The sequence below is a fragment of the Papaver somniferum genome, chromosome 4, assembly GCF_003573695.1.
Source record: "Papaver somniferum cultivar HN1 chromosome 4, ASM357369v1, whole genome shotgun sequence".
NCBI classification, from domain to species: Eukaryota; Viridiplantae; Streptophyta; class Magnoliopsida; order Ranunculales; family Papaveraceae; genus Papaver; species Papaver somniferum.
This window is the reverse complement of record NC_039361.1, coordinates 5126336-5198424: the sequence shown is the minus strand read 5'-3', so window position 1 is coordinate 5198424 and position 72089 is coordinate 5126336. Positions and strand designations below refer to the sequence as shown.

Here is a 72089-nt window from a genome sequence, read left to right as displayed (position 1 = left end):
AATTGTACATCTCAGTACAAATAAAAAAAAACCATTGTCCCTTATAATATAAATATTTGATCAGCACCTTTTGACTGCATAAATGACATAAAATTGCACGAGGAACCATGAATCCATTGATGTTAAACAAAAAAATTAAAGAGAAAATCTAACAACAATGATCTAATTAAGAGTATGAACAGTTAAGAAATGCTATTCACCGACCCAAGTTAAGGACATAACAATGAAACAATCGTTTTCTTCGTCATTTATTTTCACTCCATGTAAATCCTATCATTTTGGCCTGAAAAAGTCAAAGTCTAATTGGACAATTCCCTGCCCAGAGGTCAAAAAAATTGTGTAAAAAACATAGAAATTAAATGGTATGGTATTAAAAAACACCTAACATAAGAATTAAAACGAATAGATACCAATCATATTTGATCAGTATCTTTTGACTGCAAATGAAAAACAAAACTGGGATAAAAAAAATATTGATGATAAGAATCAAAGAGAAACTAAACTGATCAAATACGATATTTGATCAGTATCTTTTGACTGCATAAATGACATAAAACTGAGGCGTGAGTGCCATGAATTCATTGACGTTAAACAAAAAAATTAAAAAGAAAAGAGAAAATTCATTGATGTTAAACAAAAAAATTAAAGAGAAAATCTAACAACAATGATCTAATTAAGAGTATGAACAGTTAAGAAATGCTATTCACCGACCCAAGTTAAGGACATAACAATGAAACAATCGTTTTCTTCGTCATTTATTTTCACTCCATGTAAATCCTATCATTTTGGCCTGAAAAAGTCAAAGTCTAATTGGACAATTCCCTGCCCAGAGGTCAAAAAAATTGTGTAAAAAACATAGAAATTAAATGGTATGGTATTAAAAAACACCTAACATAAGAATTAAAACGAATAGATACCAATCATATTTGATCAGTATCTTTTGACTGCAAATGAAAAACAAAACTGGGATAAAAAAATATTGATGATAAGAATCAAAGAGAAACTAAACTGATCAAATACGATATTTGATCAGTATCTTTTGACTGCATAAATGACATAAAACTGAGGCGTGAGTGCCATGAATTCATTGACGTTAAACAAAAAAATTAAAAAGAAAAGAGAAAATTCATTGATGTTAAACAAAAAAATTAAAGAGAAAATCTAACAACAATGATCTAATTAAGAGTATGAACAGTTAAGAAATATTATTCACCGACCCAAGTTAAGGACATAACAATGAAACAGTCGTTTTCTTCGTCATTTATTTTTACCCCATGTAAATTCTATGATTTTGGCCTGAAGAAGTCAAAGTCTAATTGGACAATTCCCTGCCCAGAGAAGAAAAAATTGTGTAAAAAAAATAGAAATTAAATGGTATGGTATTAAAAAACACCTAACATAAGAATTAAAACGAATGGATAGCAATCATATTTGATCAGTATCTTTTGACTGCAAATGAGAAATCAAAACTGGGATAAAAAATATTGATGAAAAGAATCAAAGAGAAACTAAACTGATCAAATACGATATTTGATCAGTATCTTTTGACTGCATAAATGACATAAAACTGAGGCGTAAGTGCCATGAATTCATTGACTTAAACAAAAAAAAATAAAAAGAAGTAAAATTGCGCTTTTAAATATTTTTTTTATTCTTAATGAAAACCCTCATCACTAGCAACAAAAAACTTGATTCATTGATTGATCGATTCACTTAAGAAGAGATTATCTAAAAAGCTTAGAAAATAAGTTTATGTAGCTTTTGAAAAATGAGAGAGCATTTGGAATGGGATGATTTGTTCCAATCATCATCAAAAGTATAAAATCAAAATAGAACAATACAAAAAAAAAAAAAAAAAAAAAAAAAAAAAAAATTGAAGTCTACGGAAAAGAAGATATAAGCACCCTTCCTAAACGAAAAGTTTGAAATGGATCATGGTTGTGGTCAATTAGGATCGTAAACTTGAGATTCATTTTTCTTTTTATGATTTTTAAATTGTCTTTTGTAACTGCTAAAGGTGTATATTAAAGAAGGGACCCTTCTTTAATAGGGTTTCTACCTGGCGTTGCCCAATCTAGACCGTTCGTTATGAGTTCAAAATGTAAATCTCTTGAAAATAGATATTTGTTCCATCTGAGCTGTTCTTTATATGTCCAAAATGTGGATGACCGTCCATATGAAAAAACACCACTGTCCCTTATAATATAGATAATACATATATACTTCCAAAACTTTACGGATAAAATAGTTGGATGAGATAATTTTCTAATAAAAAAAAGGTTTGACAAAAAAAAACGTATAATTATGTTTGAATGTAGATAATCATAGGCGTGTAAAATTAATTATTATAAATCCAAAATTTATGGAGTCAACTTCTTTTTAAATATCTGCCTATAAAATTAATACATGAATTTAGGTTTTTAATATCAAATTTATATCATCAAATAATTAGATATCTAAAGGTATTAAACTTGCCAATCCTTTTAAAAGATCAAACTGATCAAAGCCTGTTCAAAAATAGTCTAACGCATTTAATCACGGGCACGGGACAAAGCCCCGCCACACCAAATTTACCCATGCATAGCGCGGGTTACATACTAGTAATTTCTTTAATTCCTCTTGTCGTGTTTTACTATATTTTTCACTCTTATTTTCTACGGGGTACTGCCTGACAATTTTTGACTTATGAGTATTGTTCGTTGACTTGACTTTCTATGGAAAACAATATCAACGGTGAAGATGTAATACAGCTGAGCTGAACCTCACTCCATCTCTGCAACTTCTTACTATTAAAATTCCTTCAAACTCGACAAATCCAGTAACACCCGAACCCTGAATCTGCGATTTTATTGAAATTTCTCTTCAACTCCCTTTCAAGGTAAGCAAAGGGTTTCTACTGAATCTGTTGAATTTGATTAACCTTCTTCTTTTGATTACTTTACTAATTTGATTGTTTTTGGAGTCATTGAAAAAGTACTGACAGAGAGAGAGATTCGATTTTCTGAATTTTGGATAATGGATGATGAAAAAGTTCAAGATCAACAGAATCAATCACCTGATGGTGGTAAGTCAATTTTGTTACTCCTCTTTGATTATGAGCTTAAGATTGTTTGAAATTGGAGACACAGATTAGAGATAGTGCCTTTATTGAATCTATAGTTAAATTCATATGAATCACATCAAGGCAAAATCAAATAGAAGGTACTTGATTAGCTCAGTCACAACCATGTATTGAATTGAACTAACAGTTGGAGAAAATATAGGTCTCGTTACTTCCTAAGTGAGGAGCATGATATGAACTTCTGAGGGTTAGGACTTAGGAGTCTTCAGATTGGTAACTGATTCTAGTGTGTGAGATGGACACCTTTAACATGATGCACTGGAAAAGTGTCTACCACAAGTGTTGCTATGTAAAATCTGTAGTTAGTGCGAGGAATACTCAGGGTTTCACATAAGCTTCTAATTTTGTGCAATGTCCCTCATATGGGTTATTTATATGTGATGATTCAGTTCCAGTGGGTTCTCTTTGTGTAACTGTGGTTTGCAGTTGTGCAAGGAAAGTGTACTGTATTTTGGATGAGAATGCTTGGTTAATTGTACGTTACAGGACAAGTCAGATGATGGCTATTTGTGCAATTGACAGGTCCAGATGTTGATGAGGAGATAACTGCTGAATGTGCTTCCTTTGTACATGGGGATCCTCTCCAGGATTCTACAGGTCCCCCTAAGTCTGAGTCGAAAGTGGAAATTCTTCATGAACATGTCAAGAAACAACTTATCAAAGAAGGACATGGACAGAAGCCAACGAAATATTCTACATGCTTTTGTAAGTACCACTATCATGGGTTCTTTAGCAAGCATGTGAATTTGATGTGTACTGGCTGCTTCGTTTTTTTCTTGTTTCTATTTCTTTGTTGAGGTTCCGAGAATCTAAATAGTTTCTGTAGCAAACCCGATTTATGACTGCTCTGCGGCATAGCAGTATATGTCTGCCAGCTATTCAGAAATCTGCCATTACCGTTGAAAATTACTTTTTAGGTGTTTTCGATTTTCTTCGAACTTGTTAACTTATCTTAGCTGCTTGTTACAATGTCTATTTCCTCCTCCTTGAACAAATATGCCAGTCACAGACCTTTATCCTAAACTCCACTTTAAGTAGTAAATAAACTCGTTACACTGTTCGAACTAGGGGTAACCCCTGAGTTAGAAGTAGAAAGAAATCAAAATGGGAATTTAAACTTGTCCCTTGTAGGTTGCTCAAATTGGTCAAGCATATAGTAAGAGCAAATATGGGATGTTGGATGTGTTATTCATATGGTAAATGTAAGAATGTGAATGTGTTTGCCAATGACATGTGTAATCATGAGACTGCAGTTTCTGAGTTTTGCCTCTGTCATAAACAAGGAACGGTGTCCAACACTTGAGCACACTTCATTCTCCACCTCAGCATACGAGGGGGCGAGTTCAGGAATCATGTTCTTTTAATTTTTAGGATATCCAATTGTGTCTTGGCTAACCTTACTGATGTATCATTTTCTAATCCGTGCGCTCATCTTGCTCTCTCTTTTTGTAAATTCGTCCATCAATGATTATACTTGTAAGAGTTCACTTCTTCGTAATGGAAGTTTTTTTCCCATGGTTTTTGGCAGTAAATGCAAATTTTAACTATGAACCTCTGCTGCTCTTTATTTCTCAACAGTCAAACATATATTATCCTGTTAATGCAAATGTTCTTTTTTGGCACTTTCGTTTTCTGAATGGTTTATTTTCATGTGGCAGTGCACTACAGGGCATGGACCAAAAGCACCCAGCACAAGTTTGAGGACACATGGAATGAACAGAGACCAGTAGAACTTATAATAGGGAAAGGTTCTCATCATCTTTATCCAGAGCCTCATTTTCTTTACGTTTTGTTATCTTCATCTTTCTCCTTTTGTTGACACTATCCAATGTAATGCTTTCTGAACAATACACTGGTTCCGACTTACTCTTCTGACATTACCCTTATCATTTTGGCAGCTGAAAAATTGTATAAGGGTTCTTTCTTCCATGTGTTTGTCACTTATTTTCTCAATAGATTGACTTTTTGCTATAAGCACTTATATTTAATATTTTAATCATTACAAGAGATTCTCAGTTCTTTCATGTTTTGGCGCAGAGAAAACTGAGATGACAGGACTGGCAATTGGTGTGTCAAGCATGACAGCTGGTGAACGTTGTCTGCTGCATGTTGGTTGGCAATTAGCTTATGGCAAAGAAGGAAGCTTTTCTTTTCCAAATGTTCCACCTCAGGCAGATGTCTCATACGAAGTTGAGCTTATTGGTTTTGATGAAACCAAAGAAGTAAGTATTACGTACTTGTACTTTCATCGAGAAGTTAATGATATTTATATAAGATGATTCTGAATAAGGATAAAAAAAAATATCTGTCTACAACTATTCTCCTTTTGCTATATGTGATCTCCTATTGATGCTTTTGCCGCAGAAGTAACTTATCAAACAGATGCCATTGGGCTAATTTTGTTTTTCAGGGGAAAGCACGTGGTGACATGACTGTGGAGGAAAGGATTGGAACAGCTGATCGAAGAAAAATGGAGGGCAATAATCTTTTCAAGGATGACAAGCTAGATGAAGCTATGCAACAATATGAAATGGTTACAGGGCTTGAATTGATTTTGTTAAATTGTCGTATTTATATATTTACATCATGCGAATGTTAAACTATTTTCTGCAGAAATTTGTGTTGATATTTCTTCATTTCATCAGGCTATAGCATACATGGGAGACGACTTTATGTTCCAACTCTTTGGAAAGTACCGTGACATGGCCTTAGCTGTTAAGAATCCTTGCCATTTAAATATGGCGGCTTGCTTAATAAAGCTCAAGCGATTTGAAGAAGCCATTGGTCAGTGCAGCATTGTAAGTATATGGTTCCACAAGCACACTGCTGTTACTTTCTATGATTTTAATAATGTTGCCATCCTTCTCAATCTACATTCTGCTTCTTCAAATGAAAGGCTAGATATAGAAACAAAATAAACATGAATATTCCTTTTTGTTTTCTTCTGACTTTCTACATGTGGATGTGAAACCATGTACTTTTATGTACATCATTTGTATGCCCAGTGGCGGAGCTACATGTGGACTAGGGAGGACAACTGGAAACCGGTAGAAATAGATGAGAAAATTTAGGTTAAGTTAAGTGAAATTGGAAATAAAATGAAAACCTAGGTCATAATGGCAAAGTTCATAGAAATTAGTGGCAACAAATGGAAAACACTTGAAATCAAAACAGAAAGTGGTAAGATAATCGTTTTTTTTTTCTTCAGTTGAACTAACAAGTCCATTGTTAGAAAAGAAAAGGAAACAGTGGGAGACAAGATGATGCTTTAGGATGTCAATTAATTGCAGAAAAAAATGGTTAAATTTTTTTTTTTTTGCGGCCGGCAGCCATTCAATGAAGTCCTATGGTGTTTTACTTCATATAGTTGTCCTCCCTGCCAAATTTTCTTGGCTCCGCCACTGTGTATGCCCATGAATATCATACTAAGTCCTGATGACTGCATCATATCAGGTGTTGGCAGAAGAAGAAACCAATGTAAAAGCGCTATTCAGGCGAGGAAAAGCTAAGTCAGAACTAGGCCAGACAGATGCTGCACGAGAAGATTTTCTTAAAGCCAGTAAATATGCACCTGAAGACAAGGCAATTGTGAAGGAGCTGCGGTTACTTGCGGAACATGACAAGGCTGTTTATCAGAAGCAAAAGGAGATGTACAAGGGAATTTACGGAAAAAGACCTGAACCCAAGAAAGAAACCAACCAGAAGAAGAATTTGCTTGCAGTAATCTGGTTATGGATATTATCCCTGTTTCGTCGCTTTTTCAAGCCCGAAAAGCAGAGAGTTGACTAATTTCCCATCTGCACATCACCAGAAGCACGGATATGCGACGATAACAAACTCATTGAAATGCATGTACCAATTAAGTCCTGTTTATTATGTTCGTGATACTAATTGCTAGTTAACTCATAATTCTTACTTCAAGCGTTCGTTTGAGATTTTTTTGTTATGAGACCTGGGATTCAATGGGTTCTGTATACTTAGTGTAGATGTAAAATTTGAACTCTCTACTATTTTCCTGTAAGTTCATAAGAAAGGCAGTGGAATAAGAGGTTTGAAATTGGAATAAGTTTTCAATTTCATATCATTGTTGCCAGGAATTTGAACTCTTCCAAATACAAATTGCCATCTGGAAATGAACAATTTAGGAAACTAGGGTAGGCTTTGGCCACTGAGTAGTCAAATCTCAATAATATAGTATGGTACAATGATTTTACAAATTTTGGGATGATAGTGTCAGATTTCTAAGATATATTTTTTGGGTCACACAGTGGATAAATATTTTTTGAATCACTGATAGTTTGAATACAGTAAACACAAATCAAAAACAAAAATATTTTACTTCATAAAAAATCGATTTTTTTTTTTCTTGTAGAATCGTTTTGAAATTTTACACCCAAAAAATTACTTCCGGATATATACCCAGACGTGCTATAAAAATTAAATTGTCTAAACAAATTTTTGAGGATCACAATGTCGAAGTGTCTGGACTCTGAAGTCTAATAGCCTGTTTGACAACGAGAACAGAGCAAAAATCATTCTTCGAAACAAAATAATACCTAACTCAAATAGCTCAGAGTCAGATGTATAATCAGAGTCATACCTCGAGTCAGATACCAGAAAATAAAAATAAATGATCTGCCATCTGACTCATTTTGAGTCAGATTCAGATAGTGAGTCAGCCCCGAATACGCACGATGTTTATTTCTGACTGTGTAGAAATTTCTTCTCATGTGACCCATGTGGTATCCAAGAAAGATCTCAAATCTTAGAGGTGCTGACTCATCTGACTCAGCTTTTAAGTTAGGTCACACAGTTGCTGACACGTGTAAAGGCTAGTTAAATCTAAGTACACCTTCTTCGCATCTCTTGTACTCCTCTTCTGTACACCTCATTTCTGGCTTTCAGTCACAGCCACAAGTCCACTCAACTTTCTCTCTGTAAAATCAAAATATTGAAAGAAAGAAAGAAAAAGAAGAAGATTTCTGAAAGAAAACAAACCCAGAAAGAATCAGTCAATATATATGGTATCTATGAATTTTGATGATCAAAATCATCTTCCTCCTCAATTTGAAATGTCTGGTTTACCAGCTGAACTTGGTGGCGGTGGTGGTGGCTCAATTTCTACAACAACAGCAGCAGAGTCTTATGAAGATTCATTGAGGAAAATTAGAAAACCTTACACAATTACTAAATCAAGAGAGAGTTGGACTGAACAAGAACATGATAAGTTCTTTGAAGCACTTCAACTGTATGTATTAATTCTCTTTTTTTTTTCCTTATTCTTTGTTTCTTTTCTTTGCTCAATTGCTTTTATATTTGATACTAAAAAGAAAATCTCTATATTTCCATGTCGCTAAGATTCTAACCTCAGACCTTAGGGTACAACTAGTGCCTGACAAGTATGAACTGTTGGTCACTTGTTTACTTTGATTTGGTTGAGAGAATTTTGGTTGCTTCAAATGTGGGCACTTCACATTTTGTGCGTTTGAGAAATTTGGTTTGATTTGTACCTGGAGATGATGATTCATGGTGGCTAAAAGAGATTCAGACACTGAGTACTAGAATGTAACTATCAAGTGTGGGATCGAATGACTTTATGCGCCAATGTTTTGGATGAGCTTGTATCATCTAAGAAACTATGAGCCTTGTGCAATTGTATCTGTTAGAAGATTTTTGGAATATTTCTTTATTAACTTGGTATTGCCCTTTGTGTCTCTTTGTAGTTTCGATCGTGATTGGAAGAAGATTGAAGCATTTGTTGGGACAAAGACAGTTATCCAGGTACTGTCTAATTATCTAGTTCATATGTTTGAAAGATAGAGCTGAATTTGGTTGTTTTGGAATAACGTGATCGAGCTAATTCATTTCCATAGGAGTACTGCTTTTTGTCAAAAATGCTTATGTAATGTGCAAGCTGATGTACTCGTTCGAGATAATGTAATATTTTTCAGATACGGAGTCACGCGCAGAAGTATTTTCAAAAGGTTCAGAAGAATGGAACTAGTGAACATTTACCACCTCCAAGGCCAAAGCGAAAAGCAGTTCATCCATACCCACAAAAAGCAGCTAAAAATGGTCAGAGTGATTGTTTCCTATCATTGTTAGTAAAACTTATTAGACTGGAAAATGAGTTGTCCCACTAATATTTCATAAAATTGGCAGTTCCGATGCTACCACAAACTACAGGGGTGTGCCAATCGTCTTCAAATCTGTTAGAATCGAGATCTGTTTTAAGGCCAGATCCGTCAGTGCTGCTTAAAACAGGACCTGCAGTGTCTTCATGGCCTCAGTTATCCAATGGTGAATTTCCATTATTGCAAGCTCTTTCTGAATTCTCAAATTACTTAGTTCGGGGCTCTAATTATTGAAATGATATAATGTTCTCCAGATGATACAGAATCTGCAAGGCTTATAGCATCAAATAATTGTTACAGTAGCAGCAATAACACTCCAGGTTCATACCCAACTCGTGAAACTACAGGTCGGGGGAATCATGGCCCTCCATTGCGAGGTGAATCTCTCATGTGCTATGTCTTGTGGTGTTGTTTATGGAAATCTGAGTAAACGGAAACAGCTGATATTGATTTCTTGTTGATCCAGCTATACCAGATTTTGCCCAAGTCTACAGCTTCATTGGCAGTGTATTTGACCCTAACACAAGTAATCACCTGGAGAAGCTTAAGGAAATGAATCCAATTGACGTGGATACAGTATGCCTTCCGAAACCCTTCTTTGTCCTAAGATTCATTTTGTCTCGGTTGCTACTTGACTTGCTTTGTCGTGAAAGGAAGGCAGCAGGCTTGATAGATAGTTTTTGCATTTCGCCATGCTCGGAGTCCGCGATAGTGAGCATTGGAATTTGGAATATCTAACAAGCAAGTTATTCCGTCTTGTGCCTCCTTCAGGTGTTGTTATTAATGCGGAACCTCTCTATGAATCTATCAAGTCCCGACTTTGAAGATCAAGTAAGTGCCCTTTCATCTCCTGGGCCGCATTTTATTTCAGTTTTCTCCTGGTTGGAGGTTTTTATAGGGACTCTCATAATTCTTTGTTATGAGTTTTGTTTGGTTTGATTCCTCTTTCTTGCAGAGGAGATTGCTTTCTTCTTATGATGTCGACTCAGGGAAAACTCAACACGAAAATGAAGTACCATTCATGAATGCTGATGAGTCAAAGAATTCAAGAGGTAGATAGATAGGAGAGGGTGACTTGGAGATAGAGAGAGGTAAAGTTCTTGTAGTGTCCTGCAGAGTGACAGAACTATGCTAACCAACAATGAGCTAGAAAGAAAAGTTCTGAGCTGGAGAGAGAAGTTCTCGCAGTGACCTGCAAAGGGACGGAACTATGCAACCATAAGCACTTGCCAAGTACTTGTGATATGTATGAGATCGCATCAATTGTAACTAAAAAGGCTGTATCACTCATTATTGTGGATCTGGTTTTGTATTGCAACTGTACCTGTTCGACTTGATACAGGTCTATTAGTGTTGGTTATTCGCAACCTATTTAGCAAGGTCTATTATAATCCTGCATCAGATGTCTGAAACAATATTTTTCTATTTCTGGGCGACAACTGAAAACAATTTTGTTTTTCACTTGAGCATTGCAACTGGTAGAAGCAAGATCAACATTAATCTGCACTTAAACCAGAATGCTCTACCATAATGTCCGACCGCTGCCAATGCATAGCCTTTAGGGTGCACACATATACTGCTACCCATGTATTCCAATATTTTTACTGCACATAAACTGTTTCCTTGGCTTCTCTATTTTTCTTTTTTTTTGGGTGGGTGGGTGGGGGGGGTTTCTTCTTAATCCTATCATCCCATGGATTTTTCTCGAAATGCATGAAGGGGAAAAAGGAAACAATTAAAAATCTCAAACAAGAATGGAACTGAAATCCATATTATACACCAGCCAACCGAAGACAATCCCTCGAAATGAAGCAAATAATGATGCTAAATTTCATGACCTGACCAACAATCAGCACCCACCAGACATTTATCTGTATCTCATACGCATGTCAACCTCGCCATAAAGCCCTGGACCATCTAGAGGATGCATCTGTTTGGCATTTGCTCTCAGCTCCATTTCCATCAGCTTCCCAAATGCGTCCGAATGATTGCTTCCACCGACAGCAGGAGCTACAGGAAACAAAGAAGTTTCGAAAACAAAACAATGGAATAAGAGTTGAGCAGAAAAGGAAAACAAAATCCCAAAGATTAATTTCAGGTTTCGCCTACAAGGAGAGTGTTTTTGGTGCATCCTAACAAAAAGGGTATTGTTAACAGGATGCAAACAAAATTACTTCTACTTTGGAGTGAAGAAGGTTCTAAATAATGGTATGGACAAGTATGGCAATAGACTGTCAAAAGTGATAAAGAACGCAGAATATTTCGTATCAAAATATTGTTAACAGGATGAAAACAAATTTGGACTGAAGATGGTTCTGATGGTACGGACAAATATTGCAATAGACTGTCAAAAGTGATAAAGAATGCAGAATACTGTTAACAGGATGAAAACAAAATCACTGCTATTTTGGACTGAAGAAGGGGTTCTATTGGTAAGGGACCAATATCGCAATATACTAGGATAAAGAATGCAGAATTTCTTGAATACCCCTAACCCACTACCAGATAAGGAAAAAAAATGAAAGAATAACAAGAAAAGTGATCTGATTGTTTACCTGGAACAGGAATACCATGCCCACCAAAGCCTTGTTGGCGATGAAATTGAAATCCCTGTAGTGGGTCCACCTCGGGAATATGACCAGCCAAGTTATTCATCGGATGAGGTGGCAGAGGTGCACCTCCCTGATGCCCTTGTAGTAGGTGAGCTGGTGGGAAATGGCTTGGGTGCAGTTGCTGTAACAAATGATTTTGGGAAGGTGGATCAAACCTTGTTGGCATACCAGGAGCTTGTTGGTGAGAAGGGTGATGAAAAATATTCCCAGGAAACTGATGATGAGGTTGCTCGTGCTGGATTATACTCTCTGGACCCATAAATTTCAACTGTGGATTCATACGAGCATGATGTGAATCTAGAGGCTGCATTGGAGGCCTCCCATGATTTATCTGAAGGTGAGGGTATGGCGGAGAAGACTGCTGACCTCGCATATTCTGATACGAAATCTCGGGCTCTGCTGGATTGTAAGGATTACGAAGAAAAGGTGGTGGACCATCAGGACCTAGTGCCATGGACCTTTCATCTTTAAAGGCAGCATTTAGAGCTGCTAGTTTACCAACTATATCAAGTGACACATTCCCTGAGGATCTTAAATCAGCATTAGTTGCATTTCCTGAGTGCCTAAACACGGGATTTTGAGGGTTCATAACATCACCTGCAGTAAGCAAGCTGTCCTCTTCAGGCAGCTGAATCCCACCAGCCCTGTCAGTTCTGCTTTCGAAACCACCAACCCCACTAAAACTGAACCCAGATTCCTTTTTACGAACATCAAACCCTAACAGACGGTTCTCAGTCATGTTGGATTTAGTTTGCTGCATGAGGTTGGACCTTGGAAGCTCATCTTCAAATGCAGGTTCGTTGCCTCCGAATACATTGACATCAGATGGAACAAAACTAGCATCCGCAACTGAAAACGGAAACCCATGAGGGCCAGATAATTCCGTTCTTAAGGGCCCCCCAATTGAACCTCTTTGTGCAGACACTGGAGCTTGTGCCGACTGAAGCTCCTTCATGAAGGATGACCCAAAAAAAGTCTCAAGAGTCGGAGATTTGTCATCATTGTGAACTTGAGAACTGCCTTGACTTGAATTGTTCAAAGTACTAATAGATCCTCCATCATAAACATGGAGATTTTCCGAGGATTGTAAATCCAGATTGGAGGATGTCACTGAATCATTGATGCTTGTGCCTTTCTGCAACAAAGAGAGAATGTGCTGGGATGCAAGATTGTTGACCTCAGGTTTTGACTGGTTAGCTTTTGAATCCATACTGCCCCATGCTTGTATAGGATGTTGTGGTTGCGAACTGTTATCACTAATTTCAGATAGAATGGACTGTTCTAGATCCTCGCATGTAAGCACTCGTGGAGCAACACCTTGATTAGTAGAGTTGTATGGTGGATCACGGATTCCCAGACCAACAGTAGTTTCAGCAGAAGAAAGAAACCCAGGAAGAGGTTCATTGCTCTTAAAAGGAAACAGCGGTAGAATTTGCTCGGGGGCTTTCTCATCGAGTATTTCAGACAAATGAGATCTACCTTTGTCAGCAATCAGTGAAAGCAAGTCTTTAGGTTGGCCAGATGGTAAATCTTCTGGTGATTTTTTTTCTGCAGGAAGGTGAAAGAGGAACTATTTACAGCTTTCCTTAATGATACCTGATGTTAAATGCAGAAGAAGACTTTTAAAGTTATTAACATTGAAGTAGCGATTTAGGATTACCTTCACCAAACCAAAGACTGAATTTTGAGGATTTGACGGGTACTTCGCTGGCAGCGTCATCTGCTTTGACATCATCATTCTACAAAGTGAAAACATAACTGACATCAATGTATTATAATAAAACTACTCTTGTGATGATACATTTCAGGATGGTACAGAAAATCAAATCCAGAGTAGTAACCTTCACCAACAATAAAGATTTACTTATGACCATTACCATAACCATAAATTTGGCACAGACTATCACTGATAATTTGCCAGTTAAGACGAAATCCGTTCAATATTAACACCTCAAAGAAAAGAAAAGAAGAGGCAGTACGTACAGCTGTGGCGCCGCCAAATAGTTTTTCTAGAATTGATCCTGAACGCTCTTGACCAATTTGGCCCAGAATCTCGTGAACTGGAATGCTCTCTTTAACAAAATCTACAACTACATCACTCTGTTGAGTTTTATAAGCTTGTCGTAGTTGGTTCGAAGATTCAGACGATGGGCGAACAGCACCAACTCCACCGTCAGACGCATACACATCTGAAGGACGGGCCATCTTTTCACCAATGCTTGAAATGGGAGTATGAACAGCCTGAACACCAAACTTCTGTGCATTAGGATCCACAGATGCAGCTGGTAGTTTACCTTGATTATCAGAAATTCCACTAAATTTATCCTCAATACTTCCAACCTGCAGAAAATAGAACAAGGACACACTTCATAAAGATGATAGATCAAACCACTGAGACATATATAACAGAGATGTACTTGAGGCAGAACAATGGAAAGAAGGGACAATAACAAATATAAATAACTTCTTCAAAATAGTGTGCTTGTAATATCAAATTTTCAAAGACTGAAAATGATAACCTATAAAAAAAACGGAAATGAAAATGATATATTGCGTAAAAAGTAAAATCTGAATGAAAGGAATACTTCTTCGTAACAACTCAGACATGTAAATGCAAGTCATACCTCTGCTGGTGGGTGGGGAACCAAAGATTTCGTCACAGGATTCTTTTCCAAGATTGAGGTTCTAAAGCCTGGTGGCACTAGTGGTCTGGGTGCAGGAGTTGGTGCAGAAATAGCAGACTCGCTCTGTGAACTTGGAGGCGTCACATCCTGTGTTCTATTGTTTTCATTAACTAACCTATTATCAGACTCCTTCAATAGTGCCAATATATCTGGGTCGTCACAATTTTCTAAGCTCTTTTCTGGAATCTGGTTGTTCCTCTCTTTTTGACTTTCCTTCCTAAACATCTCAAAGGAAGCTGAGTAGCAAACAGTGAGCCATGTTAAAATTCAGACTAGGTAAGTCAGAATATTCTACTGCAAAAACTCCAACAACTAGGTCAATTGCTGTGACTAAGCAACACGAAAAACAATGAATTTACCTCTTCTTTTTTTCTCCTCTTCTTCTCTATCTTGCCCAGAATCTTCTGATGAACCAAAAGTTTCATCATTAATTGAGTCAGTAAATTCTCGCCGTGCATGAGGAACTGCCTGAAATGACAAACAACAAAGCTGAAAGACCTATCACAGCAGAACTTCTAAGAAGATTTTCTTTGATATGACATAAATCCAAATTTAAATTTCTAGAAAGTAAACTCACCTTATAGATATGCTAAAATACTTGTAAGGCTTAATACAGATGGACCAGTTAAAGTGAAACGGGTCTTTCCGAGAAACAGATAAATATACTAACAAGAAATAACAAAAAAGACATAATGTATGTGAAGAAAGTTAACGAGCATAATACTTCTTCAGAAATATCATGGTTTGGGAATCTTATACAATTTTTTATTTGATGTTTCCTAAGGATGTGTACTAGCTGTTTCAAGATTCCTAACTCCAGGCAGGTTACAAGAAGAAAAAAGAACAGATGACAATCCCCTCGATACCCACATATTTCTTGACACCGCAAACTCATTTGTCATCTAGTATATAGAGCTTGTGTCATCCATCGCATCCCAGATATAATCTAGGAAACCTTTTGAATACAGAATGGATACAAACAAACTGAAAGAATAAGACGCAGTGAGGTATGTAAACTAATTTGTGGAAAATTATTAGCACCCCAGACAAAAATTAATCCATTTTGCAAGAGATTACGAGAGAACCACAATTTTGTTGGATGGAAATGTTAAGTTGATTCAGCCATTTGGATATTACCAAATTAATTTTATTCAACTACCAGGTAGATGAACGAAGGCATACTAAGATGGACAGTGATGACTGATGGATAATTGAACATTGAAATTAATATTAGGCCTTTACATGATATATGCAAGTCCACAGTATGCCTGGCATTCCAATCGAAGTTCAGCAATTATAATATCATCACATAGTTACTGCTAGACCGACAGTAGGACACGAGTAGTGGTTCATACATCTATAGAAGCAGGTAGGATGTATATACAAACCTTGTAAGGACGTGGTGGATGATATGGCTCATTGGTCTTACTCAGTTGATAGGTACCATTTCCTCGACCCTTGGGAGCTGAAGCCCCGGCTGTAAACCCAGATGGCCTTGGAAATGCACCACTACCCAAAAGCCCATCATGCTCGGGATTTTGCCAAGGACGCCGAGGTTGATTGCCAAAGCGCCTTCCAGAATCTACATGATGGTCGAAACATAGGAAACGTTAAAACTTAAAGGTCCAAATTCCTATCTGTCCACCAAAAATGATCTGACTAAAAATAACACAGGTTTGAAATACCAAACAGCAGGTACCTGAATCCTTGTCAGACTGAGAATCCACATCTCTATCATTTGACCCAGAAGACCGAGTTTCCCATCTCCCACCTCGTGAATAGTTATTTGACTCACCTCTAGTGGGTGGAGATGATTCGTACTCGCCACGTCTAAAATTCTGGGAACTAAAACTACCAGGAGGCCTCTGCCACTCCGGTGCACTATTCGAAAAATCTTCAAAATCACTGATCCATAATACAAAAGCATCCCCATAATCAGTAGAATAACAGCACAAGCAAACATTACAACAACGCTCACTTAGTAATCAAGAACACCAACAGAAAGTAATCAAACTAAGAGGACCAGTAGCAATACCGTAGGATAGCCTGGTCGAATCCTTTAGGTAACTTTTTGCAAACCTCCAATTCACTTAGAGATAACAGGAATTCTCTTGAATACGAAATCAGCGGCTTCGTCCTGTATCCCATTAAGATATCAAGTCATTGCTCAAACTAAGCAGCAGATAGTCAACAATCAATCAATAAAGAGTAAGGTAGTAGTTACCTCGGAGTTTTCTCTGCAACCAAGCACTGATCATCTTCATTTTCCACACTCATCTTGTGATTCCACACAAGAACTCACACTTGAATTACCTCAATGAACACAAGAAAGCAATAGACGAAATGATTCGAAAATGAATTATACACACCCACTTCTGCTAAGCAGCAGCAGCATTTCAATAACCCTCAAAATCTCAAAGAACCAATCAATGAACCACAAATCTGATACTAACTTCCCTATAAAGTTCAAAAATAAGCTCACAAAATCCTCCCTTCCCCCTCCTCCTCAGTGCACAATGAATCCTCAAAAACCAGTGAAATTCAAGTCTCTCTATCTCAAAACTTCAATTCGATCGACAAATAACACAAACCCTAACTCAGAAACCAGCTCATCTGATCAAAATCTATCAACCAATACGGTTTCCAGCTTCAAAATTGGACTCAAGAACCCATTCCAATACTTATGGATGAATCAAATTCTTCAAATACAGAAATAAAAACACACGGATTAATAATTCCTTCAGATGAAGATATCAAGATCGAATCATTTCGAACCAAAAAAAAAACCCTAAAATTGAGAATTTAAGGTTCAGATTTCACACACAATCCTCTTCTGATGATGATGAACTAGAATGATAATTGTATCGCGATCGAAATGGAAAATTCAAAATTAGCGCTGAGAAATGAGAATTCAGAAATTGACGGAGAAAAATAGATTTTGTTTTTGTCAATAAGAAAAGGAAACGAAAAAACTCAGAAAGAGTCTTCTTCTTCTTCTAAATAGTAATTCGATTTTAATAAGAAGAATAATTTGTTTAATTTTAATTTAATTTAATTTAATGGAATAATTGAATTTAGTCACCACCAATGGGGAAAGGGTATATGAATTATATGTCCTTACTCTTAATTTCCTACAAATATATCCTTATGCATAATAAATATGTCCCTCCTTTTTAATAACCATATTCATTTAATATTAGATTACCTTAATACCCTTCACCCATATGATATTTTTTTCTTCGTTTTAAAAAGGAACAAATTTCTTCCACTACCACTTCACCACCACCACTAGCATCACCACCACCACCGACATTCAACTACCATTCCACCACCACCGTTCAACAACCACCACCTACCAACCGCCACCACCACTAATATTCCACCACCACTCCTTCACCACCACCATTACACCACCACCAGTCCTCTGCCACCACTAGTTTGTTGTCGCCGCCACCGCCACTAGTTTGTCGTCGCCGCCACCACCGTCATCGCCGCCACCACCGTCATCGCCGCCGCCACCACCACTGGTTCAAATATTTTTGTATCAACAACAATAGTTAGACCCAAATAAAATAGCACCAAAAGTAGAAGTTTATCTAGTTTAGGGGATCAACAACGATAATTGATCCAAGAAAAAAGGATAAACAGTAGAAGTTGATCCAATTTTAGTGGATCAACAACGGAAGTTGATCCATGTAAAATTGGATCAACAATGAAAGTTGATCCATGTTAAATTGAGTGAACTTGGCGTGAGTCAAACACGCATCATCTGACATGGAGTCAGTCATGCTACCATTGCACCACAAGTTCAACATTGGAAGAAATTTACATAATTTAAACTACAAAGCATGATTTAAACTACAAGCATAATTATACTTATCCAACGAAATATTGTCAACAATAGGAGTTCAAAGGATCAACAACAGTTGATCCCATAGATGGATCAACAACCATAGTTGATCCAATAAAAAATTAGGTCAGCAACAGGAGTTTATCCCACAAAATGGATCAACAAAAACAATTGATCCCATAAAAACATATAAACAACAACAAATTGATCATTACCTGTAGCTTCATAAACACCAACAGCTCCAAGACCAGCTTCAAAACCAATCTCGACAACTACAACAACCAGAACCACCATTCTACTACTATTTCCATGACTAATTTCTCATTCGTACCTCTCCACCATTACCGCCACCAACAAATCACACATCTCTAGCACCACCACCACCACCAAAACAACCAGAACCAAAATCCAACACCAATTTCATCATTCCAACCAAAACCACCATAGTTGATCCAATAAAAAATTGGGTCAACAACAGGAGTTTATCCAAAATATATGGATCAACAACCATAGTTGATCCAATATCACTGCCTGCTTCAACCCAGATAACCACCATATTTCATTCAGCAACATGCTTCAATCTCTGTAACAACAACTCATACCAACACTGCCACCAACAAATCACACATCTCCAGCACCACCACCACCAAAAAAACCAGAACCAAAATCCAACACCAATTTTATCACTTACAATACCACCAGTACCGAAAGAAACATACCTCATCCGCCATCGCTGCTACACCACCAACATAAATCGTAACCTGAACCAGATCTTGATCTATAATTGCAACATAAAAACAGATCTCGATCTATTTGAATCTGATTTCAAATTCAGGTTTTAGAAGAAGAAGAAGAAAGTGGTCGTAGTTGCAGAGGTGGTGGTGGAGATGTTGTTGATGATAGTTCGATTAAATTTGAATCCATTAGCGGCGGAGAAGGTGGTCGTAGTTGCAGAGGTGGTGGTGGTGGCGATGGTTGTTTTAAGAAGAGAAAGAGAAAGTAATTTTCGATCTGGAAAGAGGGAGATGTAGATCGTGATTAAGGAGATGGTGGTGGTAGTTATGGTGATGGTACTGGTGGTGTTGGTTGTGGTGGCGTCGGAGATGGTAGTGGTGGAGGCAGCCATGATAAACTATGTTGCTCGTTTTTCATCGGAAGTGAAGAAGAAGAGTATATAACGCATAAAAGGTTAAAAATGGAAACACATGAAAATAAATCTTTTAGATAAAATTTTAATTTTTCAATCAGGGATATATTTATTGTATGATAAGGATAATTGTATAGACCATCAAAAGCAAGGACAAAAATTCAATTACCACATGGGGAAAACCATTGGAGGAACCAATGAATACTAGTCCCATGCGGTACCACAATAAGGAAGTGGTACCAAAACATAGGAGCAATTAATTGTCAGGAGGGTTCTAAATTTCATATAAGATAATGAACTTTCTGGTTTGTTTTATACGCATTTCAGTACCCTCCCTCAGTAAACTTACATCACCGTAAGTAGCTTTCATATATTGTCCAGTGATTACCAAATATAATATCTTACCACGACGGAGCCTTTGTCTTGTTTTCATAAACAACGGCCCCAAGAGGTAATGAATAAGCCCCAAGAGGTAATGAATAAGCCCCAACAGTTGGCAGAAGGCCTCAAGAGGTAATGGAGTATATAAGATCTACTAGAAGTAGATATGAAACTTAACTAATCCCATTCAAGAAAAAAAAAAAAAAAAACTCCAAAGCAGGGCGTAAGAGAAGTTTAAGTGAATAGAATTCCTAAAACTTATCGTCGAAGATAAAATTTGGAGATGTTACCCCAACCGAGCTTTCTACCGAAAAATCTCCCGGCAAAGAAATGAATTCCCTCTACTATTTGGATTAGGAATAGGGCATAAGGATCTTTCTTTAAAAGTCTTATCAAGTTCATCCTTTGATAATTCTCCTATTTCTTTTAGTTAGCAACAACATTACAAGGACTAACTAACAGGCAACAATGGAGGAGTTTAACTCCAAAGAAAAAGTAATTAGATGATGGATATCTCTTCTATGTCGATATATTTTGAAGAAAAATCCGATAACAATAATTGGTGTTATAAATTGTGGATTTCTAAATAGAAATTATGACTGGATTAGTTGTATTGTTGCAGAGTTCCACGTCCGACATTTATAAGTAAATTTGATTTCTTTGATCGATGTTTTATTTTACGATTTACGTATCTAGTACGTGAAAACTGAATGTACATCTAGCCAAATCATTTTAGTGGAATCATCATAATTAAAATTTTTACATGATGTCGCATTTAAGGTGATATTGGTTGTTACTTTCTAATATGTAGAACAATATTATTTATTTTATCTTGTTTTGACTGAATTTTATGCATCATTTCGTAGACCAGGGGGAAATGATTTTGTTAACGACGTGCACAGATAATCAGAAATGGTAAACTTGTTGTAAAGATCGAACAAACTGTCTAGTTGCTTCTCTTTGTAGAGTTACTTTTTGAGTGAACAAAATAGATAATTTTTATAATCTTTGTCTCGGTTTGATCTTTGACTAAAGGAGTCTATATTAATTAAACATGAGATCCTTTATACTCTACTTCATCTCTGATCATTGCCGGATTTGAAAAATTGATAAGTGAGTCGGTTACTAAAACATATTTAGTCCTTTGTTGTTTCGGTTTACGATCCAAAGAAGTTAAGAGCTGAAGTCTTCACAACATAAGTTGTGCGTAGTCAATTTGTACAACGGCTTAATTCTAAGAATATTCATACTGGAGTAGGTTCCATATTTTTTCTGCCAGGCAGTTTTCCTCGTGAAAAAAATTTTATATGTCGTGTGATTACATATTTTCCCATATTATAATTTTTATTATAATTAAGTAATCATATTCGTAGGTTAATCCACTTGGTAATTGATCATATAGTTGTGTTCAGTTTCGAACTAAAACTATTTACCAAGTTAACATCTTGTTGAAGTAATATTTTGGTGGTTATTGTTTCTGTAAGATTATGCAAGGTGTGTCTGTAATATGTTGATACGAAAAAATTGTGTTGTATTCAGTACCCTCGTCATTTTACTATATTTAACCTATTTCTGGATTTTCTACTCCTTACATACTACTATACCAATTGGTTATGTATAAATTGTTGTCTCTGTTTATGATATGTCTGGGCTGGTATCTATGTATACCTATTGGTTATAGACCAACAATCACCTCCTACTGCAAATATTTCTACAGTTCAAACTTCTTTACATAAAACTTATACTTCGCAGTATGTGGTTGAGTTTGTCTTGTATGAGTGACTGAGAATGATATAAGGAAAGTTAGGATTATCCATGTAACTGTATCAAGCACACGTGTGTGCGTAAAAGAGTTATGAGTGTAGAGATTTGAGTATAAACTTATTGTCCTTGTAATTCTGAATTATATTTCTCTTATTATCGAGATGTGGTCGAACAATGAAGTGTCAAAAAGTACTTTTGTTGCTGGGTGACTACCTTTTTTTATAAGAAAAATCCTGAAGGATAAAGGAGTTAGTCTCCTCAGGTTGCCGGAACCCAAATTAATTAGAGGTTTAAACCAAAACATCGAAGAGTCGTTCACTTTCTCTCAGTAAACAAGAGAATCACGATGACATTACCGAAAGTAGACAGACAGGTGATAAGAAACAAATTAAACACCAAATAAAACATAATTAGATAATGGATACCTTTTTTATATCGGTATGTTTCCAAGAAAATGCAGAAGAAGAAAAATGGTGTTTGAATTGTACCTTTATAAATAAAAATCTTTTGACTTGATTGGTTGCAAATCTTGCAAAATACTTGTAAGTAATTTCATTTTCTTTGACCATTGTTTTATTTTACGATTACATATTTTCATGGTATATAGAAATTTTAGGTACACCAAGATAAATCATTTTAGTGGAATTATCCAAAAGAAAAATTTACATGATGCCACATCTAAAGCAATATTGGTAGTTATATTTTTTTAGTATGTAAAAAAACACTTCTTTATCTTGTGTTGACTAAATTTTATTCGTTATTTTTGTAGATTAGAGGCGAATGATTTTTTTGATGGCGTTACACGGATAATTAGAAATAGTTATTACAATGGTTGGTTGTCTCGCTCTATTTTCCACAAAACCCTAATGTTTCATTGTTTCATCCACACTCTAATCCTAGGCCACCGATGCATCTTGTTGGGTTTACACCCTTGGATAACCATTTTTATCCTTTAAGTTTAGGGTGAAGTAATATGTTTACGATCTAACTTAGGAGGAATTTTAGTAGTAAGCACCGACAAATATATGCTGCGAAAGAGGTTGTTACTTCTTGAAAATTCAAATTCAAATGGTAATTAAAGAATATCCAAGCTCATTTTAATGAAACCACATTCTATGCTAAGACAACTCTTTTTCTGAAACTTTTTATCAACAATTTGTAATATACAATAAATAATATTATATACTATAGTAAACTAGTAAAATCGCACGCGCGATGCGCTAGCTACCAGGCGATTCAGCATTGAATAATGAGCACAAAGTCGTATATATTATTTTTCAGTTTTTTAAAACACAAGTGAGCTATATACCTCGTCATGGGATAGTCCCATAACCTGATTTCTCTCTAACACGTTAGTTTGATGGCATCACTTCTCACCATCTGAGAAACCATGTAATAGATGAAAACATGCATAACCTTGCATATAAAACTCAAGGATACACAAACTCCACTTGATTACAATTCTCAACAATAAAATTTATAAAAAGCCAACAAATCCCACACAACATAAACAATTCATGTCACCAAAAAATTGATGAGTTATGGTTCAACTTTGTTACAGAATTACAGTCAATTCATTTCACGACAATTTCTTTATATAACAGACGGGATGGTCTATATTGTTGCAGCACCACCTTTCAACCGTTCCCGTAAAAGATGGCCTATCAATTCATCGTTCAACAACTTATGTTCTCGACATCGACATTGGAAAAGCCATCAAATCAATAACGGAGTAGTCAATGATTCCCGCACAGAAAGAAACCATTTCAAAATTTTAACTGCTTGGCAATAAGCCATTTCTAATCCATAACTAATAGAACTACGTAAATTTAAAGTGAATATTTCATTCACACATTTCTTCAAACATAATAAACATCGTATTAGTACGTTTGCACATTCAAGGTTTACTCTCCACATACATGACAAACAATTGCAAACACCAATCAAGCATAAATGATTTTCAGAAATCCCTAATTTATGACACTATTCAGGATAATCGTAGTATGCTGAATTAGTGTGCAAAACTAAATTGGGAAACAATTTTGCAGGACTATACTTCCGAGATTGAATACCCATTAACATTTAAGTGTAAAAATCCTGATTTCACCGTAAGTGCTTACTGTAGGAGGGATCTTCTGAGATTGGATACCGATGATACTTGATTTTCTCTCAAACACTGAGTAGAAATCGTGGTGGAGCTCAGATTTTGTATTCATCAACCAACCAAACCAATGAATGATTATAAAATTTCTTTTGAATGATTATAAGTTTCTGTTTCATAAGGATCAAAGAGAAAGAATATGGAGAGAACCGAGAGAAGAGAGGAGAAAGACCAATGCCATCTCTGTGAAAACACGGAGCGGTGTAGTGGTAAATTCCTGTCGGTCCATTGAAACTCCCCTATTTCTTTATTATAGTAAGATGAAAAGAATGAGAATGGGCCAAGATTTTTTATTTTAAGCTCTTAAATTTGTAATTTATTCTGTTTGTTCGTTCAATCTCTTTAAATATTTATCAAAAATACTTTGAAAAAATAAAATAAAATAAAATAAAATAAAATAATCAAAATATTAAATGATAAAAAATGGTGCTCTATGATACGTGCTTTACTACTTAAGCCACTTATTAAGAATTATATATATTTATTTGTTAAGTTTTACTCTCTCCGACATAATTTATTTCATAGTAACTTATAATAATTTTAATAAATATGATGAAGATGGAGAAATTCTGGAAGAAAACTTCCTATACCACCCGCCAACCAAGAGCATTCGAGCATGTAAAATGTGATCATGACAAATACAAACAGATTCATACTAATAAAATATATATTCTAAAGGTATTAATAGATGAGGGAAAATTCCCTCACACTGTTATTTTCATGTTATCTCATATTCGAAGGCATTTTTCTTAATCAAAATTAAACGGTAATATATTTGAAGCTAATATTTTGGGAATATGTTCTTCTTACAAATATCTACATATCCACAAAGAATGAGATCGTTCCGAAATGTAACTCCACTATCTACTACTTTAAAAATTGACCATCGAAAACCGACTAATTTTCAACCGATAAATTAAGATTGATGGATGGTGAAGTTTGGTATTTCATAATAAGCTCATTTTTTGTCGGTATGTAGAGATTTGTAAGACCAGCGTATCCCCCAAAATATTATCTTCAAATACGTTACCATTTGATTTTAATTAAGAAAATATCTCCCAACGTGTGAGATAATGTGAAAATAAGAGTGTGAGGGGATTCTCCCTCTTAACAGATATATATCCAATTGACATCTAAGATAAGGATATAAAGACAAAAAGTCATATTGAAACATAACAAAACATAACCAGAAAATTTCAAGATATACTGCAAATATATTAATTAGGGGTTTACCTTAAATTCAATAAAAAAGATGAGAAACGTTAAACATGCATCCTAAAACCTAACTTCTACAAACCCCACCAAACAAGAAATCCACTACAACAATAATAAATTAAAGCAGAAATCGATTTACCAAGTTTGTTTCTTGAAAAAACAATGATCGGTTCAAGAGTATTATCCTACTTATCTTCTTCTGACTGCCAAATAGAAGAAAAATAAACGCAGTAATCAATCGAAATTAATCTTAACATAAAGCTTAGAGATTAAATGAAAAAAAAATAAGAGAAAAGAAGAATACCTAAGAACATTTTCGAAGCTTTGGTCTCCCTGCAGCTCAAACCAATTACATAGAAAAACAAAGAGACAACAAATTTAAAAAAATATTAAGGACTTTACGTTGACTTTCAGGATTAAGAAGGAATCATATGTTGCAAAAACTCGAACCTAAACCTGGTGTTCCTTAAAGGTGTAAACTCTCATAACAGATGAATTGTTGTGTATCATCGATTTAATATATGTTTGATATTAATTAGTAATGCATCCGTTGAAAAGTTTACAATTTTTTAAAAAAAAATGTTTTTGTTATATATTGTAGTGTTGAACGGACATCTGGAATAGTTTCATTATACAACAACTCCTCCACCATCATATAATTTAAGCATGTTTTGCAACTTGAAACAAAAGGGTACTGCAGATACAATGGAACTGCTTTCCAAAAAAAAAAAACTGATTTTTTCAATATCTTTCAGAGCCGTATATATAGGCGATTAAGTATGTAAATGTGCGAAACCGAAATATGATAACACAAAATTAACCCCTATTTTTTGTTCTTTTTTTTTGTTTTGGTTTTTGACTTCTTCTGATAAGAAAACGATGGAATTGCGGAGTTGAAGAAAAGAGAGAAAATGGTATATCTAGTTTATTTGATAGATAAAATGGATGACGACTTTTCATTGAAAAAAGCGGTTTGTGCTCTTAAAGACTGTACTTCTACTGGTTTAGCGAACTCATGGTTAGTTCAGACTTCAGTCTTCTATATTTTGAGTTTCCATTCTTTTATTTCAATTTTATGCCTATATAAATTGGTGCATTTTCTGATTTTGTTTTATCTTTTGAGTAATCTTTAAGCAGTTGAATGAAAACCAAAGGAAAGACATCTTAGATGTGAGTTGTTATCCCTTCAATTGAAGTTATTTTTAATTTGTTACATAAGCATCGGTTCAGGTGAAATCATAGAGGGAACAGAAGAGTCGGTCTTTCATATTTCTGGGTCCGGGGAAAGTTGAGGTATATGTATCCGGATCCACATCTGATTGAATTTCACAGCCTCAACTTTCATTTTAGAAAAACAGAGATTTCTGGAGAAGAAGATGATGGAAAAGGTCGAAGAAAAAACTACGATGATGAATCATATTTTAAGCTTGAGTTGGGGTTCGATAACGTTATGACTAAGGTCTCTCGTAAACAGACAAACATTTATTGTTTGGCGCTAAGCGAATCCAAGAATGGACGATCCATTATTGAAATGGTAAATCAAAGAAATATCAGGATCGTACATGATTTAGTGAATGAACGAATTGGATCCTGTTTCATTTGATCTGTACATTTTATATTATGAACATGATAATAATAATGGTCGGACCGACGGCCGACAGGTTATCAATATTATAATGTCAGCCAGTGTTGATTAATGGAATATATAATTTTTTCTTTAATTCCCCTTGTCGTGTTTTACTTTATTTTGTATAGGGTATTGTTTGATAATATTTGACTTACGAGTATTTTAAAATGACTTGGCTTTCTGTGGAAAACAATATCAATGGTGAAGATGTTATAATAATATATTTATTTGTTAAGATTTACTCTCTCCTACAGTAGAACCTCTGTATAAGAATACTCCATACAAGAATAACCTCCATATAAGAATAAAACTCGCTGGTACCGATTTGAGCCAGTTATATTTAAGAATAGACTCCATATTGGAATAAGTCATATTTTTTTCCAGACCCATCTTAAGGAACTTACCTCCATATAAGAATAATTCACAATAATATATAGATAATATTATGTCATATCGTGCATTAAAGTTTAAGACAAATAAATTCTTTTAACTAATTTGAAAAATCCTCTTACTTTTAGCAGGTGTGATGTTTTTGTTTTTTTTGCACAACTCATTTAAATATCTTTGATCGTATGATTTATTTGTCAATTTTCCGTATCGTTGTTGAATTTCGTGTGGATTGAGTTACATATAAAACTTCGTATTTTTAACTAATACATGTGAAACAAAACAAATTTCACATGTGAAACTAAACAAAAATTATGTTTTCAAAAAAGCTTCTCCCTTCAAAATCGTAAACTATCAGAAAAGGTCGACGCGATAATGCACTTTGCAGCTCAAACACATATTGATAATTCATTGCCACACAGACTGTCGGCATAGATAATGGAACAATCAGCAATTCCGACTAACACAGTCGGTACTGCATTCAACCTATAAGCTATGTCGACTAACGCAGTCGGTATTAGTTTCATCAAAAAATCAATACCGACTATACCAATCGGTATTTCCTTCGAACTTCTTTCAGTGCCGATTGTAACTACTTATATGTTTGTATCTAATTACAAAAGTACTTCTAGCGGGATCTTGTATAGGTGTTTGTATGAAATCATTTGTAATGTTCCCAAATCATGGTGTAGAAACCAATTTCATATACCCCATCATATCTCATCGAACAAATTTGCTTTCAATAGTCTCTTGAGGATCGTAGTCGTAAGCTTCACCGGCCTTCACAAATCTTCCTTTCACATATTTGCTTGTCTCTGCTCTAACTGTACGAGAAGCATATCTTTTTTGTTTCCCAAATCTACGAGCATGTAAAGAATATTTTAGAATCTAATTAAGAGGATGTTAGTCATATAAATCATTGATTCTAAAAAAAAACAGACATTCTCCTTTATAATCCTAGAAATGTTCTCTGGCAGTCGACAGTTAAAGGAGGGGGATACCAAATGATTTAGGTTTTTAGTTTTATTCAGAGTAAAGGCAGTACAGACATTTCATCTCAAAAAAAAAATATGCCCCTTAGCCAAAATTCATTTCCATATAACCATGAGTATCCCTCAATTTGTGAGAGTATTCCCCAATCGTAGATTCAAAAAGAAATCTAGAAATTTCTCTTGTATATGGGTTAGTTATTTTTGTGAGGACGTCACTCAAAATCACACCTTAAAGTCGGGATTTATAGCATGGATATCAAATTGCTCCCGGAAGAGAACTCCAATATTCAGAAAAAGAAAATTAACTTTTCGATGTGTATCTAAACACTAAATCATCCCAAAGTTACATGGTGAAACTAACTTTGGACTTTTCACTTTTCATGTTGAATCTAACACCCATTTATAGCCCGTTTGGATACTCTATCAGAAGCAAGTTCTCTTTTTTTTCCCTTCTCTTCGGTTCCAAGAATCCAACAACACAAAACAATCCCCTTATCCAATTACAGACCAAACGAAACAACAACACCAAATTTACCCTCATCAACAAGAAAAATTTACAACCACAACCACCTTCTTCTACATCAAACAAACACCTCATTCAACCAAACGAGTAATTGAAAACAACAACTAAGGGCAAAACAGTAAAACAAAAATCCTCGAAAACCTTACATGAAAAATGAAATTCTGAAATCAAAAGCTTATCCTTTTCTTCTTCTTCTCCCTCAGAGAGTCTCTCTAATGGCTTCTTCTACCCTGACATTACCACCTTCATGTTCTTCATCCTTTCATGGCAGCTCACTTGTAACTTCATCATCATCATCATCTTCAAGAATTTCATTCCCTAAAATTAGACAGAATGGAAGAAGAGGGTTAGTAGTGAAAGCTTCTGAGAGTGAATCAGGTATTGTATTAGTAGACAGATCAGAGAATGAGAAAACTAGTCGTCTCAAAACATCTTATCTTGAGAACATTGTTCCTATTCTCAAAGAAGAATTCTCTTACACTAACTTACTCGAGGTAATTTCATTGTAATTTCCCTCTTTCATTCTAGGGTTCTTGAATTATTGGGGTGAATTGTTTTTTTTTGTGATTGGGTTTGTTGTTATTTGTGAAATGTAGGTACCCAAGATTGAGAAGATAGTGGTGAACTGTGGAATTGGAGAAGCTGCACAAAATGCTAAAGGATTAGATGCTGCAATGAAGGATTTGGCGACAATTACTGGGCAAAGGCCGGTGAAGACGAGAGCTAGAGTGTCTATTGCTACTTTTAAGCTCAGGGAAGGGCAACCTATTGGACTTGCTGTTACCCTTAGAGGAAATGTGAGTTCGTTATTACCCTATGCCCATTTGCTTTCATGTTGACAATTTGGATTTGTAATTAGAAGCTATGGAATGTAATTTTGGTTGTATAATGCTTTTGCTTTCACGATTTGTTGGATTTATTGTTAGAGGCTGTGGAATGCTATTTAGGTTGTATAATGCTTGTTTAGAACTCATCCAACGTGTTCTTACTTGAGTAATTCAGCAAATGGTTTTTGATTTGAGTAACAGCCTAGTGTTAGTTGTTCACTGAGTGGAAATTCCTAACCACGACTGTTAGAAAGTTCCCATTGTGCTGAGTCAACTTTGGTTGCTTTTTCTTGCTAAAGGAAAACTGAATAGAGTTAAGTTGCCAATTTGTAGTTATTTTCTTTACCATCTAAAGAAAGAGTTCATTTCTTTTTATTGGGGAATTTTCCTTTTGTTTGGTTTAGATTGAGTTACTTCTTGCATTTGTTTCTCCACTGTCTTGCATTTAGAATGAAGTTGGTGAATTTTGTAAATTCTTTGGCTTAAAGCGTTCAAAATGTAGTTGCTTGTAGTACATCTCCTGCATTTGCTTGTTTATAAGGTTGCTTCTTTGAAAAATGGTCGGTTGTAATGAAACCTACTGTTACATGTCTAAGCGATGTAATAGATATGGCTTTCCCATTACATGTCAATTTATTTTGTTGTTCACATGTTATAAATTCAGCAATAACACTCCGAACCAAGACCATTTAGAAAGTTCCCCCTGTACTTGCTGTTACACTTAGAGGAAATGTGATCTCTTTTTTACCCTATGCCCTTTTGCTTTCATGTCTTGCTGAATTTGTAGATAGAATGGAATGTTATTTTGGTTGTATAACGCATTTGCTTTCTTGTAGACGATTTGTTGAATTTATAGCTAGAAGCTGTAGAATGTTATTTAGGTTGTATAATGCTTGTTTAGAACTCATCCAACATGTCCTTACTTGAGTCATTCAGCAAATGGTTTTAGATTTGAGGAAGAGGCTACTGTTAGTGGTTCACATGTTTTTGAGTTCTGCAGTCGAAACTCCTAACAGCGGCCATTAGAAAGTTCACATGTTTTTGAGTTCCGCACTGGAAACTCCTAACAGTGGCCGTTATAAAGTTCCCATTATCCTGAGTCAACTTTGGTTGCTTTCTTCTTTCAACAGGAAAACTAAATAGAGCTGAGTTGCCAATTTGTAGTTATTTTCTTTACCAGCCAGAGAAAGAGTTCGTTTCTTTTTATGTTTTCGGGAATCTTCCTTTTTCTTGGTTTATCGAGTAAACTTCTTGCATTTGTTTCATTTGTTTCTTGCATTTAGAATCATAAGTTGGTGAATCTTTTAAATCCTTGAGCTTAAAGCGTTGACAATCTAATTGCTTGTAATGTATCTCCTGCATCTGCTTGTTTGGCGGATTGCTTCTTTGACAAATGGTATGCTGTAATGAAACCCACAGTTTACATGTCTAAAAGATGTAGGTATCCCATTACTTGTAATATTATGTTTGTTGTTCAACTGTTTTAAGGTCACCAATTAGAAAGTTCCCCCTGTGCTGAGTCAACTTTGGTAGCTTTCTTCTTGCCAAGGGAAAACTTAGGAGTTGCCAACACGTAACTAGCCAGAGAAATAGTTTGTTTCTATTTATGTTTTTGGAGTTTCATTGATTTTTAGTTTTGCTCGAGATACTTCTTTTAATATGTTTCTCTAATGTCTTACATTTAGAATAATAAGCTGGTAAATTGTGTGAATCCTTTAGCTTTAACTGTTCACCTTGTAGTTGCTTGTAATGCATCTGCCTGCTTGGTAGGTTGTTTCTTTGAACATAATTGGCTTTATTGAAATCCACCGTACATATTAGCTTTCCCAGTATAAAATTGTCATCTGACTAGTATTGGTTGAAATGTGCAGATGATGTACTCTTTCTTGGATCGACTTGTTAACTTGGGTCTTCCTAGAACAAGGGATTTCCAAGGTGTAAACCCCAACAGTTTCGATGGACACGGAAACTACAGTATCGGAATGCGTGAACAGAGTGTGTTTCCAGAGATAGCATATGATGCCCTTGGTAGGGGTCGAGGTATGGATGTCTGCATCACCACCACCGCTAAAACTGATAAAGAAGCACAAAGGTTGCTTGCTCTTATGGGTATGCCTTTCAGAGAAGGTGGTGGTCCAACAGTGTTGATCCGTAAGAAGAAGAAGAAGGCTCATCACTTCGACAGTAAATCCAAAGGACGGCGATGAATTTGGTGAAATTCTCTTAAAAAGGGTAATGTCATTGTTTTGTATCTTCTCTCCTTTTTCACACATTAGACTGTTTTTGTAATTTATGCCATTTTCAATAGCAAGTTCAATGCAAGTAATTATTGGCAGAATTTCACTTGTTCATCCAGAATTCTAAAATCTCTGAAAAAAATTCTAAAAAGAGAAATTACACAGGAAACAGACTGCTCAAGTCTTTGCATAATTCATTGCAAAGCAACCTGAGTCAATGAGGGTATGACAACCAGAAGCAGCAGTCCATATAGTTTTTTCCAGCTTATGAGCAAAGTCAACTGGTTTGATCTTCTTATGAGCAGAAGGGTCAGCTTCAAGTGCATTTCCTTATGCCATATTTCGTCAGATAATGTGCAGCTGCATTTTGATCCCTAGAAACCTTTATAAACCAACAGTGTCTACCTTTCTTTGTACAATCCTTGCAAATGCCCTCTATCCTTCCATGGCTGCCGCGGGCACGGTAAATTAATAGCAAAAACCAGCTGTTTGGAAATTTGATGAGCCAAGGATATCAACAGCTTTCAGCACATTGGAACTCACAGCAAGACGAGCACTATGTTTATTTCTTTTTCTTCTTTTGTATCGGATTGAAATCACTTAAGTCATCTAGATCTAACTTAACGTATTTGTTTTTCAAGTCAAATATGACTTAACTGACTCAAAAAAATATACGAGTCAATGGCTTCCCTGATTCAGCGTCTGAATCTGACTCGGCTCGGGTCAGATGTCAGACCGTTTAATTTTGATTTTGAGTCAGATCTAACTCATGATCTGACTCAGACCTAACATCCAACCTGTGCCCATTTTAGTCAGGAAATAAAATGTCCTAAACTCATAGGACCAAACCACTGACTCGCATATTTTTGAGTCAGATGAGTCAAATCAGACTCAAAAGTCCAACATAGCAAGTCAGATCCAAATTAGTCAGATAATATCAGTTAGATCCATACGAGACGGGAAAAAACAAAAAACAAGTTGTATCGACTCAGATCGGGAATGCGTGTCAGGTGCAAACAAGCTAGAAGACAAGACACCCATGTCTTGGGGTGAGCATTTGGACCGTAATCCGTGGATTTAACCGGACCAACCGTTCATTTGCGGATGGATGCCCGGACCGTTTGTTAACGGGTTGGATGCAGATGAAACTTTTGAAATCCAACGGACAACGGATCGGATCCGGATGCAACCTTGAAAATCCGTTGGACATCCATATCCGTTAAATTAAGGGAATTTATATAGTTCTAGTAAATACTATGGATCATTTAGGAATTTTTAAGATGTTTGCTTGGAGTGTTGTACATGACATATTTATATTTGTATATATAGGATATGTAGGTTTTATAAGGAGTCATTTGTGTCAACTTATTTTCTTTACTATAAATTTTAACTAAAACAAATCCATTGGATTATCCGCATCCGATCCGTCTATCCGTGTATCCATTGGATGCAAAATCCGTTGGATATGGATTGGATGCGGATGCCAAATTTGAAATCCGCAATGCAACGAATTGGATGCGGATGAGGCGAAAACTGGTCCATACCGGCCCATGCTCACCCCTCCATGTCTGACAGCAAGTTCAAGCCCAGTCTTTTAGTCCATTCTTTTCTCTTAGTTTCCTAATCTCCTCTATTTCTTTTCAATTTCTCCGCCTCCTCTGTGTGAGTCTGTCCCTGTAGCGGCACACCAACAATTACCTCTTGCTATTCTGTGTCTCCTCAATAACAAGGACAGTCTCAGACACAGAACAAGGATTTGAATTTCTATTCTGAAATTCATGAAATTAGAAGTCGGACTCTCCAATTCTTGGCTATATAAACTCTTGATTGTATAGGTAATCCCAATCAATTTCAGTATTATAATCCTATCAATTTCTTTTCATCTCCAATCGATTCTTCTAATTTTCCTTGTTTTGTTTTGTTTTGGTTTTGATAATGGTGGTGGGTTTGAGAAAGAGGAAGAAAACTCCAGAACAACAAATCCCGAAGAAGAAAACGAAACAACAGCTTGACGATGCGGAAATTCAAAGCCTTCCAGATGAATTGTGGATTGAAAACATTTTGACGAGATTACCAGCCCGGACTCTAGCCATTTGCAGTTTGGTATGTAAGTTATGGTACAATTCAACTTATAAAAATGCACGATTTGCTTCCATTCATTATGTTCAAAACAAAAACAACACAAGTTTAATCTTAAATTGCCTTAATGTATGTAGCAGGGATGACATTCATAACACTTTTTTTTTTTAGTTTAGAAGCAGACAATGATCATCTTCATCCTAGATTTATTGCCTGTCTAGTATCCGGAGTAATATCTGAACCAGTAGGTTATTGTAATGGCTTAGCATGTGCCAAAATACCGACTATAGATGCTGATAAATTGGGTTTAATTGCTGTTGTTAACCTCATCAGGTCTCAGTCACTTGTCCTATGTTATGTTACTCCAACTGGGGGATACAGGTACTTGTGTCATGGTTTTGGTTTCGATTCATTATCGCAAATCTACAAGGTTGTTATGATTTTTACTTCAAAAGACGATGATGAATTTCTTTGCATGGTCTTTACACTCGGAACGTGTTCATGGAGGAATGTAAGTACTAGAATGGATGAAATGTCGCCGCCACCTGGGGCTGGTTCTTCACCTTTTCCTAATCGGACGGTAACTAGACTTTCGAGATCGTTTAGTAGACCAGCCATCATTTGCGGGGGTGATCTTCTTTGGAGGACGACTAGCAAGGTTGGTGATAACCGTATCATTGAGATGTTGCTCTCGTTCGACCTCCATAACGAGAAGATTCAGTTCATCCGACTCCCGGCTCAATCTACTCTGACCACAACAATGAATGAGCGGAAATATCTAGTAGTTGATCATCTTGTGTAGTTTAAAGGGTATCCTTGTATTGCATGTTCCAAGAAGACAATAGGAAGCACCAATGATCATTGCGGTCATCGCTGTGGCTATCAGAGTAATCTCAATTGCTGCTGTTGTTGCAAGGTTCATATGTATATATTGAAGGACAAGGTCAAGCAGGTATGGACCAGGGAGGAAACTTTCGATGTTCAGATTAAGGATCAGGAAGGTTTATTACCGTCTCCCCTCTGTTGTTACTTTGACAGCAGCACTAGTGCTGTTACACCTCCTACACGTATATTGACTCTCTCCGATCAGGTGCTATTGTACTGGTTTGATGGGGAAAGTCTTATACTCTACAATTTGCGGGAGAAATGTCTCAAGGTGGTAAAATGCTCCCGCTCCTATCCTGGGATTTTTCACACTAAGATGATTGACACCTCAGGCGATTATCAGCTGCATGATCAAGTGGAGAACCTCGTTTGTATGAAAACCGTCATTCCTAAAGGAGCTAAAACTAGTAACTATGATTGTATTGAAGATCTGCAACATGCTATCAAAAGCAACCTACCAGCAGGATGGGTGGATATGGGAAGAGAATCATCGAATTGTTATACTTTCAGTGAACAAGTCACAGTCCCAGATTTGGAAGAGTGGATGGTTGTGCTCAATAGCCTTCCAGATATAGAAGACGATGAATTCAAATTAGATGCCATGGAATATCTTGAGGGTGATCCAATCCGTGTACGAATGTTTATGGCTTTATGGACTGCTGGTTTGTGTAAGAAATGGCTGTTGCGTAAAATCAGGCCTGCCACCAGGTCTGTATAATGTTTATAAGGTCTTGTTTGCTGCAGTTTGCAGAATTGTGTTTCTACTTTCTATTATAAGTATTATTACGGCCTTTATATCTTCTAGTATCCCATTAATCTGTCTTGGTATATCTGTTGCAATTTACTTTGTCTTGTCTCTGCTTAACTCCTGTGTACGGTTGGATCTAAGCTAACCTTGTAGGCTTCAAATCTTTTCTCTGTGCGCAAGTTTATTGCTCTGATTATATATATCTCAACTTTTTCTGCAATTTCTATAGCTGTAGTATCCGCCTGCTATTTGCTTTCCTTTCTACTTCTTGTTCAACTCATTGGAAGTTCAGTGTCGTTCATTTCTGAATAAGACTGCGTACCTATCATATTGGTCTTCTCAAGCCCAATTTTAAGACCTCGTTCAAGCCCAGATCACAAACTAATCAATTTTTTTCAAGATCATCCATCTTTAACCATCATTCATTTCATCCATCATTAACTCTCGTTCTTTCCTTTTAATCTCCCATCAGGCCTTAAACTCATCGCCTCCCCGGCCCTGTTTTCATGTCGGCAAGCCAAAATGAGCATCTGGCTTGGAATTAAGCCTGTCAATATTTGTCCAATATCCGATATCCGTTTCCGAGTATTCGAGATCCTATAGGATTTTATCCGTTTTATCGGATATCGGATATCGGATCGGATATTTTATCGGATATTTTTTCCTTAACATATCGGAAACGGATTAAACCCCATCCGAAATGTTAATATCCGATATCCGATAGTATAGGAACTTATTTATAATTTATCCTAATTTCGAGTCTAGTATCGGATATTGTCGGATAAATATCCCATAAGTGTCAATTATGAAAATGTTTTACAAGGGTTTTTAAGCTTTTTTGTTATAACCGGATACTATCGGATATTTATCGGATATCCGACAGCTTAGCCTATCGGAATCGATATCTGATTTTGATATCCTATAGGATATTATCGGATATCGAATATCCGGTAGTGCTTAACATGTCGGATATCGGATTTCTAAATATCCGACGGATATTCTTCCATTGACAGGCCTACTTGGAATTGTCAAGGAATTAACAACCCAACCACAATTTAACATTAAAGAGGCTGATCTCATTACATAAGCCTAACATCCTATTTTTACCCGATACCTTAGCCAATAAAACCATATGGAAAGAATTGCCCAAACCCTTCAATCCCAAAATCTTACCACTGTACCTAAGATTATAAGACGAGGAGGGTTCTGTTTTATGTGGAAAAACAATCTCAATTGTCGAGGTACTATTTCAATCCAAAAGTTACATCCACATCATCATCACTCTTCCATCTCTAAGTCAACCGTGACTTTGCACCGGTATATACGGCCCACCACATCCAGATGCAAGGCAAGACTTATGGGAGGATTTTCCCGCAATTTTTCACGACATCAACAACGAAACATTTTAGGTATTACTAGGAGACTTTAACGAAGTGATTAGCCTGTCTGAAAAGGAAAAAAAAAAAGGAGGAGGAAGGCAAGTAGCATATGGACAAACACAACCTTTCCTCACAATGATAGATCAAATGGGCTCCATGGATATAGGATTACGTGGGGATCCATACACATGGACAAATAATCAACAAGGTCACGACAATGTTATATAGGATTACGTGGGGATTCATACACATAGAAAAATAATCAACAAGGTCACCATTGGCATACCGCCAACCCTCATACAGGCGTTACACATCTCCGAGAATCGCCTCCGATCATGCCCCAATTCTTCTTCATACCAAAGCATTCGAAAAGAACGAGCAAAAGAATTACAAGTTCGGCCATCAATAGATTTACCCACAACTCAAATAAGTTGTCGAAACATCCTAGAATCAACATAATGACTCAGAACCATCTTTATACCTACAACTAAAGATAATTGCAACACGAGTTACCATTTTGGACCGCAACAAAGAAAACTTTGGACACCTTCCAAAACTAATCAAGAAATTGACGGCTCAAATTCAAGTGGCGAACCATCAATGTGCTATTTGAATTTGTGGTGAACTAGACTAATGGATAAACCAAGAAAAGCATCTTCGAATCCAACAACTCTTCTACAATGTCAGACAACATACTAGCATGAATGAACCTGAATCCAATGGCTTCAATCGGGAGACAACAATACCACTTTCTTCTACACGAAAGCAACCATCCACCGTAGGCATAAAAACAACAACAATTGCAAGATCAACAAAATAACTAGGTAAGCGTTAAGACCAGGTAATCCGAATCATCCTTGATCACTTCACTGACTAATACACCGCCCATATATATCACAACGAAATACGAGGAACTTTTGGAAATATCACTCCCAGACTAACATCAAGATAATGTACCAAAATCTCAGAAGAGGTGACCTCAGGCGAAATCAAACAAACTATGTTCTCTATTAATTCTGAAAGTGGCTGGACCTGACGGATATACTAGTAAGTTTTGAAGATTTTCAGGGAAACCACTCACCATCAATTAATAGCAACTTTTTTAGCACATTAAACATTTATCCCTTCAGGAATCACACTAACATTACCCTAATCCCAAAAATTGACCATCCATCAAAGCCATCCTAATTCAAAACGACCAGCATCTGCAATGTAGCGTACAAAGTGATTTCCAAACGGTAAATCGTATACACCCTCTTCTACCATTCTTAATCAATCCATATCAAAGTGATTTCGTCCCTTAAAGATCAAGACACAATACACAACAACTGCAGTGGAGATATTCCATTACATTAAAACATCTGCACTTACCAAAGATCCAAGAATAGACACTAAACTAGACATTCGGAAAGCCTATGATAGTCTAGATTGGGGATGCATCAAAAAAGCTTTCACCAAAATGAGATTTCCAACCATATTTGTTTATTACATAATTTATGTATCACGACAGTTACCTACTCAATCAACATCAATGGTACCCCGCATGGTTACATGATCCCTACTGTAATACCCCAATATTCGGCACTCGACAGTGGTTGGGAGAATGGGATATAAGTAATGGTTTGTACTTTCCTAACACCGACGCCTTTCCAGCACAAGTGGCTCTAGAGTTAACAGAAAACTCTCTAGATAAACGTGCTCGGGCGAAAGTAATCCAGGGATGGTCGATCTCCCAGGAAGCTGCTACCGGATGAACGCAACAATGCCTGTTGAAAACCCCACCCTACCGAATAACCGTGGTAGTTAAGTTGATCCAGTATCGATGGGGGGACGGGTCATTACAAATGGTATCAGAGCCGACGACAGGTCACCTCTCGAGGGTGGAAGAGTACGCTGAATGACATATGTCAGGTCATTATAAATGGTATCAGATCCGTGATAGACTACAACACCATAAGGTAAAAAAGATATTCACAAAGTTTTGACAGGCCAACCTCATCGACCCTCCGGTTTACCTGAGACTTCATTTTAAACACGAGAGATCCTCGAGTCACATTTTCGGCCTATTTCTTCAAGTTTGGCGCGTAAGGCACAAGGGTGGATGTCCAAATGCCTTACTCCAGCAGGAAGGTTAATACTCATTAAAACATCCTTAATTCCTACATCAAAACCACCTTATGAAAATACAAATGTGCCCCATCCATTTTCACATACAGATAAATCAGATAATTAAGATTTTTCTGAGGCCATGAATTTTCAGTTAAAAAACTTCACCCATTTGGATGGAACAAGCTAAACAAACCGATATCAAAAGGAGGTCTTGGCATAAAGAAAAGTAGGCATAACAATAAAGCCTTACTCATGAAAATAATGTGGAACATACACGACCAACTTAACTCCATTTGCACCAGATTATACAATGAAAAATATCTTCAAAACCAGCCGATTTTCCAAGAAAATACTCCCATCCCTTTTTCCGTCAGCCCCCAGTGAAAACAAATGGCCTCCATCATACCTAACTTCCGTCATCTCATTTTCTATCGCATTGGAAACGGTTTAGACACGCCTATCCAGAAAAATTGGATACCTCAATCTCAAAACCTTGACCCTGCCCAATGTTACCTTATCCAATTAGTGGCTGATCTCATTGATCCTATCACCCATAATTGGAAACATGATCATTTAATTAACCTCCCTCCTAATGTTGTCCAACACATCATAAATATCCACCTTCCCTAAACGCCTCCATATGGAATCATATGCATGCACTCCAAATCCGTAACACAACCTAAACTAACAAGATAACTGTTACCACCTAAACCCCTTTCCACCCACCGAATTCCCGTGGAACTTAAATTGTCCAACAAAAATTCATCTTTTCTTTTGGAAAGCTATAAATGAAGGTCTCCTGACCCTCACTATCTTACACCGCATCAATGTCACTAACTTCAACCAATGCCCCTGGTGCATCACGAAACTAGAAAAAGATGAGCACATGCTTATACATTTCCAGTAGTAGTTTCTACCTAGAACAATCTGTTGTCCAATCTATCAACAAGCCAAACCAACAACCCCACCTCCCAGTTAACTTAAATAATCAAACAACCATCTCAAAAATTCTGCAAAGGTCTAGCCATAACCCCATTACACCAGCTTTCTGTTTTGTTTTCATGAACCCCTGAATGTCCAAAAATGAATTTATTTCCAATCAAAACATACACCGCCAAACAACATCCTAGCATAAATCCTGAAGCAACAACATGAATTTGAATGGGAAAAAAAGACTCTTCCCCCAGCTATCCCTAGGGAACCACCAGTTAGGGCTATTCCAACCAGTACAGAACAACCCCAACAATATCAGCAGGTTGGACCAGACTGGAACCATATTGGATAAAGATCAACACAGATGGGGCTGTTAGAGGACGCCCAGGAATGATAGGAGAAAGTTTCATTTGGAGATATTCAAATGCTCAAACTGTGATGGCTCTTGCGCAGCCTTTGGGAATTACCACAGCTCTAACGGCCGAAATGTGGAAAACTCTTGTAGAAACAAGAACGACAACGTATAGACAATGGCCAAAAACTATCATTAAAACATATTCAGAAAAACGGTAGTGGAAGTGCCGTGGTATATTGCAAGAATGAGTACCGAAATCAAACAAAGAATGCTACAGATTTCCCACTATGATATACAACACAACTATAGGGAAGGGAATCAAGCATCAGATAGTCTGGCAAAATATGTAGTGGACAAGGAAGCCAAGCGGGAAATTTTTTCGACAAAATTGGGACCAGGAGATCTCATCTTTTCTCCAACATATTATTTTAAATAAATTTGTGGGTACAAGGTACCCTCCTATAATAGCCATCTAGGCTTGTTTCTTTTTTTCTCATGCTTCAAATAAATAAATAAATAAATAGTTCCAAGACACCCCTTAACTGGATATGCACAAAGTCAGGATAGCTATAAAATCCATCCACATCCCCAAATTAAAACATACATCCCCGGACATCTGGGTAGTACAGTACTCCGAATTAAAAGTCAGATTCGAATCAATTTCAGTATTAAAATCCTATCAATTTCTTTTCACCTCCAATCTATTCTTCTAATTTTTCTTGTTTTGTTTTGGTTTTGGCAATGGTGTTGTGTTTGAGAAAGTGGAAAAGTTCAAAACAACAAATTCCGAAAAAGAAAACGAAACAAAAACTTGATGAAGATGAGTCAAAGGCTGTTTTTTTTGTTTTCCTTCCGGAATCACATATATTTTATTAAAGTACAAAATTGTTACAGCCCAATTACATAGGAAAATGAACTTGCAAAATAAAGAACAGGCCCATTACTAAGCCTACATCACTCACTTTAAAGGAATGAAAATAAAACTTCAGCGAAATCTAAAGTAATCAACATTGGGAATTTCAATTCTTGGTAAACACCGAGGCCTTCCAATGTGGATTTATTTTTTTCCTGCTACTAAAGAGGCTCCCTTCTTTGCCATACAATCTACAAAAAAGTTCACTTCCCTGTAGCAGTGTTATACTTTATTTGATTGAAATTCTTTATAGCCATTTTCCATCTACCCTTTAGAAACCATGGAACATTTCTCTGAGCAAATTTTACATGCACAGTTTCTGAGTATGACACAACAATAATATTATGCATATTCCATTGAATTTCCAGTTCCAAAGCACACATGATACCATAAGCTTCTGCCAGATAATTTGAAGCTACACCAATACCACCAGTTAGAGTGCCAATTACCTGACAAGCTGAATCTCTGACTACAACACCGAATCCTTCATTACCAAGATTTCCAAATGATGAGCCATCACAACAAAACATTATACAGCCTTGTTCAGGCGGAAGCCAATGACATTTTTCTAATATACTGAAACCTGGAATGCCTAAGACCCAACTGAAATCTAGCAATTATCATTTGGTCAAAGTTTTGACTCCACTTGGCTCCTGTAATTCTTAAACCTCCTTCATTCACTTATTTCATAACTCTGCATTTAAATCTCTGCATATTTGGCTTGATGTCTCAGGATGTGTTTGGTAATGTTTTTTTTTTCTTAAAAAGCACTTTGAAAAAAATATATATAGTAATTATTTTTCATATTAGTGTTTGGTAAAATGTTTTCAAAGTACTTTTAACCCAAAACACTTCCAAAATTCCCCAACTTTTAAAAGTTGTGGGAGAGGAGCTTTTAAAAGCTCTAAAAGCGTAAGCTTTGGTCCTACCTTATTTTAGAACCCACGATTGGGGGATATTGAAACTAATTGGGGGATATAAATTACTTCCCCCAACCAATAGTGTCTGCTAAGGGGTGTTTTTAGGGGGGAAAATTCTAAAATACCCTTCCCCCAAAATAAAAAAACTTAAAATCAAAAAACAAAATCATATCCCTCATTTCCATCTTTACTTCTTATTAATCTCTTTTAGGGTCAGGGCTTTGAAACCTAAATATTCCCTACTCCCTTTCAAATTTTAAATTTTCCCCACTTCCTTTCAAATTCTCTTCTCCTTATCTGCCGGCTCCTCACTTTGATTTTTTTTTTACATTCGGAAGTGATGAAGACCATGCCGGTAGTGATGAAGACCATACCAGAAGTGATGAAGAACATGACGGAAGTGATGAAGACCATGCCGGTATAGATGAAGACCATGCTGAAAGTGAGGAAGACCATGCCGATAGTGATGAAGACCATACCGGAAGTGATGAAGACCATGACGGAAAATGGTTCCGACAATGCTTGGTAACTAACATTCAATGTCGTAACTAAATGCCGACATGCTCGATAGAAATCGATCAATGCCGTTAGTTAAGTGAATTTTTTTTTCATTTTTTGGATACCTTATATCATGTGCCGGCAAAAAAATTTAAGCAACATACTATGCCGGAAAATGGTATTGGCATGCTCGAGAACATCCTATCAATGCCAGCAGTGGACTGATCAAAACCAGAAAAATTTCAAAACGGAATAGGTTTTGAATTTCCAAACTAGAAAAAAAAATTTATACGAAATGCTGTCTCGCACCCCGCGACCTGACCTGTAAGGTCGAACACAGTCGGGAGGGGCTACACCCCCCCTGACCAATCAGATAGTTTTCTACCGGCATTGTATTCATACCACTTCTATGCCGTCACCGAGCTTTTTCAGCTGCAAAAAAGGTGGATTCAAAGAAAAAAAATCAAATTTTCAACCTCTTAGCAGCAATTATCTCTTCACAATCATCTTCCATTTTCACCAAAAGAAGTTCTCTCTCAAATATTTTTTCCCTCCTTCTACTCTCACCTCAGTCACCCAAATACAAATAAAAATACACACTAATCTTTTAACAAATACTTAAGATTTTTCTTTATTATAACTATATACTAAACCTGATTAGTGAGGGGTACATTAGGAATTATGTAAAATATTTAGATAAGGGGTGACCCTGATTTGTTATTTGGATCCATGTTTTGTCCTTTTCCACTATCCCTCAATTAGTTTCAATATCCCCCAATCGTGGGTTCTTATTTTAATGCATGGATTTTCTTTTATATTCCTGCTATATTATATAAATGACCATAATTACCCTTAAATCTTTGATAATCAATTTCTTATTCTGCATATAATATTCTTTAAAGATTGTTAGTTTAAACCTATGTCACATTCTTTGAAGATTATCAATTCACTTTCAAGTTATATTTTATATACCATTAAAATAAATAAATAAGAGCCAATATTAAATAAATATTTGATTTTAGTATAATTTTTGTAATCCAAACTATATCTATAATAAATTTTTTATTTCAACACTGCTTGAAAACTGAAACATGATAGGGATAGAATTTTTATTTGGAATTGAGATTAGGTATACTGTAATCTTACAAACCACCGTGAATTTTAGATTTCATAAGCAAATTTGTTGGATTGGAATAAGCAACATCATTTCAGAAAATTTCATTTATTGTTTGTTGACACTTAGGTCTGATTATAGCCATTTTTTTATCGAACTAAGCTAGGATGGCTTCTTGAGGATTATAGATCTATGAACAACAATTGCATCATATTATACAATGTCCCTGTTAGAGTTTTGAGATTTGAGATATGTCCGACTTGTAATCAGTTTGTAATGTTTTGTATAGGTCGGTTTCAATTTTATGACTTAACTTCTATGTGCTTAAGGTGTCTTTGGCAGTTTAGTAAAAATCAAGAGCTTGCTGCAAGCTTGTGCATCATCATCTAGAGTACAAGAAGTAAACATCTAACTAGATGACTGCTGCCGCAGTCAACCTGAAGGTGAATTATTGATTTTTGAGTTGGTCACTGAGAGTAATTCCAGTGTTGCTGAGCATAGTAAACGAAATTTATTCTGTATATACTATGAGGGTTGATAGCTTTCATTATTTTGCCGAGCAACAAGAGCGCCTGAAGATCATACATGACAAGTTCAAAGAGGAGATAAACCAACATATCCAGGATTGCAAGAACACACTCGATGATCTGCAAGCCTATCAGATTGAGTTAAAAGAAAATGCAGAGAAGCAAAGTATGAATATCGACTTTTTATTTTGTTATCCTAAGCCTTTTGTGTTGAAATTTCATTTCGCAGTTCTTCTAGAAGACCAACATTACGCTAGTTCATAACACCAACCTTTACTCTTTTGTAGAATCAGTCCCTACTTGATTAAATGAAGGAAAACTTGGAAAAATGCCCTATACTTCGATGCCCCGTTGGGAAAATGCCCATGGGAAAAAAGTTATGGGAAAATGCCCCACAGTCACTTTTTTCCATCCAAACGGTCAATATCGTGAGATTGACTGGTCTCATGAGATATCGTCAGGTACGGAAATTCCCAATCTAACCTTTTTCTCGAATCGCTATGTTCTCATCTTCTCCTCGTAACAAAGTCTGCAGTGAGGTTAGAGTTGCACAAACCAGAGACGGCGGTCGATCCAGAGATTAAAACTTGGTTGCAGTGAGAGGTTTTTATAGAGAGTAATTAGTTAAAGGTTTGTGTTTATTTCTTGAAGACAAAGCCATGAGAAACCAGAGAAGGTGGTCGAAGAAATCAGAGATAACGGAAGATCTAAAAAGAGAAGAAGGAGATCGATATAAAACGTAAGTTTATGAAACCCAGTTCTTGTTTCAATTGTGATCCTGAAATTTCAGTTTGAATCGTGTTATTTTATGTTTGGATTTGGGGAAAATTGGAAGTTAGGATTTCTGTACGTTGAATAAGGGTAGCTGTATCATGATTTGTCGAAATTGAACAATATAAACATGATATGAACTGTCAACAATGTTTAATTTCTGAAATTATATGTACTGGAAATAGGGTTCTACTGATTTGTGTGAAATTCAAAATTAGATTGATCTATCACGATTATTTGAGACTTCGTTTGTAACTGGAATTACAACTAGCCTAACTATGAGAACAGTGATCGAAGTGAGGAGTGGTTCAGCTCCAAGTTGCATGTATAGTTACAACTATCCTAGGCATCTAGGTATGAACTATGAGCTTCTTACTCCATAGTATTTCCAGAATTGCAGAAACAACCTCCATAATATTTACAAGAAGGCTACTTTAGATATAGTGATACAATTTCAAGAAAGTTCCTCCATAATATATATAAGAACGCAACCTTGAGTATTTTTTATGATACAATTACAACAACAGTGAGTGACACGGTGTAAATGTATGTGTATCTAATCGATTGTTGTATGACTTCGTTTATGAGTACTCAAATGTACATTTAATTTTCATGGATTCAGTTTACACTATGTTGTACAACTTTGTTTAGTATAATCCCTTAAATTATACTTAATTTAAAACCTCACTTCCTTTTAACTTTCACGAATTTAATATAATCCCTTCCGATCACAGCCACCTACTGTTTCTGTAATTTTGTCCCTTGAAGTAGACCGTGAGGGCATGTTACATTGGGTTTGATTGAATTGATAACAAATTTAGCTCATGTATTATTTTCAAGTAACAGACAAAGTTTTCTTTTAAATGCAAATTATTACATTTCTTATATAACTACAGAATTGAGAAATTGATTCTACGAAAGTTAATTCAAGCCAACGCCCAATTAAAATTAGATGCATTGAGATCTTAAGTAGGCAGCATTTTTACCTATATGTGTTTGCCTTGTGACATATCTGTAGAAATAGATTAAAAACATACCTCCCTGAACACACTTCTCTGCATTGTCTTATCCAAATTTTTTTCTTCTGGCGGTTTGGTTTTTTGTGTACATTACTTTTTATAATAATGCATGCTTAATCTTAATTTGCTGCACATTTGTGGTATTTTTACTCTTTGTGTGTGTTAAAATCGAATTGTAATTGATGTGTGTTTCTTAAAGTTGTGTAATTACACCATGAATGTGTTTTATCCAGGAAATGTATTTATGAATGTAATTACCCTGATGCACATCAATTTAAGGGTAATGAATGGTGTGCATGAGGGAAAGAAACTGTATTGTGAATAGGAAGAGGTCTTGGACAGAGACGAACTCACAGAAAAAGCCTAGATGTTGTACTAAATGTGGTGGACCTAATCAAAACAGATCTACTTGTAAAGGTGGATAATTTGGGTCTAATCCTAAGAAGAAAGGAGCAAGAACTAAGTGTCAGGTTGATGGTGAGTCATTTTTTGAGAAAGCTGAAGTTCCAAAGAGGATTAGGAAGAAACATGCAACATCTACTTCAACTGTGGCTACGAAGAAAACCGCAACATCTACTTCAACTGCTGCTGGAACAAAGAAGAAGAAGGCAACCAAGATTTCCATTGGCAATATAAAGGTGAAGCAGAATTTTACTGCAGGTTCAGGTAGTGGTGTTTGTGGATTATGGTGTTTGTTAGGCCTGCACATTTGACAATGTTTTGGGTGTTTCACCTGTGGTGGTTTTTTGACGTTGGTAGTGATGTTAATTTGTCTCTTTTTAGAGACAGCTTTTAGTGGGTATGTTGTTATTTTGAGAAGTGAAAGTGCTTTTACTGATAGTCCTTGGAATTGTTCATTTTTCATTTCTTTTACTCATAATTGCTCATCCTAAGTCGTTCAGTTTTCCTACCCGACGTGTCACAATCTGGTGACTGGACACAGAGGTAATCAACACATCCCAATATTTGTAGCCGTCCATCAAATTGTGGTGTCTGGGCACTGTCTGTGTGCCTATCTGAGGTCATTTATAAAATTGGTAAGCCCTATTTGGTAATAATATCCCCTATCTGATACCGACCATCATCAACTACCCCACTAGATGCGTCAATATCTGCCCGAAAGGGTAATTTGGTCCTCTGACTCACACGTATAACTCACTCGTGTGCCTTGTTTGACCCTTTAACGGCAGTTGGATGGAAAAAGTGACTGTGGGCATTTTCCCATAACTTTTTTTGCATGGGGCAGTTTCCCAACGGGCATCGAAATATGGGTCAGTTTTCAAAGTTTTCCTAAAATGAACGTCATTTGTTCCATCTTATAGACCACGTTGACCTGTTATTTATCAAGTTGTTTCCGGACTGCTTATGATAAAATATAGATTCTTAGTTTTGGCCCATTAATCAGATTCTAGGTTGTCTAGGTTTTCAAACATTCAGAATATGTTTAACACAGGAAATAATTATAGTGAAAACTACAGGGAGACCCATTCTCCCAGATTTTTCCACTGTCAAACCCACGGAGAGAAAAGTTCAGGCGCGCACCCATTTTCCAGTCAAAAATTCGTAGCAGACCCATAATTTATGAAATTCTGCTTCTCAGTTTTTAAAAGGCCAAACTACCCTTTTCTTCGAGCGACGAACAAAGAGAAGCGAGAAGAAAACAATGGTGAACTCCGATTATTCGTTTTTAACATTTGGATTTTTCCCTTTGTCAAATCTTTTCCCAAATCCTTTTCTGAATAATCTTCTCAATAAAACTAGGGTTTCTGTTTCAAAATCTGCAGTTTAAATCTGGGGATTTTGGGTTTCTGTTGTCTTTGATTATTCGAGAAGTAAAAAGAAATTAAAATTAAAATTGAAGTTGAAAAGGGTAAGAAGTGTGTTGCAGTATTTCGATATCAACTGAATTGGAAATTTTCATACCTTATTTGTCTCCATGTTTTTGATCTCAATCGGAAATTTATGATTAGATTTGAATTAAAGATGTTATGCATAATGTCTTGTGCATAACATCAGTTTTGTTTAGATGCATAAAACATTATGTATTATTTTGTTTTAGCTGCATAATGTCTTATGCATTACTTTTTCACTTTTCTGATTATGCATCAGTTTTGTTTAGATGCATAAGACATTATGTATTATTTTGTTTTAGCTGCATAATGTCTTATGCATTACTTTTTCACTTTTCTGGTTATGCATCAGTTTTTTTTAGATGCATAATACATTATGCATTATTTTTGTTTTAGCTGCATAATGTCTTATGCATTACTTTTTTTCACTTTTCTGGTTATGCATCAGTTTTTTTTAGATGCAAAAGACATTATGCATTATTTTGTTTTAGCTGCATAATGTCTTATGCATTACTTTTCTCACTTTTCTGGTTATGCATCAGTTTTTTTTAGATGCATAAGACATTATACATTATTTTTTTTTAGCTGCATATTGTCTTATGCATTACTTTTTTCACTTTTCTGCTTTATGGATTTTTATGCACGTGCATAATGTCTTCTGCATCATTTTGTTTAGTGCATAAGACATTATGCCATTATTATTTCTGCATAAAACATTATGCATTATTTTTGTTTTAGCTGCATAATGTCTTATGCATTACTTTTTTTCATTTTTCTAGTTATGCATCAGTTTTGTTTAGATGCATAAGACATTATGCATTATTTCGTTTTAGCTGCATAATGTCTTATGCATTACTTTTTTTTCACTTTTCTGGTTATGCATCAGTTTTTTTTAGATGCATAAGACATTATGCATTATTTTGTTTTAGCTGCATAATGTCTTATGCATTACTTTTCTCACTTTTTCTGGTTATGCATCAGTTTTTTTAGATGCATAAGACATTATGCATTATTTTGTTTTAGCTGCATATTGTCTTATGCATTACTTTTTTCACTTTTCTGATTTTGGATTTTTATGCACGTGCATAATGTCTTCTGCATCATTTTGTTTAGTGCAAAGACAATATAAGGGAAAATTTAGCTGCATAACTTTTATTCTGTTTCTTCTACTTGATTTTTTCTTCTTCGTCTTTTTCATCCATTTTTGTTGAAATGTATTCTAGGGTTTAGTCAAAAATGATTTACTTCTTTGAATCATCGATTTTAAATGATTTATTTCTTTAAATGATGGAGAAAAAATCTTTGGAGATCCGTTACAGAGATTAATGGAGGAATAGGGAAAGAAACCGGCGGAGAAGAAAAAAAATTATGCCCAAAAACGATGAAGGGTAATAGAGTCTTTCAGTACGTTTTAAATATTTTTAAATAATTATGGGTGCGACTGTATCAGAAATTAATTGTGGGTCTGGCGGTAAGAATTTTTTGTTTTTCGGGCCTGCGCCTAAGTTCCCCATAATTATAAGGATGCTAAACCAAAGTCAACATAGAATGACTTCAGGTGAACTTGAGTTGATTGCACCGAGGGAAATTTATTCATATCCTTTTGACATCTAATTTTGGTGGACTACCTTTACGACTTGCGGAAACTCACATTTCCAAAGCGATCTATTTCCTCTTTTAATTGTTTTCTGGATTGTTATATCTTGTATGAGTCCAAAGTCCAAAACTAATGACTACGTACCCTTTTCATCGTGAAAATATTACGAGTGCATACAGCCGTCTTACCATCTGGATTAGTAGGTCCCTTCTAGGTGGCATTGCTACTTTGTCAAATTTTGCTCTCAATGCTTCTATTTACAGATCTTTTTATAAGCAACTTTTCTTCTGTTATGCACTCGGTTAGAATACTGTGATAGTCACTGCCTACTAATCAACCAGATATAGACTAGATGTAGATATGATACACAGATTTGATTACCTTCCTTCTATTTCTCTAATTTATATGCATTACATAAATATATCCACTGGGTTGAACTCAGAATACGGACGAAGGTGAATACCAAGTCCATGTTAGGCAGTCACAATATGAGGATTGTGATGATGAAAAGGAGGAGCATTACTCTTAAGCTCAATTTGTCCTCATTTCCAGTCTGACTTGTCTGGTATGCTGTGCTTGCAGGTTGCTAAGTGATCGCACTGGGCACAGGCCAACGTTTTCCCTCTATTTGTTGTCTTCACAAGGGACAGAATACTGTTAAGTTATTTGGGATTCTCCCTCTCTAGGAATTGGGACTTTATATTTCCAGTTAATCCATAATTTTAAGTCCTAGGAGAAAAAAGTTAGAAAGAGTGAAGAGAAGTAGAATGAAATGTTACGCATAAATACTTAGTGCTTGGCTGTTTCTAATGGAATAAAAGAATGAAGTGTTGCCTGCAGTATGTCTAGTAATTAAGATATGTTCTTTGGCATTGGTGTGGTGTTGTTTCGTGGTTTTCTAACAACCTTGTATCATGGTTCATAAAGATCAATTTCCAATTCTAGTCCATATCATTGCAGAGACGTTATTTTTCTTGTCTTTTTATGATAGCCATAGAGAATTGGAGTTCTTGTATGAAAGATAAAATTAGTTCATTCATTCTTCAATCATTTAGATATTAAGTTTATTCCTCTCGAAAGGGAAATATCTTATGCAGATTTCCAGGCATGTTCTTTTCCACGGTCAAGGCCTGGCTGATCAAATTGAATTGCATAAATGCTTACAACTTTCTTAGACTGACCTTGTGTCGACTGTTAAAAAAACAACGACCATGAGGAAAAAAGAGGGACTTGCGGATATATTTCCCTGAACCAGACCTTCCGGAAGTGGTTCTCACGGAGGACTATGTCAAAAGTATTCGTGCATCTTTACCTGAACTCCCAGAAATGAAGCGCTAGAGATTTGAGAATATGGGCCTCTTAGCATGCAGGATGGATGTATTCGTGCATCTGTTTTACAAAATAATTTCCTTTACAAATTTGAATCCGTGTAATCACGTAGTGGTGTCGCTTCTTCGTGTTATTCGGTCGGCCCTTCCACCGTGGCAACGGTTGTACTAGTTATTTCCTTACTGTACCTATCCATGACCATTTTGCTAATAATGTTTTGTTGGTTAATCTCAAATTTCTGATAGCTAAACCTCCAATAATGTTTTTCCAAATGCTTTTTGCTTGCATATACTCTCCGATGCTATCCAACATTATTATTTTTCTATCAGCTGTTGATCCCCGCAAGAAGTCCTTAACAAGTTTGATGAACTTAATCTCTATCTCCATTGGCAAAGACTAGTAACTCCAGTTGGTCAGGGACTAACTCTCATTACTCCATTTGGTTAGGGGCTCATCCAGTCTGAAATCATCCGTACTAGTCAGATTCAAAATTGTGCCTGACTCAGACTCAAACATATCCGAGTCAGGTGTGTGTGTCGAGTTAGGTTTCGAGTTAGATGAAAAGAAAAAAAGAAACTAATGATTTGATTCAGGCCGAGCCAGAAGCTGAGTCAAATCCAACCAAACAAGGTGTAACTAGATGGTCAAACCCTTAACTCAAACCTAAAACGAAGTAAGTAAGGTACTAATAAACCGGTTTACCTATAATAATAATAATAATCTATATATGGTTTGTTAGATATTCAGGTTGGATCCAAATATGGTCGCCCATATTGTATGTGGCAAGTCCGGTAGGATTCCATATTCATTTTGGGTTTGGACCCTATATAAGCATCTCTGGCATGTGTGTAGAGAAGTGACGTGATTCCCACCGATATAACACATAAGTTTACCATTAGAAAAGTGGGAACTCTAACCCTAAAAGAGAGTTACCATCAGGAGAAAAGGTTTCAAGTTCTTAGCATGTGAATCAAGTTTGTGCTCATCTTTGGTGATTGTAGTACCTTCTGATCGTCGAGTTGAAAACGTTGCTGCTGCTGCCGCCTATGTTCCTTGTTCTTGCTTTTCGGAGTTCAACAACAAGGTATTTACGGATACCCGCTTCTGCTTAATCGTATAATCTCTGATATTGGTATCGTGAGCTACTGGTTTGACGCGTTGTCGTGCTTGAAATAACATGCTTTGTGTGCTTGAAAGTTGTTGATAACATGATAGTATCATGATTAGGGTTCTTGTAGTAACATGATAGTTAATGGATGTATAAATATTTCGGATCTTGATAAGGGTGTTTTGTTTTGAAATATTTAATTGGGTATGTTCATTATTGGTTAAAATGATCTCCAGGAAAGTTTTGTATCATTTGAACGTGTGGTTTGAGAGATATAGCAAAACCCTAGTTTTATATCATGTTTGTGAGCAGTGGTTTGATGATTGTTTTGATGTATATATGTCGATCCATGTTAATTAAAATTAACGTGTATAGGTAGTTCTCTCTGAGACCTTTCTTTTGCATATTATTTGCTTGAACCGGAACTTGTATGAGTGAGATATCGTCTCCGAAAGTGGGTCATGCGCGTCGGTACGCTGCTGAAATTTGGAGAAGACGATGAACAGTAACCGAGTTAAATCGACGAGTCAACACAGTCCAAAATCGACGAGTCATCTCAGTCCAGGATCGGCGATTCAACTCGCAGTTAGGACTGGTGGGTCAGCTCGCGGTTCGGATCAGTGGGTTGGATCGCGGTTCAGACTAGTGGGTCAACTCACGGTTTAGACCGGCGGTTCATCCCGCGGTTCGGCGTTGGTTATTTGTTCTCATTTTTCCTCTATTTATGGTTGTCGGATCAACTCCAATTTTAGTACCCTAAGGTTTTTCGACGCTCCGAATTCAATAAAACTATTTTCAAAACCAAATTAGATTCACATGATAGAGTTTCTTTGAAATTATATGGTTAATCTCTTTATCCATGATAACATGTGAATGGTTCTATGTTGTGATTTTATAATTTCTTTAATATACAACATGTATGGTGCTGGATTGAATTCATATCTTACTGAATTGTATGTCCAGATAACATGTTGATTGATTAGATAATCATCTTGGTTTGATAACATGCTTGATTGAATTATTAGCTTGATTGAATAATATGTCAAAACAATTGAGTGGGACGTTGTTTTGTTGAGTTTGTTTAATTCCCAAAAACCATTAACTTGCTCATATATTAAATAAATGTTGCAAATATTACTTGTAGCGTGAGAGATGACTAGGAATTTAATAATTTTTCGACATTGCGACTTGTAATGTTGTTTTGCTATTTATTTATATTAATGTTGCAAAGTTATTTTTTGAATATGTGTATAGCGCCATAAGTTTAATATCTTCTTTTCATTTTTCGCATGCTATGTTAGACTAAATGGCTTTCAAGAACATCACTGCTGATTTGAACAAGGGAGAAAAACTTGATGGCGACAACTACAACATCTGGCGCCGAAAGATCGTTTTTCTCTTGCATGACGATGGGCTGCAGGAAATAACTGAGCATGTGATGCCTCGTCCTGAGGAGGGTACGACGACTCAACACCGTCGCAACATCGAGGCTTACCAGGAATGGATTAAGAAGGATCGCAGTGCTCGTCATACGATCCCGAGCTCAATGCACAATGATCTCATTGGAGAGTTTGAGAACCACCAGTTTGCTCATGACGTGCTAGAGGCGGTCAGGCAGAAATTTGGAGCTACCTCTGTGGCTAAGTTGCGCCTTTAACTGCGAAGTTTGACACTTGTCAAAAGAAGACGAATGTTACAATGAAGCAACATTTAAGGACAATGTCGTCAATGATACGTGAACTTGAGGCTGCAGGTCATCACTTGACAAATGAAAAACAGGTACAAGTTGTTCCTTCGTTACTTAACTCTTGGGATCAGATGAAACAAAATATGACACATAATGACAATGTCCGCACTTTTGAGGATATTTCTCGTCGTGTGGAACTTGAAGTCGAGCGCTTGGAAGCTGCTAAGACTGATAATTCTGCTTTCGCTGCTGAATCTGTTTCACATAAGACCAATGGGTCTAAGCGCAAGAGGGGTAAGGGTTCTTCTGCTAAGAATCCTTGTGATGGATCCGGGCCATCCACTACCAACGCTCCTTGTAGGATCAGATTCTCGCAACAATTGTGTCTCAGCGAAATTATCAATGGAATTGCACAATAACGTCGCAGAACAGTTTCAGAAAACAACGTCAGCAAATATCATGAGAAAGATGTGATAGTCTTGCGAAAATTAGAGAGCTTGCGAAGTTAACATTTATAAGGTTGCGAGAATATCACAAACCATATCCGAAAATAAAGGACATATTATCTGTCATTCACTATGTATTCGAGTTGTAAAGGACATATTTGAGTTGTAAAGGAGGGAGAGATCTTTTTTGAGTGAGAGAGAAAGTTGAGAGCAGAGATCATTCTTGATTTCTTTATTTTCCTTGTAAGAATATTCAAAAATTAATCAATAAAATTAAGAGTGTAAACCTAAAAATAGGCTGATCAACGATAAAATCATACTAGGGGTGTATTGTAGTATTTCCTGCAACTACATAATAACGCTAGAAACAGGGACGATTGAAGATTGAAGACTATTCTAGAAAAAATCTAAGATTAACATTGAAATTTGTGAAAATTTAAAGTAGTTGATTAAGAATTTTTCATAATTTCTTGAAACACTGTTAGCATTGAAGAAATGGCTAGAAGAAGAAATACATCCGAACAACCAACTACTATTAGAAGAAGCAAAAGAATTGCTGGAAGAGAAAGAAGTGAAATGGGAGAATCTACTAGAAGGAGAAATAATAGAGAAAATATAATTCAATCACCAATTCAACAAGCACTAGTTCAAGAGAGGAATACAGATTATGACAGAGTGAGCGTACACACGTGGCGATCAAATTCAGCAGAAGAAATAGAAGAAGAGCAACAAAATAGAAATTACAGACAAGAAGAGAGAAATCAAGAAGCAGATGAAGGAATAATTCATGGAGATGAAGAAATTGGAGCGTTAGAAACATTTAGACGAATAATACATGAGGAAAGAAGAGCTGAGGCGGAAGAGCGTGCAAATTTAACAAGACAAAATCACGAATTAAGAATGGAGAATATCAGATTGCAGAATAGAAGATCGAGAATTATTACAAAATCATATTCCAGATCAACTAGAAGAGAAATGAGGCAAACTTCACCTACAATCAATGTTGGAAACAATATTCAGGAAGAAATGTCAAATCCTAATGAAGAATATCGCGAAAATAGAGAAAGAATTGATGATCGTTACATTCCACAAAATGAAACTTTTGATGATAGGCAAATTAGAGGAAATCAAGAGAAAGGGCAAATACAGAGGCAAAGTAACCAAGATCGAAGGAAATCAAGAAGAGGGAAGAAGAATTTTACATGTGAGAGAAAATCAAAGAAATCAACAGACAATTGAAGAAGAAATTGAAAGACATAATGCTGAACAAGCACGTTTAATCTGCGAACGTGAAAAGTTGAGAGTGGAAATGGAAGAGCAAGAGCTTCAGGAGACAATTCGCCAGAACAATCATGACAACCGAGAAAGAAGGCGTATACAAAACTAGAATAATGATAATCTCAATGAGGAGTATGATAGAGTGAAGAGAATGGCTGAAAGACAGCGAATTGAGTTGATAAGAAATGAACAAAATTATGGAGGGGAAAATGAACGACATCATCACTTGCGAATTCAAGATAGGGATGAGGAAGATAATCGCAGAAGAAGACGAGATGAGGATAATGAAGAAGAGATACAAAATTTCGCAAGAGAAGATAAACGTGAACGCAGAAGAAGAGAAGAAAAATTAAAGAGACCAATGGGTCAAGATTCAGGAGTAAATCAACAAATCTTGAAAGAATTAGAAGAAATTAGAGGAATGCTAAATAACAGAGGAGAAGTAGGTAGAAGACAATTGGATGAAGCAATAGAAGAAGCTGCGAAAACTCCATTTACCAGAAAAGTACAATTAGGAGGAATACCACCGAAATGCAATTTGCCCGCATTAACCAACATTTTCGATGGAACAACTTGTGCAATTCAACACATTAAAGCTTATGTGAGGTGCATGTTACAATGGGAAAATCATGATGCGGTATTGTGCAAATATTTCGCATCTAGCTTAACAGGAGAGGCGTTAAAATGGTTTGAAGGTATACCAAAGAACAAAATAACCTCCTTCAATCATTTGCATACCACATTCTTGGGAGCATATATAAGTAATAATTCCTCACGACCTGGTATAGAAGATGTGTTTGGATTAAAACAAATGATTGGTGAAAGTTTGAAACACTTGACTAAAAGATGGAGAACTATGTGTAGCGAAATGGTCCGTGTAGATGAGAGATATCACATATTATCATTTATCAATGCTATGTTTGCAACAAACCTGTTGTATGTCCAAATTTTCAGAGTCAAGAATACTATTACAATGACTGAATTGCGAGAACTTCAAGAAGAATACATTGCTTTGGAGGAAAGACAAAATGAAATGGAATCATATCCAGTTGCGAATACCGGCTCACAAGAAGCGAATGCAAGCTTATTACCCAAGCTAATAAATACAGTGGCGAATACTTCGCAAGTACAACGAGAAAAGGTGACAGGTAACAATCAGCAGAAGTTGGTAGCTATGGGAAGTCGAGATCAAGAAGAGTATGAAAGAGAAAGAAATTTCTACAGTCGTGGAGGAAATAACAAGATTCAAAGACTCGATCAACCACAAGAAACTTATGGAGGTCAAAGACCAAACTTTAATAAAGGACAAGGAGGTCATAAGGTAGTATGAGAAGAAATCAAGATGCCATCTCTAAATGAAAGTGTGGAGAAGATATGGGAAGCTATAATCTTGATGGAAAATATACCAACACCGTGGAACATGGAAACGGAACCACCTCCAAATCATAGAAGTCATGAATTTTGTTTTTATCATCATTTTCATGGACATACCACAAACGATTGCAGAAATATAAAGAGGATTATTTTGAGAATGATAGATCAAGGGAAATTAAACGACTTTCTGGTAGGGCATCCACAACCTCAACCATTACCACCACCACCAGAACATCACAAAGTGAATACAATGAAAAAGAAAGAAACATTCTTCATAGAAGTGGGAGCAAAAGAAAAAAATCTATTCTGTCACTCTATCGTACATTCATATAAGACAATTGAAGACTTTCATGATAATGTTTTAAGTCGAGTGTTCGTAAGAGATAATAATGGAAAAGAAATTATGAATATTGCGAAAATTTCGCAACTAGAGGAATGGTAGAAACAGATAATTTCCTTTACCGCAGAAGAAGTTCCCGAAGAAGAAGAGATGCATGACAATCCATTGGTAATAAAATTAGAGATTAATCCAAAACCAAAAGAAGATGAGGATGATGAAACTGAAGATTCATGGGAAATCAATAGAATCCTAGTCGATACTGGAAGCTCTGTGAACATCTTATTTTATCATACTTATAAAACCATGGGTGGAAGAGATGATGATCTTATACCATCAACATATAAGATATATGGTTTTAATGGTACTGCAACCAATCCTAAAGGGGAGGTTACTATGCAAATTCCATTGAAGGGAATATCTTCAGAAATCTCATTCTGTGTTGTTGATGTAGAATCACCCTACAATGCATTAATTGGTCGACCTTGGCTACATGGGATTCTGGGTGTAGCTTCAACTTTCCATCAATGCATCAAATTCCCTCACCCAATGGTATAGGAATCATAAAGGGAGATTGGGTTGAAGGAAAGAAATGTTAGAAACTGAGATAGAATCTTGCGAAGGAAGAGCAAATAAGAAGGAAAACTGGCGACATAAAGTCAACGATGTACAAAGAAGTGAGAAGTTGATGGTGGATACAATCGAAAAGAAAGGAGAAGAGATGTTACAAAATCAATACTAGCTCAGGGTAAAAATGATGAACATACCATTACCAAGGAAGCAGTAGCAGAAAATCATAAAGAAGCAGAGGAGGGAAAAAGTAATAAAAGCAAGAAATGTATGAATGATTAAGTTGTTGCGATAATCTCGCAATAAGTAAAATTCTCAAAAATACATTTGATTGAACAACAAAATTGAGATTGCGAAATTTAGATACAATATTATGAATTGCGAGACTCTCGCAGAGATAATGAATTTTACAGAAAATAATCAAAAAAGAATGACAAAAGAGAAAGAGGCGAACCTTTATGGCGTACACCCTAGTTCGCGAATAAAATTTCGCAAGAGGCAAATGTAAGACCTAAAGTACGTCATATTAGGGGGTACCTGTTACATGACTCAGGGAAAGGCTACACCGCCACCGGAACCTGAGTCATGGAGATTTGGGGTCAATAAAGCCCATCCGGGAGAGGCACCTTGGATTCTCAACTTAAGCATATAACTTAGGTTGGGAGACTAAGGTAATAAGAACTCTCCCAAGGAGTGCAGATATGATCAAGGCGCCGAGGTACACGGTTGAGTCAAGAGTGCCGAGGGCGTTTGAAGCGTCCTTGCCATTCTTGACAAGTCTTGGCTTATACTGCACTCGACCCGAAGAAAACCCTACTTAGGTTGCAGTCTCGTAACCATAAGCCCTATAGGTAAATGGGATAAGAGGCTGCGAAAACAACTGGTTGTTGTTAAGACTGGATGGGAGGAGCTAACCTTGTATGGTAGAAGTACGCCTCCTTGAAGGGGCAACCAGGGGGAAGATAAGGGGGCACCCTCCATTAGGGAGCTGATAAGTGTCTTAAGATGAAAATGTCATGAGGCTTATTATTTGCAAGGATAATTAAGGCTTGCCATATTTGTGCAACATTCCTGAAGAGGCAATAATACAAAAGAAAAAAATAAGATGAGATCAATGGGTTTTCGCATGAAAGTGCGAAGACGTCCTGCGATTTCATCACAAGACAGCAATGTCATGGGGCTTTATTTTCGCAAGAATATTTAGGCCTGTCATATTGTCGCAATATTCCTGAAGAGGCCATAATACAGAAGAACAATTTAAGGCAAGATCAATGGGTTATTGCATGAAAGTGCAAGGACGTCCTGCGATTTTGTCGCAATGACAAGAGGTGGCATAATAAGACCTTTAATTAGGAAGGCAAAATAAGACCACACAGGAATGAGATTTTGAAAAGAAACAAAATTCACTTCGCAAGAGCTTGCGAAATTGTACAACAAGAAAAAGCTTATGAAATCTCTCATTTGGATTCAAATAACAGAGGCAAGTACAAGAATACAATTACAATGACTGAATTGCGACAACTTCAAGAAGAATACATTGCTTTGGAGGAAAGACATAATGAAATGGAATCATATCCAGTTGCGAATACCAGCTCACAAGCAGCGAATGCAAGATTATTACCCAAGCTAATAAATACAGTGGCGAATACTTCGCAAGTACAACAAGAAAAGGTGACAGGTAACAATCAGCAGAAGTTGGTAACTATGGGAAGTCGAGATCAAGAAGAGTATGAAAGAGAAAGAAATTTCTACAGTCGTGGAGGAAATAACAAGATTCAAAGACTCGATCAACCGCAAGAAACTTATGGAGGTCAAAGACCAAACTTTAATAGAGGACAAGGAGGTTATAAGGTAGTATGAGAAGAAATCTAGATGCCACCTCTAAATGCAAGTGTGGAGAAGATATGGGAAGCTATAATCTTGATGGAAAATATACCAACACCGTGGAACATGGTAACGGAACCACCTCCAAATCACAGAAGTCATGAATTTTGTTCTTATCATCATTTTCATGGGCATACCACAAACGATTGCAGAAATATAAAGAGGATTATTTTGAGAATGATAGATCAAGGAAAATTAAACGACTTTCTGGTAGGGCATCCACAACCTCAACCATTACCACCACCACCAGAACATCACAAAGTGAATACAATGAAAAAGAAAGAAACATTCTTCATAGAAGTGGGTGCAAAAGCAAAAAATCTATTCTGTCACTCTATCGTACATTCATACAAGACAATTGAAGACTTTCATGATAATGTTTTAAGTCGAGTGTTCTCAAGAGATAATAATGGAAAAGAAATTATGAATATTGCGAAAATTTCGCAACTAGAGGAATGGAAGAAACAAATAATTTCCTTTACCGCAGAAGAAGTTCCCGAAGGAGAAGAGATGCATGACAATCCATTGGTAATAAAATTAGAGATTAATCCAAAACCAAAAGAAGATAAGGATGATGAAACTGAAGATTCATGGGCAATCAATAGAATCCTAGTTGATACTGGAAGCTCTGTGAACATCTTATTTTATCATACTTATAAAACCATGGGTGGAAGAGATGATGATCTTATACCATCAACATATAATATATATGGTTTTAATGGTACTGCAAACAAGCCTAAAGGGGAGGTTAATATGCAAATTCCATTGAAGGGAATATCTTCAGAAATCTCATTTTGTGTTGTTGATGTAGAGTCACCCTACAATGCATTAATTGATCGACCTTGGCTACATGGGATTCTGGGTGTAGCTTCAACTTTCCATCAATGCATCAAATTCCCTCACCCCAATGGTGTAGGAATCATAAAGGGAGATTCGGTTGAAGGAAAGAAATGTTACGAAACTGAGATAGAATCTTGCGAAGGAAGAGCAAATAAGAAGGAAAACTGGCGACATAAAGTCAAGGATGTACAAATAAGTGAGAAGTTGATGGTGGATACAATTGAAAAGAAAGGAGAAGAAATGTTACAAAATCAATGCTAGCTCATGGTAAAAAGGATGAACATACCATCACCAAGGAAGCAGTAGCAGAAAATCATAAAGAAGCAGAGGAGGGCAAAAGTAATAAAAGCAAGAAATATATGAATGATTAAGTTGTTGTGATAATCTCGCAATAAGTAAAATTCTCAAAAATACATTTGATTGAACAACAAAATTGAGATTGCGAAATTCAGATACAATATTATGAATTGCGAGACTCTCGCAGAGATAATGAATTTTACAGAAAATAATCAAAAAAGAATGACAAAAGAGAAAGAGGCGAACCTTTATGGCGTACACCCTAGTTCGCGAATAAAATTTTGCAAGAGGCAAATGTAAGACCTAAAGTACGTCATATTAGGGGGTACCTGTTACATGACTCAGGGAAAGGCTACACCGCCACCGGAACCTGAGTCATGGAGATTTGGGGTCAATAAAGCCCATCTGGGAGAGGCACCTTGGATTCTCAACTTAAGCATATGACTTAGGTTGGGAGACTAACGTAATAAGAACTCTCCCAAGGTGTGCAGATCTGATCAAGGCGCCGAGGTACACGGTTGAATCAAGAGTGCCGAGGGCGTTTGAAGCGTCCTTGACATTCTTGACAAGTCTTGGCTTATACTGCACCCGGCCCGAAGAAAACCCCACTTAGGGTGCAGTCTCGTAACCATAAGCCCTATAGGTAAAAGGTATAAGAGGATACGAAAACAACTGGTTGTTGTTAAGACTGGATGGGAGGAGCTAACCTTGTATGGTAGAAGTACGCCTCCTTGAAGGGGCAACCAGGGGGAAGATAAGGACAGCACCCTCCATTAGGGAGTTGATAAGTGTCTTAAGACGCAAATTTCATGAGGCTTATTATTCGCAAGGATAATTAAGGCTTGTATGTTTGTGCAACATTCCTGAAGAGGCAATAATACAAAAAAAAGGATAAGATGAGATCAATGGGTTTTCACATGAAAGTGCGAAGACGTCCTGCGGTTTCATCGCAAGACGGCAATGTCATGGGGCTTTATTTTCGTAAGAATATTTAGGCCTGTCATATTGTCGCAATATTCCTGAAGAGGCCATAATACAGAAGAAAAAGTTAAGGCAAGATCAATGGGTTATTGCATGAAAGTGCAAGGACGTCCTGCGATTTTGTCGCAATGACAAGAGGTGGCATAATAAGACCTTTAATTAAGAAGGCAAAATAAGACCACACCGGAATGAGATTTTGAAGAGAAACAAAATTCACTTCGAAAGAACTTGCGAAATTGTACAATAAGAAAAAGTTTATGAAATCTCTCATTTGGATTCAAATAACAGAGGCAAGTATGGGAATGTATGAAATTAGAAAATGCTATTTGTCTCCATATAAGAGATTTTCTCAAAAATTCAAGAATTAATGATTATATTGATTAATTGTATTTCAAATAAGAATTGTTTTAATTTACGCAGGCCAAAATGAAAGAAACACAAATATACAGAAAGAAGAAATAAATATACAAGTGCTACAAAGAATAAAGAAGAAATAAAGACTATTTCTTGGTTAATCCTTCATTATCTTCATTAGACTTATTTCCTTCTTCATCTGCGTCAGAATCCTCATCACCATCAGAACTTCCATCACTCTCAGATTCTTCATCGTCAGCATCACTATCAAAGATAATCAAATTGGGAGTATTCTGTGGGATTTCCTCTAAAAGACAAGGGTAATCAGAATGTGGGATATTATGATCATCACAAACCATCTGGATGGTTTGATTGCGAACATGCGTAGCATCATTCTTAAAATTTTCAATGGTAATTTTGATTTGATTCTTTAATCTAGAATACTTGTCATTGCGAGAAGAAAGATTCTTTGCGAGTTCCTCCTTTTCAACTTCAAGTTCTTCAATCTTTTCACGATATCTATTTTCAGAATCTGTGAACAAAAGACAACCAATTATTAACTTGATGAAAATCTATAAGAAGCAAAAGATTAGTAAAGAAGAGAAATTAGCAACCTTCTCTGTCAGAAATCATGTCTCTAATCAAGGCTGTATGTTCAACTTGGAGACTAGCATTTACGCCTAAATCTTTTCTAGCATCATCTAAAATTTTGGCAGCCCAGACAAATTCTTCCTCACTACTTATGAGAAGACGAGAACGAATTTGATTTTACCTTTCGCAGAGTTCAATATTCTTGCGGTTAGCTTCATCTCGCTCAAGTTTAACTTCAAGGAGAGCCTCTTGGAATTTCGCCAGAGCCTTGGCACCTTGATCAGAGATACGATCTTTATCATCTATGAGACCGCTAATCTTGGTTCTCAAATCATTGGTTTTCTCTTTGGAATCAATAAGGAGACGTTTAAATCTGTTAGCTAAGCCTAAACTGGATCTATGATCAATTTCTAAGAGGTGAAATTGTGATCTAAGTTCATTTAGAGAAAGAGATGAAATTTTATCATTAGAAAAGATATTTAAGGAATTGTTAAGACGTTCAAGAAGGGTATCATTATCCAAGGCATTAAGAAATGAACGGGAACGTATGAAATTAGAAAATGCTATTTGTCTCCATATAAGAGATTTACTCAAAAATTCAAGAATTAATGATTATATTGATTAACTGTATTGTAAAGAAGAATTGTTTTAATTTACGCAGGCCAAAATGAAAGAAACAAAAATATACAGAAAGAAGAAATAAATATACAAGTGCTACAAAGAATCAAAAAAAGAAATAAAGACTATTTCTTGGTTAATCCTTCATTATCTAAATCAGACTTATTTCCTTCTTCATCTGCGTCAGAATTCTTATCACCATCAGAATTTCCATCACTATCAGATTCTTCATCGTCAGCATCACTATCAGAGATAATCAAATTGGGAGTATTCTGTGGGATTTCCTCTAAAAGACAAGGGTAATCAAAATGTGGGATATTATGATCATCACAAACCATCTGGATGGTTTGATTGCGAAAATGCGTAGCATCATTCTTAAAATTTTCAATGGTGATTTTGATTTGATTCTTCAATCTAGAATACTTGTCGTTGCGAGAAGAAAGATTCTTTCCGAGTTCCTCCTTTTCAGCTTCAAGTTCTTCAATCTTTTCACGATATCTATTTTCAGAATCTGCGAACAAAAGACAACCAATTATTAACTTGATGAAAATCTATAAGAAGAAAAAGATTAGTAAAGAAGAGCAATTAACAACCTTCTCTGTCAGAAATCATGTCTCTAATCAAGGCTGTATGTTCAACTTGGAGACTAACATTTACGCCTAAATCTTTTCTAGCATCATCTAAAATTTTCGCATCCCAGACAAATTCTTCCTCAATACTTATGAGAAGACGAGAACGAATTTGATTTTCCATTTTGCAGAGTTCAATATTCTTGCAGTTAGCTTCATCTCGCTCAAGTTGAACTTCAAGGAGAGCCTCTTGGAATTTCGCCAAAGCCTTGGCACCTTGATCAGAGATACGATCTTTATCATCTATGAGACGGCTAATCTTGGTTCTCAACTCATTGGTTTTCTCTTTGGAATCAATAAGGAGACGTTTAAATCTGTTAGCTAAGACTAAACTGGATCTATGATCAATTTCTAAGAGGCGAAATTGTGATCTAAGTTCATTTAGAGAAAGAGATGAAATTCTATCATTAGAAAAGCTATCTAAGGAATTGTTAAAACGTTCAAGAAGGGTATCATTATCCAAGGCATTAGGAAATGAACGAAGAAGAGTACCTTCATCAGAAAGACCATAAATGTCTGCAAAAATGATCATTTAAATAAGATAAAACAACAAGATGAGTGAATAAAGAGAAAATAGAAAAGTAATATACCGTAAAGCTGGTTATTAGCTTGTTGAAGACTAGAAATTTTGTTCTTATAAGAGGAAGAATCAATTTATAATTGTCTATTCTTCTCGCGAAGACCTTTAACTTCAACTTCTAATTCTTCATTCCTTTTGCGAAATTGAAGATTCTTCTTTTCAAGAATTTCGCGTCTTCTCTCTAGATCTGAGGCAACCGCAAAAGAAGCTTTTCCAGCCTGCGAAAAGAAATAAAAAATATTAATATATAAAGAGATTTTGAGTTATAACAATGAAGAAGTAAAAAGATGAAAGTATACCAAACTATTGAAAGAATGCAAGAAGTCGGGAGTCACTGATCTAGAAACTCCGCGAAGAGAGCTATCACCATCTAGTAAAGGGACATCACAGAGGGTAGCAAGAGCTTTGCAGGTATTTGAGAACTGGGTATCTCCCATTCCTTCTAGAGAATCATAAAAGAGGCCAGAAAGCTTAGCCATAGAAGATTCGGGAGGAGAATTTTCAGTTCCAGCGAGATCATCATTATCCTCATCATCCTTGTCACTTACAGAATTCTCGTTAGGAAGAACATTTGAAGGAGAAGAAGAACACACTTTTCTTTTCTTTGGAGGAGGACCAGTTGATTTTTCTCTGTGAAGAGCACCTTTACCTTTATCGCCAATCTTCGCAGCATCAGCAGATTCTTCTACTTCAGCAATAATCTTCGCATACAGATAGAAGTAAGAAATGGGAGCATGGGAATGACAGTACTATTTAAAGTCATAAGAGAAAATTTCTTACCTCATCTGTATATGAGCGAAGAGCCAACAAAGTACTAGATTTCCCAGTCCTGTTATAACTATCTTTTAGTTTTTGGATCTGCGGAATATCGCAAGAGTTAGCGAACATAATAGTAAAAATCAATAAAGAAGTATAAAATGAGTTAAAGGGGAGAAGTATACCTCCTTTTCCTTTTCGGGCCAGGAGAAAACCCAAGGTTGATATGCTGCGATATTCGCAGGAAGAACGTTTGATCCAGCAATATAAGGACCCTTTAGCATTAAAGGAAACACGCACCATTTGTCATCTTTGGATTGGCGAGGAGTTGTGTTTTTACCAGAATGCCAGTCAATATCTTGCATAAGAATTTTAGATTCATCAATGTTATCTTTTCTTCTTAATGGAATACCCAGCGAGTATTCTCTTTCTTCATGGAGATAAGTTCGTAATTTTCAAAGAAATTCGCCACTGTATACTTCTCAGCAACTATTTCTAGGTTTGCGAATTTTGGATCCCTAAGTTCACTGGAGTAAAGAGATCCTCTACCAGCACCACGATTAGCGAACTCTAGCATTAGACGGATACAATCCCCACTTAGTTGGAAAATGGCTCGCGAAAATCCCGGATGAGCGAGAATTTCATAAAATAAAGGAATGTCTGGGTTATAGCGAAATTATGATTGATTGATCATCACAATTTTGATTAGAGAAAAGCTTGACAGAAAGAATTGATTTGGCATTCACATTAGGAATGGGGGAGAGTGTAAGACCTTTATTAGCAAGATTTTTTTGGACATCTTGAAGATTCTTCTCATATCTATGACCACTTGGAGCCATGATTGAATAAAGGGTATGGGAATGTATGGAAAGTAAAAGAATTGAAGGAAGAAAAAATTACAGCAGCAGAATTTGTAGAAGAATGACAAAGTTGCAGAGATGAGAGAATAAAAATAGAAGAGAAATTACAAAGAAAAATGGAAAGAGGGAGGGAGAAGAGTATATAAAGAAAATTTACTTCTCGAAGAAATAAACACCATTAAGACGAAGAGACGTGAGCGGTTGAAAAGTAGCGGTTACAGAAGACGTGTCAAGAAATAAGTGGAAGAGAGAGAGTACGTGTGATAAATGTGGAGTATGAAAAGATAAGGAGTTGTGACATTTCTCAAATCATTCTCTACTTTGCAGAGAAGATTTGAGAAGAGGCAAGATGTAGGATCAGATTCTCGCATCAATTGTGTCTCAGCGAAATTATCAATGGAATTGCACAATAGCGTCGCAGAACAGTTTCAGAAAACAACGTCAGCAAATATCATGGGAAAGATGTGATGGTCTTGCGAAAATTAGAGAGCTTGCGAAGTTAACATTTATAAGGTTGCGAGAATATCACAAACCATATCCGAAAATAAAGGACAGATTTGCTGTCATCCACTATGTATTTTCTTATAAATAGTCATTCGAGTTGTAAAGGAGGGAGAGATCCTTTTTGAGTGAGAGATAAGTAAATAGGAGAGAGAAAGTTGAGAGCAGAGATCATTCTTGATTTCTTTATTTTCCTTGTAAGAATATTCAGAAATTAATCAATAAAATTAAGAGTGTAAACCTAAAAATAGGCTGATCAAGGGTAAAATCATACTAGGGGTGTATTGTAGGATTTCCTGCAACTACACTCCTAAGCGCAAAAGAGGAAAGCATGCTGGTAAGAAAGACAAAGCATAGATGAAATGTTTTAGCTGTGATAAGAAAGGATACTTTGCTCGTGAATGCACTCAACCAAAGAAGGTAATTTCGGAACCTATTCCTTGCTATGAATGTTTTGTTTCTAGTCAAGCATTAGTTGCTCATTCTCCTCATTTGTGGGTTGTAGATTCGGGAGCAACCGACCACTACACCATATACTGGATTTTGCAACATTTCAGTTTCGAGGGTGTGCAACGGACATTGTCGTTGCACCATGTGCAACGCAGTCGTCCGTTGCACACCCGGAAAAACGTTGCACAAAATAAATACCATTGATTTAGTAAAATGAAATTATTTGAGCAACGTATTGGAAATTATGAAAACGTTGCTCCACGTTGCGCAACATTGCTTTTAATAATCTTTTTTTTAATCTGCAGATTTTTTTATTTATTTTTGCTTTTAATTTATAAAAGGAAAGATTTTCTTAAGCGTTGGATGGGGTTGGGATCCGTATGACTTGTTTATTTCTATTATAACCGTTGGATTAGAAAAGTGTGGTTTTTATTGGCTGGGTAAGATATATGCAGATCAATCTCTCTACCACTTCAGACTCGTATTTCGCTCTTATCTCTTTATCTCTCTTATTTTCATTTTCACTCATTTATTTTCAGACTCGTTTTTCGCTCTATCTTTCCTTCTGAGAAATCTCAAACCCGTAGATCTATTTTATTTCCGAGAAATCATAGGAATCAAAACCTTCACTTGTAACCAAATTAAAACATATACTCGTAATCAAAACCCAAAGTTGAAAATCTAGAAAACCAAATCAAAACCCAAAAATATCCATCTAAAACCTAGAAAATCAATTTGTTCGTGAAATCGAAAATCAATTCATCCATAGTTGATTTCTTTGTTGATTTTCAAGAGGTATAAGATCTACTACTACTGTTGTTCTTTGATTTTGGTTTCGTTGGTTATACTATAATCTATTGTTTGACCTAACTCTTTGATATTGGAGTCTGCATATTTATGTTTTGATGATTTTCGTTGCTTTTATGTAATTTTAAGACAAGGGGTGTGTTTTAATTTTAATATAATGTATTTATTGAAGTCGTTTTGGTTTTTGATGTTAGGGTTTTATTTTGGGGTATGTATTGATTTCAGTTTGGTTATTTTTAATCATAGGTTTTGATTTCATTTTGGATTTTGAAGTTGTATAGATTTAGGTTATTTTTGATAGGTTTTTTCATCTGGGTTTCCTTAGAATTGAAAAAAAAGGGGGGGGGGGGGATTAAGATTTTAGCTCTGAAATTGAAGTGATAAGATGATGATTATTTTTTTTCACTCATGGATTCTTTGTCTATTTAAGAACTTTAATCTGGGTTTTTTCTTTGTTTTGCTCAATTTTTTTTATATTATTTTTTGAAGATTTTTGTTCACTACACAATTCAAGTGTTCTAGTATTTTGGTATTAGTTCATTTTATTGGTTAGGTAAGCAGTTGTGTCATAGGTCATGCAAGTTTGTAATCATTATGAAATGTCAGGAAGCTGATCTTGTGAGTTTATTCATCTTTTGTTGTTGTAATGGATTACTAAAGTATGGTTTGTGTTTTGGTGCAGGTTTTGTAGAGTAAAATTGCGGCTCTAAGGACTTGAAAGGTTGGGTTTTGCAGAGTACACCTTTTGTTCATATTGTATGCTTTTTGTTTCTCTTGTATCTAAATGTTCAGATTCTTACTCTCTTTTTTTTTTGGTTTGCTTACTTAGGTATATTGACATATTGTGCACTAAACTTGTTCATCGCAGAGAAAGGTTTGTACTTCTATTATTCTGTAATTTATGTGTCTCTCGTATTGTGTTTAGTCTAATTTGTTTTCAGTTTGCTTAGCATTCAGTTAGCCTATCATTTCAGAAGATTGATTTTTTGGTTTTGTTGTGAATTATAGGCTAGAATATTAGAACATGAGTAGATACTTTTATGGTAAATTAAAATATTGTATGTGTATTAATGTAGAATGTCCCAACAGACAGAGAAAGGTTAGATGTTTGAAGATAGATTTAGTCATTTGTATAGAACAGGAGTAGATAATTTTATTGCCTTCGCCTATAAGAACAGAACTAAAGACTCACAATTATGTCCCTGTCCTTGTGATTTTCGGCTTACAATGATTCAGAATAATTGTTTTATGCTCTTACTGTGATATTTCAGTCTCTTATGTTATTATTTATTAACCATATATATGTGTGGATTACTAATACTTCTATTTTGTAGGTCAATGGAACAAATGCAAAGCACATCTAAAGGTACGACATCACAGCAAAATATAGGAGTTCCCATCAATTATGGTGGTAACAAGCAGGTCAAAGTTACAGAACGAAGGTTATTCTTTCCTTTTTTTGTTTTTTGTTTCTCTTGTGCTCTGCTCCAGTAGTGGTAACTATATGACACAAATTCTAATTATATGTTGTAGGTCATGTTGTTTCTTCCCTTTCATGAAAACTACGTACCGTTCCATTTTTTGTCATATTTTGAATGCATAACTAAAGTTTGAAACTAGCAGTCTGGCATAAGGACATAATTGTTTATAATCTGTCTACAGGCATGGTTGACTAGATGCTTTTTATGCTTCTATTGGTTTTAGTTTTACTTGATTAAGACATGGGATTTTGGTTCGTAAGTTTGATGCTTAGTTTTTTTCCCTTGCTTGGCGCTTAGCTAGACCAAATTCTCACAACACAAAAAATATTGATGATTCTTGATTTGGAGGCGTTCATTTGTAAACTGGTTTATATTGTGCTGGAAGTATTACATGGGAAAATATCTTAATACTTAGTTCCCTTATTTTATTAGGATGTTTCTTAGGCTTTGGGTGCTGCTATGGAACACATTGGAGAAGAAAACAAATGTGATATCACTCTTTTGTTATCGAAGATAATAAAGGATATGTTTGTACGATATGTTCGCTGATTGGAAAAAGCATTGAATGGTACGTTCCTTTTGCTGTAATTCTCCGATAGTTCTACCTTACAATTTTTTAGGCAGCTGATTCCACTTTAATCTCATACTTGATATTTCTAGTTACAATGTTTCTTGATAACAAATTAATGTTTTCCTCCCACCTGCATTTTATTGTGTTTGTCAATGACGCTGGCTGCTGAAAGGGATCCAACATTTGTCAGTTCTATTTTTGGATAGCTTATAATACTGTTTGCAGTTCACTCATATCTCCCCTCCTTTTGTCCAGAGAACCAAGACTAGCAGAACTAGCTAATGCATTGGATCAATATTTTGGTGTGTCTGAGATATCAGTGCATCCGAGGCACATGAAGCCTCACCAAATTCAAGGTTTCAACTTCTTGCTTAGAAACACAGTCGATGAAGGTGATGCCCAGTCATTATGTGAGGCATTTGCAGGTCATGTTTCTGTCTTATCGACCATTTTGTATTTTCAAATTCAGAAACTTGGGTTCTTGACAAAAGTTAGTACAATCTTTGAGTGAACCAAATAATTATATGGGTTTATGATAGTCATCTGTTAAATTCTTATGAGGAATTCATAAATTGCAAGTTGATACGAATATATATGTATAGTTCTATATTGTGATAATCAACCATATGTTTGTGATGATAATGTGTTTATGAGATTCCTTCTGTATGAAAAATTGGGTCTTGTAATTGATCTAGAATGGTTTATGCAGGTGCAGAAATCTGGAATGGTATATATATGCAGGTGCAAAAATCTGCCGGAACAATCACCGGGGTTTTCACATGTAAATATTGTGCAACGTATATAAATGTTGGAAATCAATACGTTGCTTTGACTTGCTTCCATGAGCAACGGTACTAAGAACAAGATGACGTTGTAGAATTTTTAGTGGAACTATTTAACTGTTTGCCTAATAAAAAAACGTTGCTCAAATTAAAGATTTACGTTGCTTAAATTATCCAATACGTTGCTCAAATTATAAATTAAAACGTTGGTAAACAAGATACGCAACGGTCGAAAACGTTGCTCTATTTTATTTAAGCAACGTACACTGACGTTGCACAATAATTTGTTACACCATATTAGCAACGTCCTATGGCGTTGCTTAAATTCATAGCAAAATAGCTGTTTTGGTGTAGTGGACCATGTAGCGAGGGACCGAGATGGGTTCCTAAATTATCGTCGAATTCCTGCTGGCATCATGAGAGTTTACATAGGAAACACAACTAGCATAGAAGTACTTGGCTTCGATACCTATATGCTAAATCTGTGACAAGGGCACACGTTAATCCTCCATGATGTATTTTATGCTCCGGATATTCGACAAAATGTAGTTTCAGTTAATATTATGTTGCGTCTAGGCTTTAGTTTTCTTTTTGAGTGTAATTCTGTTAAGATTTGCTTGACAACTGAAGTCTATGGTTTTGGTTTTATGTCGGATGGTTTTATGGTTTTGGATGTTGACAATTCTAGTTCTTATGATGCTAATAAATCTATTTCATTAGTTGCATCTTCCTCAGATGTTAATAATGATTATGTGATCTGGCATGCTAGATTAGGTCATATCGGGAAAGAAATGATGACTAGGTTAGCTCGAGAAGGCCTTTTAGGCCCCATCGCTAAAGTCGCGTTGCCTACCTGTGAACATTGTCTTGCAGGTAAAGCCATTAGAAACCGTTATGGACAGCCAAAAGGGCCTCTTAGCCTTTGCAATTAATTCATTCTGATATATGTGGCCCAATGAACGTTAATGAAAGACATGAATCCTCTTATTTCATCACTTTCATAGATGACTTTACGCGATATGGTCATATTTACTTGATATCCCACAAGTCAGAAGCATTGGACTGATTTAGACTTTATGTATGCGAAGTGGAAAATCAACTAAATAAGAGCATTAAGGCTCTCAGAACTGACCGTGGCCGCGAGTATCTATCTGACCTATTCAAAGGGTATTGTGAGGAAAAAGGGTTCCTGAGACAATTGACTATTCCTGGTAATCCGCAACAAAATGGTGTAGCAGAGAGAAGGAATCGTACTTTGTTAGACATGGTTAGGTCAATGATGGCGCTAGCTCATCTTCCTATTTATTTTTGGGGAGATGCGTTACTCACTGATGCCTATGTCCTTAATCGTGTGCCTTCGAAGTCAGTGCTTTCCACCCCGTATGAATTATGGACCGGCAGAAAACCCGAATTCGGTAATTTGCGACCATGGGGTTCAGCTGCTTATGTACACAACAGTTCTCATCGGTATGGGAAGCTGGGCCCTCGAGCAAAAAAGTGTATCTTTATCAGATATTCTGATCACTCAAAAGTCCATGTTTTCATTAGTGAGAAGCCAGATGGAAGTGTAACTGACATTGAGTCATGTGATGCAGATTTCCTAGAACAGGATTTTTCTA

General features: G+C 36.1%; 4 protein-coding genes and 2 long non-coding RNA genes across 7 annotated transcripts; 5 read left to right on the top strand and 1 right to left on the bottom strand.

The window, feature by feature from the left end:
• Positions 1 to 2739: 2739 nt before the first annotated feature.
• Positions 2740 to 7218, top strand: LOC113274636 (peptidyl-prolyl cis-trans isomerase FKBP42-like). The gene is made up of 8 exons (XM_026524030.1): positions 2740 to 2878; positions 2975 to 3064; positions 3644 to 3826; positions 4780 to 4869; positions 5159 to 5343; positions 5532 to 5654; positions 5767 to 5919; positions 6575 to 7218. Exons 2-8 carry the CDS (start codon positions 3016 to 3018, stop codon positions 6908 to 6910), a joined length of 1119 nt encoding a protein of 372 aa, XP_026379815.1. The 5' UTR covers positions 2740 to 2878; positions 2975 to 3015; the 3' UTR covers positions 6911 to 7218.
• A 795-nt stretch (positions 7219 to 8013) lies between these two features.
• Positions 8014 to 10649, top strand: LOC113274635 (protein REVEILLE 6-like). Its single transcript, XM_026524029.1, has 8 exons — positions 8014 to 8369; positions 8845 to 8902; positions 9073 to 9196; positions 9284 to 9421; positions 9510 to 9632; positions 9722 to 9831; positions 10027 to 10086; positions 10211 to 10649. Exons 1-8 carry the CDS (start codon positions 8143 to 8145, stop codon positions 10313 to 10315), a joined length of 945 nt encoding a protein of 314 aa, XP_026379814.1. The 5' UTR covers positions 8014 to 8142; the 3' UTR covers positions 10316 to 10649.
• A 329-nt stretch (positions 10650 to 10978) lies between these two features.
• LOC113274634 lies at positions 10979 to 17532 on the bottom strand. The gene is made up of 10 exons (XM_026524028.1): positions 16776 to 17532; positions 16587 to 16688; positions 16251 to 16456; positions 15940 to 16133; positions 14911 to 15019; positions 14492 to 14787; positions 13851 to 14207; positions 13528 to 13606; positions 11811 to 13415; positions 10979 to 11265 (listed from the first exon to the last, which is right to left on the bottom strand). The coding sequence occupies exons 1-10, from the start codon at positions 16826 to 16828 to the stop codon at positions 11123 to 11125; spliced, it is 3144 nt and encodes a 1047-aa protein (XP_026379813.1). The 5' UTR covers positions 16829 to 17532; the 3' UTR covers positions 10979 to 11122.
• An 11212-nt stretch (positions 17533 to 28744) lies between these two features.
• Positions 28745 to 32169, top strand: LOC113274633 (50S ribosomal protein L5, chloroplastic-like). 2 transcript variants are annotated; one of them, XM_026524027.1, is made up of 4 exons: positions 28745 to 29092; positions 29195 to 29395; positions 31297 to 31657; positions 31828 to 32169. In XM_026524027.1, the coding sequence occupies exons 1-3, from the start codon at positions 28745 to 28747 to the stop codon at positions 31630 to 31632; spliced, it is 885 nt and encodes a 294-aa protein (XP_026379812.1). In that variant the 3' UTR covers positions 31633 to 31657; positions 31828 to 32169. The 2 variants fall into 2 exon arrangements, with proteins under 2 accessions (XP_026379812.1, XP_026379811.1); XM_026524026.1 differs by lacking the exon at positions 31828 to 32169 and having other exon boundaries at positions 31297 to 31774.
• Positions 32170 to 44666: 12497 nt separating this feature from the next.
• LOC113274632 lies at positions 44667 to 46752 on the top strand. Its single transcript, XR_003323128.1, has 2 exons — positions 44667 to 44861; positions 46146 to 46752. It is a non-coding gene; the product is annotated as an uncharacterized LOC113274632 (long non-coding RNA).
• Positions 46753 to 67341: 20589 nt separating this feature from the next.
• LOC113273457 lies at positions 67342 to 70196 on the top strand. The gene is made up of 6 exons (XR_003322410.1): positions 67342 to 67624; positions 68319 to 68357; positions 68466 to 68510; positions 68971 to 69078; positions 69550 to 69685; positions 69944 to 70196. It is a non-coding gene; the product is annotated as an uncharacterized LOC113273457 (long non-coding RNA).
• Positions 70197 to 72089: the final 1893 nt, after the last annotated feature.

What these genes read in the sequence shown, in the direction of transcription:
- LOC113274636 (XM_026524030.1), top strand. Translation starts at nt 3,016, where the DNA reads ATGGATGATGAAAAAGTTCAAGATCAACAGAATCAATCACCTGATGGT. An exon ending in GAAATATTCTACATGCTTTT is followed by an intron (nt 3,827 to 4,779) that starts GTAAGTACCACT and finishes TTCATGTGGCAG; the next exon opens with TGCACTACAGGGCATGGACC. An exon ending in CCATTGGTCAGTGCAGCATT is followed by an intron (nt 5,920 to 6,574) that starts GTAAGTATATGG and finishes GCATCATATCAG; the next exon opens with GTGTTGGCAGAAGAAGAAAC.
- LOC113274635 (XM_026524029.1), top strand. Translation starts at nt 8,143, where the DNA reads ATGGTATCTATGAATTTTGATGATCAAAATCATCTTCCTCCTCAATTT. An exon ending in GGACAAAGACAGTTATCCAG is followed by an intron (nt 8,903 to 9,072) that starts GTACTGTCTAAT and finishes AATATTTTTCAG; the next exon opens with ATACGGAGTCACGCGCAGAA. An exon ending in ATCCAATTGACGTGGATACA is followed by an intron (nt 9,832 to 10,026) that starts GTATGCCTTCCG and finishes TGCCTCCTTCAG; the next exon opens with GTGTTGTTATTAATGCGGAA.
- LOC113274634 (XM_026524028.1), bottom strand. Translation starts at nt 16,828, where the DNA reads ATGAGTGTGGAAAATGAAGATGATCAGTGCTTGGTTGCAGAGAAAACT. An exon ending in GTTGCAGAGAAAACTCCGAG is followed by an intron (nt 16,689 to 16,775) that starts GTAACTACTACC and finishes AATGGGATACAG; the next exon opens with GACGAAGCCGCTGATTTCGT. An exon ending in TTCGACCAGGCTATCCTACG is followed by an intron (nt 16,457 to 16,586) that starts GTATTGCTACTG and finishes ATTATGGATCAG; the next exon opens with TGATTTTGAAGATTTTTCGA.
- LOC113274633 (XM_026524027.1), top strand. Translation starts at nt 28,745, where the DNA reads ATGAAAAATGAAATTCTGAAATCAAAAGCTTATCCTTTTCTTCTTCTT. An exon ending in CTTACACTAACTTACTCGAG is followed by an intron (nt 29,093 to 29,194) that starts GTAATTTCATTG and finishes TGTGAAATGTAG; the next exon opens with GTACCCAAGATTGAGAAGAT. An exon ending in CTGTTACCCTTAGAGGAAAT is followed by an intron (nt 29,396 to 31,296) that starts GTGAGTTCGTTA and finishes TGAAATGTGCAG; the next exon opens with ATGATGTACTCTTTCTTGGA.